This window comes from Thamnophis sirtalis, unplaced genomic scaffold (assembly GCF_051295495.1).
Source record: "Thamnophis sirtalis isolate CommonGarterSnake01/CBP01778 unplaced genomic scaffold, rThaSir2_p1.2 scaffold_3, whole genome shotgun sequence".
NCBI classification, from domain to species: domain Eukaryota; kingdom Metazoa; phylum Chordata; class Lepidosauria; order Squamata; family Natricidae; genus Thamnophis; species Thamnophis sirtalis.
Genome location: NW_028261383.1, coordinates 21,937,245 through 22,005,511, shown reverse-complemented (window position 1 = coordinate 22,005,511; position 68,267 = coordinate 21,937,245). Strand labels below are relative to the sequence as shown.

At 44.7% G+C, this 68,267-nt stretch overlaps 4 protein-coding genes across 4 annotated transcripts; all 4 read left to right on the top strand.

Annotated features, from left to right (window-relative positions):
* The first annotated feature begins 16,063 nt into the window (after window positions 1-16,063).
* Window positions 16,064-20,326, top strand: LOC148047530 (uncharacterized). The gene is given in 2 exon segments (XM_087708368.1): window positions 16,064-19,797; window positions 19,955-20,326. Coding segments are annotated over 2 exon segments (3,174 nt in total). The 5' UTR covers window positions 16,064-16,727; the 3' UTR covers window positions 20,059-20,326.
* Window positions 20,327-31,058: 10,732 nt separating this feature from the next.
* Window positions 31,059-40,469, top strand: LOC148047529 (uncharacterized). The gene is made up of 3 exons (XM_087708364.1): window positions 31,059-31,134; window positions 33,679-33,891; window positions 34,680-40,469. Exon 3 carries the CDS (start codon window positions 35,370-35,372, stop codon window positions 37,911-37,913), a length of 2,544 nt encoding a protein of 847 aa, XP_087564490.1. The 5' UTR covers window positions 31,059-31,134; window positions 33,679-33,891; window positions 34,680-35,369; the 3' UTR covers window positions 37,914-40,469.
* Window positions 40,470-49,255: 8,786 nt separating this feature from the next.
* Window positions 49,256-52,437, top strand: LOC148047528 (uncharacterized). Its single transcript, XM_087708365.1, has one exon. The coding sequence runs from the start codon at window positions 49,935-49,937 to the stop codon at window positions 51,972-51,974; it is 2,040 nt and encodes a 679-aa protein (XP_087564491.1). The 5' UTR covers window positions 49,256-49,934; the 3' UTR covers window positions 51,975-52,437.
* A 10,306-nt stretch (window positions 52,438-62,743) lies between these two features.
* Window positions 62,744-67,619, top strand: LOC148047527 (uncharacterized). Its single transcript, XM_087708367.1, has 2 exons — window positions 62,744-63,951; window positions 64,792-67,619. Exons 1-2 carry the CDS (start codon window positions 63,281-63,283, stop codon window positions 64,814-64,816), a joined length of 696 nt encoding a protein of 231 aa, XP_087564493.1. The 5' UTR covers window positions 62,744-63,280; the 3' UTR covers window positions 64,817-67,619.
* The last annotated feature ends 648 nt before the right edge of the window (window positions 67,620-68,267 follow it).

The following is a 68,267-nucleotide window of genomic DNA, read 5'->3' as shown; positions in this document are numbered from 1 at the left end:
CCCCCACTTTAAGGGAGCGCCAAAGTGCAGCGAAGGCTCCAGCGGAGTAGCTGTCTGCTCACTTAAGGAGGATCCTAGCAGGACGCAAAAGAACGTGGCTTCTCTCCTGCATTAAGGCCCAGCCTTGCCGTGTCCCCCAGCTCCTCAGCCAAGCGTGAAATAATGTACGGGGCCGTTTCGCTCGTGCACTAAGGCTCCAGCGACCCTCCTCCTCCTCCTCTCGTGGGGGGGGGGGAATAACAGGGCAAGGCGATGGCGGGAGCCTTAGTGCAGGAGAGAAGCCGCGTCCTTTTTTCGTCCTGTTAAGACCCTCCTTAGGCGAGCTTTTGCTGTTTAAGACCCTCCTTAAGCGAGCCTTTGCTGTCCTTTGGCGCATGCTTGAGGGGCGTCTCCCCGCACGCACGCACCGTCCCGGCCAGAAAAAGCAGCTAGATGGGGAGGGTTTGTCTACCTACTTTGTGCGATGTGTGTGTGTGTTGGGGGGGCATAGATTGTTCGGAGCTGAGAGAGAAGCAGCTGCGGCAGCGGGAAAACGAGGCTCCTTTGCCAGCCTTCCAGCTGAGAAAACAGAAATATTCGCCCGTTCTGTGCGGGGGGGGGGGAGGCAAATCCACCCCGTGACTGTTTCAGAAGAGGAAGTTCCTCTGGGCTTCTCGCCTGCTCCCATCCTTTCTAGCCATGCAGTTCTCGATGGTTTTATCTCCTTTAAACTCAGTCACAGAGGCCGCAATTGTACTGTTGGCTCTTCAGTCACAGATGCTGCCATCTCCTGATAGGAGGCCGAAAAACAGGGTTGAGTCTTGCGGTGTGGTGGTAACGAAGGGGCTTTGGGCAATTCCTATTATGGCTTAATGGCTTGTTTGGATCTGAATGAGGAGGGCTAATCCCATCACCCTGGAGCTGAAGATGGTTTGTGTTGCAGATGAGATGTCTTTTGTCTTTCTGGGGCTATTAAGAAAGGTGGGGGCTGTTTCTCCTTTTCTCATCCAGGGAGGTATAATATTCTGCCTTTTTAATATTTCCTTGAAAATCAAGGGGAAGGCATAAGGTACAGTGTTTCCTTCCTGTTTGGCAGCAACATATTTACCTGTTTGGTGCTAAGGGAAGTTTCAATCAGCTGTTACTTATTTTCATCTCTGTACCTGTTGGCACCTCTATTTGGTTGCTAATTGACACTGAACTGAAGCTCCCTACTGTTTGGAGTCTCACAAAGACAAGTCTTGGGAGAAGCACACAGTCCTCAGGATTTCTGTTGACACCTTGGTGGTAAAATTTTGGAAGTCTACTCCTGCAAAAGTTGGGTTTGGAAAAGCATCTTTGGGACAGCAGCTTGAGTGCTAGAATATCCAGTTTGTTCAAACTTGACTTAGATGAAGAGATTGGAAGAGAACTCATCAAATTTGCAGGTGACATCCAGTTGTGGGGAACAGCACTTTGAATCCTGCATCCAGTTTTGGTCACCAGAATACAAAAGTGTTTAGGCTGCAGAAAGAGTGCAGAGAAGAACAAAGTCATGTAGGGGACTGGAGGGTAAAACATACGATGAACAGTTGTAGGAATTGGGTAACAGAGAGAAGGAGCGGAGTGATGTGATAGCAGTTTTTCAGTACTTATTATATTTCTCTTGACTCAGGTACAAATACAGGTTGCTAGGAGTCTGAACATGACTGATAGCACATAATCAGTGAGAGGATCTGGCCAATGCCATAGTTAGATAGGACAAGCCTGTTTTTCAGCCTCCTGTCAGGAGATGGCAGCATCTGTGACTGAAGAGCCAACAGTAAAATTGCGGCCCTTCCAGTTGACCTTAAAGGAGTTAAAACCATCAAGTACTGAATTGCTAGAAAGGATCTGGGGAAAGGAGCACAGAGGAACTTCTTCTGAAACACTCATGGAAGACGAGAGGGGAGAGTGACACGCAGAGAGACTCTGGTGCCTCTTCCAAGGATCAAAGCAGCAATCTTTTAAACCAACCTCCTCTTTCCTTAGCGTTTTGGAATAATTTATATGTAATCCTTGGTTTCATCCCTTGTAATATAAACTCAGAGATCTCCATCTGCAATTGTTTAAATGGAGTATCACTTACAAGTATTTGTAAAGTCTAAAACAGAAAATGTATTTTTGGTAATTAGGGTGCTGGAGGTTAAAACGTACAAAGAATGGTTATAGGAATTGGGCATGTCTAGTCTAGTGAGAAGGACTAGGGGAGACATGACAACAGTGTTCCAATATTTAAGGGGCTCCTATGAAGACAAAGACGTCCATTTATTTTCCAAAGTACCAAAAGAAGCGATGGATGGAAACTAACCAAAGAGAGATGCAACCTATAACTAAAAAGAAAATTCCAAGTAGAATGGTGGTCTTATTTACAGATACAACCAAGGTTTGCACAGGATAGGAAGAAGAAAGGTATTACCAAAGATTACACAATATTAGATAAACCTTTGATGCAGACAGAAAACAGGTTGATCAAAGTGTTATATAGATTTTTTTGGAACATAAGCTAGAGGAGGAACATGTCAAAGAAACTATGGTCGCCTGGGTGAAAAAATTTGATTACAATGGGGAATCGGTTAAGTGGGAAAAACTTTGGATACGTAATCGGAAACTAACATTGGCTACGTCGTATAAAGAAAATTTTTATAAGATGTTCTACAGATGGCATCTCCCCCCAACACGGCTCTCCAAAACGTTTAAAAACTGGCCCCAAATTGTTGGAAGTGTAAAAAAACACAGGCAGTTTTTATCATACGTTGTGGACATGCAAGTCCTAATGAGGAGGACTAGCGGAGATATGACAACAATGTTCCAATATTTGAGGGGCTCCTATGAAGACAAAGACGACTATTTATTTTCCAAAGTACCAAAAGGATGGAAACTAACCAATGAGAGATGCAACCTGTAACTAAAAAGAAAATTCCAAGTAGAATGGTGGTCTTATTTACAGATACAACCAAGGTTTGCACAGGATAGAAAAAAGGAAGGTATTACCAAAGATTACACAATATTAGATAAACCTTTGATACAGACAGAAAAGAGATCGATCAAAGTGTTACATAGATTTTCGTTGGAACATAAGCTAGAGGAGGAACATGTCACCTGGGTGAAAAAATTTGGTTATTTTTTTTTAATTAAATAAGATTTTATTGGTAAAACGAAAATACAAAATCCATAACTTGTAAAAAACAATACAACTACATTTCGAGATATTCCCATACTATCAAATCATATAAACATCAAAGGTTAGGTATCTTATTCCTTCCCTCCCTCTTCTCTTCCCTCATTTCTTCTTTTCCATACCCTTTTCTTCCCTCCCCCCTTACTTCCTTCTCCCCTGCCTTCCCTCCTTTCTTTTCTCCTTTTCTCCTTTCCTTCCCACTCCTTTCCCTCCCTCGATCCCCCCTCCTTCTCACATACCTTCCCTCCTTCCCTTCCTCTTTCCCTCCTCCTTTCTTTTCTCTTAATCTCCCTCCTTTCCTCCCTCCTTCCTTCCTTTCAACTCTCCTCTCTTTCTTTCCCTCCCTCTTTCCCTCTTTACTACCCTCTCCTCTTCCCTCCCTCCTTCCTCCCCCAGTTTCTTCTCTTTCTTCTCTCCTTCTTTCTTCCCACCTTCTTTCCCTTCTCTTCTTTCTCTTCCTCCTCTTTATCCTTCCCCCCTTCTTCTGCCTTTCCTGTTCCTCTCCTTTCTCCTCTCCATCCTGACTTCCCTACTGTCCTCCTTCCCTCCCCTCTAACCTTTGTTACATTTACATATTTTCCTCTGCTGAGGACAACCTGGTTCTCTTTTCCTTTCCTTGCTTAAAGAGGCAAGGATTAGTTTCAGTTTCAGTTTCAGTTTCAGTTTGATTTTATTTGTAGGCCGCCCTTTTCCCTGAGGGGACTCAGGGCGGCTCACAGAAACCAGGGAGAGGGGAATACAATACAATACAATACTAAGACAACAACACATAATAAGATAATACGCAACATGCATACAACATTCGGGCGGGGTAATGGTCCTTATCCCCAGGCCTGACGGGCGAGCCAGTTCTTCAAGGCTGTGCGGAAGGCCTGGACGGTGGTGAGGGTACGGATCTCTACGGGGAGCTCGTTCCAAAGGGTCGGGGCCACTACTGAGAAGGCCCTCCTCCTTGTGGTTGCCAGCCGGCATTGGCTGGCCGATGGAATGCGGAGGAGGCCTAACCTATGAGATCTTATAGGCCGTAGGGAGGTAATTGGCAGAAGGCGGTCTCTCAAGTATCCAGATCCACTGCCATGTAGGGCTTTATGGGTGGTCAATAGCACCTTGAAGCGCATCCGGAGATCGACAGGTAGCCAGCGCAGCTCGCGGAGGATAGGTGTAATGCGGGTGAATCGGGGTGCACCCGCGATCACTCGCGCGGCCGCGTTCTGTACTAGCTGAAGTCGCCGGATGCTCCTCAAGGGCAGCCCCATGTAGAGCACATTGCAGTATTCCAGCCTAGAGATCACGAGGGCCCGAGTGACTGTTGTGAGAGCTTCCCGGTTCAGGTAGGGTCGCAACTGGCGCACCAGGCGTACCTGGGCGAATGCCCCCCTGGTCACAGCCGCTATATGATGGTCGAATGACAGCTGTGGATCCAGGAGGACTCCCAAGTTGCGAACCCTCTCTGAGGGGTGTAAAATTTGACCCCCCAGCCTGAGTGTTGGATTAATAGCCGAATTTTTGGGAGGAAAACACAACAGCCACTCGGTCTTTTCTGGGTTGAGCACAAGCTTGTTAATCCTCATCCAGTCCATGACGGCTTCAAGTCCCCGGTCCATTACGTCAACCGCTTCATTGATTTGGCACGGGGCGGACAGATACAATTGAGTATCGTCCGCATATTGATGGTATCTAATCCCGTGCCTACGGATGATCTCTCCCAGCGGTTTCATGTAAATGTTAAATAGTAGGGGGGATAAGACCGAACCCTGCGGCACCCCATATTTTAGGGGCCTTGGGGACGATCTCTGCCCTCCCACTAACACCGACTGCGACCTGTCCGAGAGGTAGGAGGAGAACCACCGTAACACGGTGCCTCCCACTCCCACCTCCCGCAGTCTTCGCAGAAGGATACCATGGTCGATGGTATCGAAAGCCGCTGAGAGGTCAAGGAGGACCAGGATGGAGGGATGTCCTTCATCTCTGGCTCTCCAGAGATCATCCATCAATGCGACCAAGGCGGTTTCAGTGCTGTAACCGGGTCTGAAGCCTGACTGGAAGGGGTCTAGATAGTCTGCTTCCTCCAAGGACCGTTGGAGCTGGAAGGCCACCACCTTCTCAACAACCTTCCCCAGAAAGGGGAGGTTGGAGACCGGGCGGTAGTTATTAAGGACAGCTGGATCTAGGGATGACTTCTTCAGGAGGGGTCTCACCACCGCCGCCTTCAGTGCGGCGGGGAAGTTCCCCTCCCGAAGGGAGGCGGTTACAACCGCCTGGATCCAGCCTCGTGTCACCTCACTGCAGTTAGAAACCAGCCATGAGGGACACGGATCCAAAGCACAGGTGGAGGAACTCACAGCTCTCATGGCCTTGTCCACATCCCCGGGGGTAACCTCCTGAAACTCAACCCAGAGCTGTTGAACTTGGTCCCCCTGAGTCTCGGCTGGAACTGCAGATGTGGAGTCCAAGTCCGTCCGAAACCGAGCAATTTTGTCCGCTAAGAATTGGGCATATTCTTCAGCTCTGCCCTGCAAGGGTTCCCCCGCCTCCCTTTTATTCAACAGGGAGCGGGTTATCCTAAACAGGGCGGCTGGACGGGACTCAGCGGACGCAACCAGGGAGGCTATATGTGATCTTTTAGCTGCCCTAAGTGCCCTAGTATATTCCCTGGTGCAGGTGGTTACCATTGCTCGGTTCGATGCGGACTTATCGGACCTCCAACGGTGCTCTAGGCATCTCCTCCGGCGCTTCATCTCCCGGAGCTCCTCGGTGAACCAAGGTGGTCTCCGGGATCCGCTGCCACGGAGGGGCCGCAGTGGCGCAATCCGGTCGAGGGCCTCTGACGCTGCCGAGTGCCACGCAGCAGCCAGAGTCTCTACCGGACTGTGGGTGAAAGTATCAGGAATAACCCCAAGCTCTGTCTGGAACCTTACTGGCTCCATAAGACGCCTGGGGCGGAACCACCTGGTCGGTTCCTCCTCCCTACAGTGGGGGTTTGGCCTCCGGAAGTCGAGCCTCAGTAGGCAATGGTCTGACCACGACAGGGGTACGATGACACTCCCCCTCAGACCAAGATCACACATCCACTGCTCCGAGAGAAATACAAGGTCAAGCATGTGTCCCGCCGAATGGGTTGGGCCTCGGATTACTTGAGTCAAGCCCATGGCTGTCATGGAAGCCATGAACTCCTGCGCCCCATCAGAGTTTTCACCGAGCGTCGGCAGATTAAAGTCCCCCAGGACCATCAGCCTAGGGAACTCAACTGCCAGCTCGGCTACTGACTCGAGGAGCGAGGGGAGGGCTGCTGCAACGCTGTTGGGAGGCAGGTACGTTAGCAGCAAACCCACTTGACCCTTGAGGTCCAACTTTAACAGCAAAGACTCACACCCGACAATCTCCGGAGCAGGGACCCTACGAGGAACTAACGACTCCCGGATAACAGCGGCCACACCCCCACCCCTTCCCTGGGCTCTCGGCTGATGCAGCACCTGAAATCCTTCTGGGCACAGTTCTACAAGGGGGCCTCCTCCCTCTGGGCCCAGCCAGGTTTCAGTAATACATGCCAGGTCTGCCCTCTCGTCTAAAATTAAGTCCCGGACGAGAGGAGCTTTATGTACCACAGACCTGGCATTTAGCGACAGCAGCCTGAGTCCAGGGTCCTGATTACTTACGCCATCTGGTCTCGGAGTGGGACTCACAGGGCCGGAAGGAGGGATCTCTGTAATGTAGCGAACCCTCCTTCCCCGGTAATGGCCTGCCCTGAAGTCCCCGCCATATCTGCCCCTCCCTGTTACGACCGTAATACCCCGACCCTCTCCCGTGTCTCTAGCTCCCCCAGATTATAAGTCCTCTTATCTGCCCCTCCCTGTTACGACCGTAATACCCCGACCCTCTCCCGTGTCTCTAGCTCCCCCAGATTATAAGTCCTCATATCTGCCCCTCCCTGTTACGACCGTAATACCCCGACCCTCTCCCGTGTCTCTAGCTCCCCCAGATTATAAGTCCTCTTGCCTCATCTAAAATGAAGTTTAATCGCTAATTCCATGCAGGTAGTTATAGCGGATTTCCTATCAGCTTTTTAAAGTTTTCCCAACATTGTAGTCTTAACAAAATTGCTCGACGGTGGGTTCTCACCCCTAATACATTTCTCCTTTCGCTTATCTCTCAGTTGTTGTATATTGTTCATTTGAGTTATTGGTTTAATCATATTAGGCTAGTCAGCTATCTCTTTTTATGTCTAAGTCTTCACTGACTCATCCAGCCATTTGTACAGCTTCTCCCAGACTGTATAAAAGTCTGTATCTTCTTTGTCGTTAATTCGCATCGTCAATCTGTTCATTTCTGCCAGTTCTAAAATTTTATTCATCACCATAGTGTTGGTGGGGGCATTTTCACTCTTCCAGCACTGTGCGTAAACAATCCTTGACGCTGTCAGAATATGGACTAGGAGGTATTGGTTAGATTTGCATATTTTTTGATCTATTATCCCTAATAAGAAAGTTTCCAGCTTAAGACATAGTTTAATTGACAAGATTCCATTCAGCCATCCTAGTATTTGCTTCCAATATGCTTTGGCATCCGGACACGTCCACCACATATGGTAGTACGTGCCCAGCACTGTTTTACATTTCCAGCATATGGCCGAAACTTTTGAAGAAATTTTCGCCAGTCTTGTCGGTGGAAGATGCCAGCGGTAGAACATTTTATATATATTTTCTTTATAGGCCGTCGATTTTGTCAATTTTAGGTTCCATTCCCAGACTCTTTCCCAGTCGTCTAGGTCTATTGTGTGGCCGATGTTTTGGGCCCAGGTTACCATGACTTCTTTTACTCTTTCTGCTTCCGTTTTTCGAATCAGTAAGCAGTTGTATATTTTTGAAATTAGTTTCTCATCTGGTCCAATTAAAATTTTATCTAATTCCTGGTTCTTGTTCTGGAAGCCGGGTTGTGCTAGATCGAATTTGTGTTTGTTTTGAATTTGAAGATATGGCCACCAATCGATGTTTATTCCCTTATCAGCCAAATTTTCCCTGGGGTTTAGTTTGTTTTGGTCGTCTAGCAACTGTTGGTAGGTAACAATTTTATCCAGATTTATCAAATTTGGGTATATCAGGGCTTCCGTCGGAGATATCCATTTAGGTAGTTGCATGTAGTATTTCCTTCTAATTTCCAGCCAGTCCTTAATTAATACCCCCCCCTTAAATGGTGTCTACTAAAATAATTGTGGATTTTATTTCCCTCGCACCATAAGTAGTTGTGCCACCCGTATTGCAGGTCGTGGCCCTCTATTGTTAAGATTCTTTTATTAGCTAACATTACCCATTCTTTTATCCACATAGTTGTTGCTGCTTGATGATATGTTTTCCATTCCGGTAAGCCCATTCCCCCTTGAGTTCTTTTATCCTGCAGATGCATATATTTTATTCTGGGCTTTTTACCATTCCATATAAAGTTTTGAATCATTTTGTCCAAATCATTATAAAAATTTTCCCCTAACTTGACCGGTGCCGTTTGAAATAGGTAGAGGATTTTTGGCAAAACATTCATTTTAATTACTGCGACTCTTCCCATCAGTGATAGTTGTAGTTTTGACCAGGTTTTTAAGTCCTTTTGAGTATTCTGTAACAACTTATCATAGTTGTCTTCTTTTATGGAAGAGCATTTCGCAGACAGCCAGATCCCTAAATACTTAATTTTCTTAGTTACCTTTAATTCCATTGTTTTCTCTAGTTCTCCAATCTGGTTTTTGGGAAAAAAATTTATAATCATTTTTGTTTTTTCCTTGTTTATTTTTAAACCGGCCACACACCCAAAGTTCTCAATGTCCTTCATCAAATTCGGTCCTGAAAGTAAGGGGTCTTCCACTATAAAGACCATGTCATCCGCGAAGGCCTGTACTTTATATTGTTCTTTTTTTATGGTCAAGCCCCTAATTTCCTGATTTGATCTTATCCGATTTAAAAGAACCTCTAGTGACATAATAAATAGTAGTGGGGAGAGCGGACACCCTTGTCTAACACCCTTTCCAATTTGTATCCTCTCCGTTAGTTCCCCGTTGACTATGATATTTGCAGATTGCCGTGAATATATAGATTCTATAATCTTAATGAATTTGTCGCCAAATTTCATCATTTTTAGTTGAGTGATTAGAAAGTTCCAATCAAGGTTATCAAAGGCTTTCTGGGCGTTGACAAAAATTAATGCGAGTTGTTTCTCGGATCTTGTTTGATAGAATTCCAGGGTATCAATTATTATTCTTGTATTGTTTCTAATATGTCTTTTTGGGAGAAAGCCGTTTTGATCCGAATGGATACTTTGATTTAATATTATTTTTAGTCTTTCCGCCAATATTGATACAAAAATTTTGTAATCTGCATTTAACAGGGATATGGGTCTATAATTTTGGACCTTGCTACTGTCCGCCTCTTCCTTTGGTATTAGGGTGATGTAAGCTTCCCCCCATGATTTTGGGACCCTACCATTTTGTAGTGCCTCATTACATAGTTCTAATAATTTGTCTTCCATGGTATTTTGAAGTTTTTTATATATTTCCGACGGAAGCCCATCCGGCCCAGGTGTTTTATTGTTTTTTTGTTTTTGAATGTTTTTGTTTTTTCAGTTCTTCTTGTGTAATTTCTTTATCGAGCATCTCTCTCATCTCCTCCGACAAGACTGGAAGCTTCTGCTTTATAAGGTATTTTCTAATGTCTTGTTCATTAATTTCGTCTTGTTTATATAGTTTCCTATAATAGTTCTGTACTATCTTTTTCTTTTCTCCTATTTCTTGTTTCAAATTCCCCTCCTCGTCATACAGTTGTTTAATAATTCTTTTGACCTTCTCCTTTCTTATTTTGTGGGCCAACCATCTCCCAGTTTTATTTGCATGTTCAAAATAATTCTGCTTCATTCTCTTAATGTTTTGTGCTATTTCCTCTTGAGAGATCAAATTTATTTGGTGTTTAATTAACTCTCCTTTTTCCCTGTGTCTACTGTTTTCTGGCTCTTTCTGGGTCAGCAGTTCCGTCTCTCTTAATTCTTTGTTCAGTGTATTAAGTTTTCCTCTGTATACTTTGTTTCTTCTTATTATATAGGCTATTGATGTTCCCCTCACAACTGCCTTCATCGTGTCCCAAACATTTTGTATTGAGGTCTGCTCTTTACCGTTTTCTTTAAAGAAGTAGCCCAATTCCTTTTCTATTTGTTGTACAAATTGTTTCTCTTGTAGTATGTTCTGGTTTAATGTCCACCTAGCTTTTATCCTTGCCTTCCCTTTCCATTGCCATAAGACTGGGTGATGGTCAGCCCACTTGTTCGTTGTTATTTCAATATTTACAGTATCCATGAGTAGTTCCGGGTTTGACCAAACCATGTAGATACGGGACCATGAATTATGTGGATGGGAGTAAAACGTGTACTGTTGCATCTTGTCATTCATTGTTCGCCAGACATCATAAGGATCTAATTCCTTCACCATATTTACATAGGCAGACGGTAGTTTCCTTCTTGTACTTTTCTTGTGTGTACCCTTATAGTCCATCTTACCGTCTGCTATAGCGTTGAAATCCCCTAGAATACATATATTTTGCCACTCTATTTCATTTATCCTCTTATATAGATTAACATAAAATCTCTCTTGTTTTTGGTTTGGGGCATAGATTCCAACTAGTAAAAATTTTTTCCCACCATTCATTATCTCCACCATTAATATTCTACCGTCTTTGTCTGCGTGTATTAATTTGGGGTTCAACCATTCTTTTATATACATCACAATTCCTCTTTTTCTGGTTTGTGCTGACGAGCAGAATGTTTTACCTAGTTTTGGACAGACCAACAGGTTATTGTACTTTTCTTTAATGTGGGTTTCCTGAAGACAGATTACATCTAACTTTTGTTTCACTAGATCCAACAGTACACGTTTTTTTTTGGAAGTTATGTTAAGACCATTTACATTTGCTGATAGTACATTCGTTTCCCATTCTTCAATTCCATTACACGTTATTCGCTTTGAGGGCGCCTTTAGATCTTGTCTCGATGGGTGACCTTGCTTTCGAATCTTCTCTGCCATATCTCTCTCGCTCTCTGGCCTCTCCCACCCCCCCCGCCCCTCTGGTTGAGTTTCAATTATAGTGTCCTCCTGTCTTAAAAGTCCTTCTTTATTAAACCTCTCATCGTCTGCTAGTAAAAGTTCCTGGAATTCTTGAGCTTTCGCCAGGGTATCTATCCGGTATTTCTTTTCCCTCCATGTTATTAACATTCCTTCTGGAAGGAGCCATCTGAACTGGATTCTGTCTCTGTTTAAACGTGTGGAGAGGAAGTTGTATTTCCTTCTCTTCTCTCTGACTCTCCGTGGAGTCTGTTTTAAGATGAGAATTTCTTTACCCTTGTATGTTAGAGAGTCCCCTCTTATTGTACTTAGAATGTCCTCTCTCAGCTGCCTTCTCAACACCCTCACATGGATCTCCCTCGGAAGCCGGTGGCGTCTCGCGAAGCCTGTATTGACTCTATAGGCTTCGTCCAGTTCGTTAATAACCTCTTTTTTCGGCCTGCCGAGGACTAATCCCAGGATTTCTCCAATCAGCTCCCGGAGGTTTTCATCTTTTGCTTCCTCCACGTTTTGTAGTCTTAAATAATATGCTGATCGCTCTAATTCTAGCTGGAGGATGGCCTCCTCCAGGCTTGAGTTTATAGATTCCAGATTGTCCTCTACTTTGTCTATCCTTTTTTCCGCTATTTCCGTTCTCCCCTTAACATTTTGAATTTCCTGCTCATTTTTCAGCAGCGCTGTTTGTATTACTCCTATACGTTCCGCAATCTTTCCCATATTGTTTCTTACTTCATGCATTTCATTTTTTACTCCCTCCAGGCCTTTGGCGACACTTTCACCCATCTTCAATATTGCCTCTTGTAGGGAGTCCATTGTTACCACCTGGTCTTGTAGGGTTGGGGCTGCCTTATCTCCCGTTTGCCTGCCCTCAGGGGACTTTTCCCTCACCGGGGTAGATAGGGGAGTTTGCTTTTTACTCCCTTTAATTAAAGTTACTGTTTTTGTTGCCATTTGCTTTGATTCAGCTCTTCCCCTATAAGCTGTAAGTCTAGTACCCTCTGAATGCTGTTTGAGTAATTATACAGAGCCCGGGGTACATACAAGGTAATTAAACTGGGGCAGGGCTGTGTAATATAGGCTCAGTTAATTCTATAGTATCTGGGAGATGTCTACTAGTCAGGAAGAGAGACGTTTCAGCGTGATACAACAGGGTGCAGGAGAGGCCAGGAAGTTTTTAGAACTCACCCATCAATCTCTTCCTGTTGTCAGTATAATGTTATCCTTCTGCTGTCTCTGGCTGTAATATGACACCGCGTACTTAGTGATTTAAAGTTGGTTCAAACCCTTGTGATTAAGCTTTTTCCCTTTTTCCCTGGAAGGCAAATCCAGTTGACTGTCTTTCTCTCCTCCGTCTCGTCCTCCGTTAATCCTCAAATTTAAATAGTCCAAAGTCTCGGTCTTCCTCTATCCACTCCGTCAATGAACTCTCTCAAAATTTTCCTGTTTGTGTTTACTAGCCGCTTCAGATAAATGCGCCCACACACGTATCTGTACTTGTTGCAGTTAAGTTGTTTATCTTTTAGATTTAGGCTTTTAAATCAGATCTTGTGATTACCGTCATTCGATCCGCTACGTTCCCTGCTGCTGTCTCTCCCTTCCTAATTAGTGGCTGGCAGTCACGTCTTCTGGTCGGCCATTAATCAGCCGACCTCTTTTGCACGAACTCTGAGGGAGCCTCTCGCTTGATGGGGGGAGATCGCCCTTCACCCTCCACTGCACAGATGCTTCCCCTCTCCACAGGTCCTCGCACCTCGAAGGGACCTTGCCTATTACGGCCACGCTCGTGCAAAAACCGCCAAAAAAAAAAAATTGGTTATTATGTGGAATTGGCTAAGTGGGAAAAACTTTGGATACTTAATCGGAAACTAACATTGGCTACAGCGTATAAAGAAAAATTTTATAAGATGTTCTACAGGTGGCATCTCCCCCCAACATGGCTCTCCAAAATGTTTAAAAATCTGGCCCCAAATTGTCAGAAGGCACTTTTTATCGTATGTGGTGGACATGCAATGAGGCCAAAAATATATAGGAAAATGATTCAATTGTGGTTAGAACAAATGGTGGGAGACAAAATTCTGTTTAAACCAGAAATTTTTCTCCTAGGTATAATACCGGAAGGGTTTAAGAAAGATACACTTTATCTAATTATATCAGTGACATGCAGTCAGGGGGAGGCAGAGCGTCACCACTGTCATCATGAAAAAAAAGGAAAAAGGCTCAGGTAGTTGCTTCCAGAGTCACAGTGGATGACTCTGCTTAGTGTTTAACTGTTTAAAAAAGCCTCTAAAAAAGTGCCCACTACAGGAGGAGGCGGGAGAACCACGTGCCTCATTTAGTCTGACTTTCTGTTCACTCGAGCAGAGTTAAGCAAGGGTTGAAAGCCGAAAAATTCCTTATGTAGATGAGGTACGTGGTTCTCTTGCCTCCTCCTGTAGAGGGAGTTTTTTTAAGAGGCTTTTTTAAACACTTAAGCAGAGTCATCCATTGGGGACTCTGGCAGCCAGTAACCCAGCCTGACCTCAGCAGCTCTTGCCTTTTTCCTTTTATATTTTTACATTTTCATGATGGCAGGCAAGAGCAGAGTTGAAATCCTCTGTGATTGTGAAACAGCTGGAAAAGGTATGTGGGTCGGAGGGAGGGGGAGGAATTCAAAATTAATGTAATTTTTAAAGTAATATATGTGTTTGTGTGTGTGTGTGTGTGTGCGTGTGTTTGTTTCTTCACTCAAACAAACTCTCAATTTGAGAGAGAGTTTGTTTGAGAAGAGAGGGAGGGTGGTAGAAGAGGCAGCGAGGGCAGCTGGCCAGCTTTCTTTTACCCGTCTCTGCTGCCGGGCTGGCACTTTCTTTCTTTTGCCCAGAAGCGGGCAAAACAAATTAATCCCAAATGAAGATGAAATAATACGAAAGATTATGGATTGTGGCGAAATGGATAAACTAACTAAAAGAAATCCAGGGAAAGGAAGAATCAGAATTCTACCAGATATGGGATAAATGATATAGGTGGATGGAGGAAAGAAACAAAAATCAGTGGAAGAATATAACAAAACTCAAAAACAATAGTTCTGAGTAAAATAAGAGGGTTAAGCATGATGAAATCTAAATGAAATACAATACAAGGGGAAATAATATAAGGTGAGCGGTATCGATTGATGATTGCTATTATAAAAAACAGGAAGTTCCCGTTCGTACTGTATTGTATAAATGTGGTGTACGTCTAATTTTTGTGTTTGTGTATTTTACATGTTTGTTAATAAAAACCTTTTTTTTAAAAAGCGGCTTTTGCCCGACCCGCCGCTATGTCCGACATAGAGTCAGGACACTTCTATGTCGGACGTAGAAAGAAAGCGGCTTTTTCCCACCCCACCTCTATATCAGACATAGTGGTGGGGCGGGCAAAAGCCGCTTTTTTCTTTTGCCGCACTGGAAGCTTTCAAAAAGAGATTTGATGGCCACCTCTGAAATGGTAGAGCAGAGGGATGGACTAGAAGACCTTTAAGGTCCCTTCCCACTCTATTATTCTGTTATATATTGTATTCATCTTAATTACAGTGATTCTAGCCAATAATTGCTATACTAAGAATTTGTATTGACCCAAGTCATGGTTGAATGCAAATGTGAACTTGGATCTCCATAATCTTCAATATGTCAAATAAATCATAATTAATCGAAGGTTATTTTAGCATTGTGGAATATTTCCTTTTTACCTTTAATGTATACAGTGTTTTTTTTTACATATAGGAATTGGGCATGTCTAGTCTAATGAGAAGGACTAGCGGAGACATAACAACAGTGTTCCAATATTTGAGGGGCTCCTATGAAGACAAAGACGTCCATTTATTTTCCAAAGTACCAAAAGAAACGATGGATGGAAACTAACCAAAGAGAGATGCAACCTATAACTAAAAAGAAAATTCCAAGTAGAATGGTGGTCTTATTTACAGATACAACCAAGGTTTGCACAGGATAGGAAGAAGAAAGGTATTACCAAAGATTACACAATTTTAGATAAACCTTTGATGCAGACAGACAACAGGTTGATCAAAGTGTTATATAGATTTTTCTTGGAACATAAGCTAGAGGAGGAACATGTCAAAGAAATTATGGTCTCCTGGGTGAAAAAATTTGATTATAATGGGGAATTGGCTAAGTGGTAAAAACTTTGGATACTTAATCGGAAACTAACATTGGCTACGTCGTATAAAGAAAAATTTTATAAGATGTTCTACAGATGGCATCTCCCCCCCAACACGGCTATATAATGTGAATGTATGTTCACTTTGACTTTGCGGTACTGCATTGTTTTAAATGTAAAAATAATAAAAATATACTCAAAAAAAAAATCCTACCAATTACAGCAATCAACCAATGGAATAGCTTGCCTTCAGAAGTTTTGGGTCCTCCATCACTGGAAACTTTCAAAAAGAGATTTGACGGCCACTTCTGAGGGGTGGACTAGAAGACCGTTAAGGTCCCTTCCCACTCTATTATTCTGTTATATACTGTAGTCATCTTAATTACAGCGATTCTAGCCAATAATTGCTATTCTAAGAATTTGTATTGACCCAAGTCAACCAGAGAATTCCATGGTTGCATACCAATGTGAACTTGTGTCTCTGTAATCTTCAATGTGTCAAATAAATCATAATTAATCTAAGGTTATTTTAGCATTTTGGGATATTTCCTTTTTACCTTTAATGTATATGGTATTATTTTTTAATATGTATGTCTTCTGCAACCATTTTATAAGCAATTTCTTTGAATCTTACAGGCAAAGAGGATGCCAATAAGAGAACTCCGGATACCTGAGAATAACAAGCAACGTTAAAAAGGAAAGTTAATCAAGCCAGAAATCAAAACATTTCCATCTCCTACAGAAACCCACAAAATTCTTCTTCTTCCCCAGCAGGTAATCAAGAAGAGATTTCGAACTGGAAAACGTAGAATATGCAGAACACAAGGATACATTACACGTAGTTCTCGACTTATAACAGTTCATTTAGTAACTATTCAAAGTGACAGGGCCACTGAAAAACCTGACTGATGACCATTTTTCACACTTATGACTATTGCAGAAGCCCCATGGTAACGTGATCTATATTTGAATCCTTGGCAGCTAACTCACATTTATGACGGTTGCCATGTTTTACGGTGACATGATCCCCTTTTGCGGCTCCACAGATGTGGCTATCATGGGCAAAGTGCGTATTTCAAATCACAACTAAGTGTGCATGAAATGATCCACATTGGAGAAAAGCAATACTAATGTGGCCAAAGCTTTAGTCAGAACTGCTCCTTGTGGTTGGTTCATGGAAGGACCCACATAGGGGAGGAGCCCTACATGTGCTCCCAAGGAACTGAGCTTGGCAACTTGGTGATACATTAGAGAACTCCCACCAGGGAGAATCCTGACTGTGAGAAAAGTTTCACTCTGAACTCCAGCCTGGTAATATATTAGAGGATGCACACAAAAAAGAAATCATATGAATGTTCTGATTGCGGGGAATGTTTCAGCAAGAATTCCAACCTGTTGAGGCACCAGAGGACTCACACAGGAGAGAAACCCTTTGAATGTCCTGACTGTGGGAAAGGTTTCAGTTACAAGTCCATCCTGTTGACACACCAGAGGACTCACACAGGGGAGAAACCCTTTAAATGTCCTGACTGTGGGAAAGATTTCAGTGACAGGTCCAACCTGGTGATGCACCAGAGGACTCACACAGGGGAGAAACCTTTCGAATGTCCTGATTGTGGGAAAAGTTTCAGTTACAAGTCCATCCTGTTGACACACCAGAGGACTCACACAGGGGAGAAACCCTTTAAATGTCCTGACTGTGGGAAAGGTTTCAGTCAGAATTCCAGCCTAGTAATACACCAGAGGACTCATACAGGAGAGAAACCCTTTAAATGTCCTATTTGTGGGAAAGGTTTTAGTGATAATTCCAGCCTGGTGACACACCAGAGGACTCACACAGGAGAGAAACCTTTCGAATGTCCTGATTGTGGGAAAAGTTTCAGTAACAGGTCCGTCCTGTTGATACACCAGAGGACTCACACAGGAGAGAAACCGTACGAGTGTCCTGACTGTGGGAAAGGTTTCAGTCAGAATTCCATCCTGATGAGACACCAGAGGACTCACACAGGAGATAAACCCTTTGAATGTCCTGACTGTGGGAAAGCTTTCAGTCAGAATTCCTACCTAGTGATACACCAGAGGACTCACACAGGAGAGAAACCCTTTGAATGTCCTGATTGTGGGAAAGGTTTCAGTCAGAATTCCAGCCTAGTGCAACACCAGAGGACTCACACAGGAGAGAAACCCTTTGAATGTCCTGAATGTGAGAAAAGTTTCAGTAACAGGTCCGTCCTGTTGATACACCAGAGGACTCACACAGGAGAGAAACCCTTTAAATGTCCTGACTGTGGGAAAGATTTCAGTGACAGGTCCAACCTGGTGATGCACCAGAGGACTCACACAGGGGAGAAACCTTTCGAATGTCCTGATTGTGGGAAAAGTTTCAGTTACAAGTCCATCCTGTTGACACACCAGAGGACTCACACAGGGGAGAAACCCTTTAAATGTCCTGACTGTGGGAAAGGTTTCAGTCAGAATTCCCACCTGGTGATGCACCAGAGGACTCACACAGGGGAGAAACCTTTCGAATGTCCTGATTGTGGGAAAAGTTTCAGTTACAAGTCCATCCTGTTGACACACCAGAGGACTCACACAGGGGAGAAACCCTTTGAATGTCCTGATTGTGGGAAAGGTTTCAATCGGAATTCCCACCTAGTGACACACCAGAGGACTCACACAGGGGAGAAACCCTTTAAATGTCCTGACTGTGGGAAAGGTTTCAGTCAGAATTCCCACCTGGTGATGCACCAGAGGACTCACACAGGGGAGAAACCTTTCGAATGTCCTGATTGTGGGAAAAGTTTCAGTAAGAGGTCCGTCCTGTTGATACACCAGAGGACTCACACAGGAGAGAAACCCTTTAAATGTCCTGTTTGTGGGAAAGGTTTTAGTGCTAATTCCAGCCTGGTGACACACCAGAGGACTCACACAGGAGAGAAACCTTTCGAATGTCCTGATTGTGGGAAAGGTTTCAGTAACAGGTCCGTCCTGTTGATACACCAGAGGACTCACACAGGAGAGAAACCGTACGAGTGTCCTGACTGTGGGAAAGGTTTCAGTCAGAATTCCCTCCTGATGAGACACCAGAGGACTCACACAGGAGAGAAACCCTTTGAATGTCCTGACTGTGGGAAAAGTTTCAGTCAGAATTCCCACCTGGTGATGCACCAGAGGACTCACACAGGGGAGAAACCTTTTGAATGTCCTGACTGTGGGAAAGGTTTCAGTCACAATTACTACCTAGTTATACACCAGAGTACTCACACAGGAGAGAAACCCTTTGAATGTCCTGACTGTAGGAAATGTTTCAGTCACAAGTCCATCCTGTTGAGACACCAGAGGACTCACACAGGAGAGAAACCCTTTGAATGTCCTGACTGTGGGAAAGCTTTCAGTCAGAATTCCAGCCTAGTAATACACCAGAGGACTCATACAGGAGAGAAACCCTTTAAATGTCCTATTTGTGGGAAAGGTTTTAGTGATAATTCCAGCCTGGTGACACACCAGAGGACTCACACAGGAGAGAAACCTTTCGAATGTCCTGATTGTGGGAAAAGTTTCAGTAACAGGTCCGTCCTGTTGATACACCAGAGGACTCACACAGGAGAGAAACCGTACGAGTGTCCTGACTGTGGGAAAGGTTTCAGTCAGAATTCCATCCTGATGAGACACCAGAGGACTCACACAGGAGATAAACCCTTTGAATGTCCTGACTGTGGGAAAGCTTTCAGTCAGAATTCCTACCTAGTGATACACCAGAGGACTCACACAGGAGAGAAACCCTTTGAATGTCCTGATTGTGGGAAAGGTTTCAGTCAGAATTCCAGCCTAGTGCAACACCAGAGGACTCACACAGGAGAGAAACCCTTTGAATGTCCTGAATGTGAGAAAAGTTTCAGTAACAGGTCCGTCCTGTTGATACACCAGAGGACTCACACAGGAGAGAAACCGTACGAGTATCCTGACTGTGGGAAAGGTTTCAGTCAGAATTCCATCCTGATGAGACACCAGAGGACTCACACAGGAGATAAACCCTTTGAATGTCCTGACTGTGGGAAAGCTTTCAGCACAAATTCCCACTTAGTGATACACCAGAGGACTCACACAGGAGAGAAACCCTTTGAATGTCCTGACTGTGGGAAAGGTTTCAGTCAGAATTCCAGCCTAGTGCAACACCAGAGGACTCACACAGGAGAGAAACCCTTTGAATGTCCTGACTGTGGGAAAGGTTTCAGTCAGGGTTCCAACCTAGTGATACACCAGAGGACTCACACAGGAGAGAAACCCTTTGAATGTCCTGATTGTGGGAAAGGTTTCAATCGGAATTCCCACCTAGTGACACACCAGAGGACTCACACAGGAGAGAAACCGTAGGAGTGTCCGGTTTGTGGGACAAGTTTCAGTTCCAATTTCCGCCTGGTGCAACACCAGAGGATAGAAATCATGTCAGTGTCCATATTGTGGGGAATGTTTCATTAGAAAATTCTACCTCATGAGTCACCAGAGAACTCATATAGGAGCAAAACCGAATGAGTGTCCCGTTTGTGGCAAAGGTTTCACTCAGAATTCTAACTTGATGAAACATCAGAGGTCTCACACGGGAGAGAAACCCTTTGAATGTCTTGACTGTGGAAAAGGTTTCACTACAAAATTATAGCTCACAAATCACCAGATGATACACACAGGAGAGAATGCTTTTGAATGTGCTGACTGTGGGAAAAGTTTCACCAAGAATTCCAGTTTGGTTAAACACCAGAGGACACACAAAGGAGAAACCGTATCAGTGTTCTCTTTGTGGCAAAAGTTTCAGTCAGAATTCCAACATGGTGATACATCAGAGGTCACATGAAAAACACGGAATGCCCTATTTAGGAAAAAGTTTTCAATGCAATTCCAACCTAGTGAAACACGAGAGGACTCACATGGGAGCGCCTTTCAAATGGCCAGTGTGGATAGTACTTTTGGCCAAAATGTCTCCTTATCGCAGGGTTGTCAAACTAGATTTCATTGAGGGCTGCATCATGGTTCTGTTTGACCTGGGTGGAGGGCTGTGGTGGAAGTGGACAGGGGGGCATAGCTATCTTGACGTCACTTGTGTTGGGGGCGCCTGTGGAAGCCCGAGTGCTTTACCAACAAAAATGGGATTTCGAGCTCCATTTTCGGCTGCAGTGGTCTCCTGCAACCCTCTATCAATAAAAACGGAGCTCAGGAGGGTCTCCTGCGTCCCCCGCAACCTCCATTTTTAGTTGCAATGGCCTCCTGCAATCCTCTGCCAGTGCAAATGCTGACAGAGGCACCATGGGCCAGTCCGATGTTTTCACGACAGCCCTGCGGCACGGATTTAACCCCCCTGCGGCCCGCATCTGACCCTGGGCCTTGGGTTTGACACCCCTTCCTTATTGCATACAACTAAACATATAAGAGGCAAAAGTTGATGAGTTTGGAGAAGGTTTGAATTTCATTTTGAACTGCCGTTGAGAGTGTAGGTGAGAACACTGAATATTGGCCTCATCTGAATACTGGCTGATCATTTTGCTTCTCTTCCTGATGAAGCCGTCAAATGAATGGGCAAATTGTTAAGCTCAACAGTGGCTACTTCAGAGTTTGGAGAATCCCACCCTTGGGTCCTCCTAGCCCTTTCCCTTCCTCACAGGTCCCAATAGGTCAGTCGTCCCCCATAGGCTCCCCACATGGTTCCTTAGTCCTCCCACCCCCCCACAAACACAAACAGGATCTCCACTTCTACTGGATCCCTGCAGTCCTTAGGCCTGACTCCCACCCTACCAGGCATCACAGCCTCCTCCATACCTTTTGAAGATCTCTGAATCTCATGTGGGGAAAGGGGACAGGGCATGTATCTCTGGGCTGTGTGACTGCCTAATAGAAGGAGCCATTCCTTTGACTGTGCCCGGGATTCATCCGTAGGCCATGCAGTGAACTTGTGGAAGCAGCTGTCATTTTGCCATGGCTGCCTGTGTCAATAAGGCGGCTGCTTCTTGGTCACTGGGAGTGGGACAAATTGTTCTGTTTTGCTACCTTAACACTTTGTAGACTGTGTTAAGGAATTGTGAGTGCAATGAAAATGGTGTCTGCCTCTGGGAGATCTCCAAAAGGGCAGGCCATGTATCCCTGGGGTTCATGATGAGTGGACAAGTTCCTCTTGGCCAGCATTGTGCTGCAGTTGCCAATAACAGCCAATGTAGTCCTAGGTTGCATCAAGAGAGGAATAATGTGAAGACAACAAGAAAATATAGAATTGCTTTACACAATACAACACTTAGAATACATAGTTGAGTGCTGGTCACCATGATATAAAAACGTTGAGACACTGGAAAATGTGCACAGAAGAGCAACCAAGGGGGACAAGATAGCTGTTTTCAAGTACTTATGCATCTGACACAAAGAAGAGCAGATTGACTTACTCTCTAGGGCACCAGATGGCAGGATAAGAAGTAATGGGCAGAAGCTAGTTAAAATGAGGCCCAGCCTAGAAGATATACATATACATGTATATGTATATGTGTATATGGTATATATTTAAAGTCACAACGCCTGGTATGCCCCAATTATGGGAGGAAGCTAACTGCTTCCATTCTCAGTCCATCGGCTCGTCACAAGAGACCATCCAGACAGAAAGCCCAATATTTTAAGATTGCCTTTGTTACATTTATACATACATACATACATACATACATGTATGCATGCATGCATATATTTTGTCAGAGCAATTAATCAGTGGAATAGTTTGCCTCCTGGTTTTGTGGGTCACTGGAGGTTTTCAAGAGTAGACTGGACAACCATTTGAGAGGGATGGTTTAAGTGTCCTGCCTTGAAGAGCAGGTTGGACCAGAAGACCTCTGAGGTCCCTTCCAAGCCTATAATGCAACGTTTCCATGAATTTGGAGGCAGTTTAGAAGATAGGTAAAGAGCAACCACATGAACTTGCTTCTTGTGTCATTTTTTTGGGGGGGGGGGGGGGGAAATTATTCAGAAAATTAATATCAATAAAACTCCAAAAAACCCCACAAAGCTTTAAAAGCAAAGCAAAAATAGAAACAAGGTTTAAAAAGAATGCAAAAAAATGTGCAAAAACAGATTTACATACACTATCCCCTCCCCTTGAGTATTCATACGTATGTCGGAGCAATATGAGTTACCTCCCCTTGTGAAGCAGGCCCAAAATTTATAAAGTTCTACATCTATTTACAAACAATTAGATTTTCATCAATCTACTACACAGAGAGGCAAAGTGGTTAACAGGTGAATAAACAGCAAAATTAAAATCGCATTAACAATTTAGTTTTGCATTTAATTTGTATAAAGTCCAGAATGGCTTTTTATTTACCATAATCATTGTCTATGATCTATCCGGGATGAAATATCTTTGTTTGATTCTTACAAATAAAACTTTTTCTTAATATTTTGGTGGACTACAATAAAACAAGTATTGTGTTTTATTCCTCAAAATCATAAATCTTTGTTGTCGATACATTTTCACCACAGTCCAGTCCAAATAGTTTTCCAGTTGGATATGGCAAGTCCATTTCCCAGCGACAACCAACTTCAATTCAAAGTCCGTTCATCACACATCGAATCTGTTCACTCCAAATCTGTAGAATCCACATCTCCTTCAGCCTTCTCCAAACAGTTTCCAAACCATGGCGAGGAATCTCTTAAGATGTGGCTGTGCTCCCTATGGAAGCTTCTTGGGAAGAGCTCAGGCTCACCAAGGGATTCATTTCTGTGCGCTCATAATCCCAAACGCTTCCATCAGTTTTTCAGGCCATTTCCAGGCTCTTTTTGGAGCCATTTTTGTGCTGTTTTTGTTTATTTTGGGGTTGTTTTTAAGGAGTTCCTGGGGGGGAGGAGCCGCCGCCGTCGGGAGCTCAACAAAGCTCCTGCCAGGACTCTGGTTCGTATATCTTATAAGATCTATAGATATCTCCCCTTTCTGGCAGAAAGGGGCAGGGAGAAGGTCAGTCATTAGGATCTCTTTGTAATTCATAGCTTTTCTTTTTGCTGTGAATGGAGAAGAGGTTCAACATTAGCTGAGCCTTTACTCCGGCCAGTTTTCCGCGCTGCCTTTTTTGCAGCCTAGGCAGACTGCCTCCCCCCCCCAGGACAAAGCCAAGCTATTTAAAAGTCAATCCGGGCGGGGACCATTCCCGAGGAATTTCTTCCATTACTATTTAAAATACCAGCTTCAATTTCGCAAAAGGCTCCCTTTCTTTTTTAGCTGCGTCACAAGATGGTGATCTCGTAGCTTTTGTGTTTGATGTGACGTACTTAGTTAGCCCTACCCTCCTGAAGGCTTCTCCGTACTAATTGCTAAAAGATTAACTGAGGGGAGCAGAGACTTTGATTTTTGGCTCGCTTGATTGCTTGTCTTTTATTTTTATTCTGGAATGGCTCCCAAATCTAAACAGAAGCGCTTCCTTAATAACATATCTCCAAAAACTGCTATGAAGTCGCTACCCTTGTCTCCTACACCCTCCACGGGAGAATTGCTAACACAAGAATTTCTTCTCAAAACGCTTAATGATTTCAGACAGGAGATTAATCAACTGATATCGGATTTATGTGATCAATTTGATGCTAAAATTGCTCAGGCAAAGCAGGATATGATCGGAGTAATGACAGTCATGACAGATTATATTGCTGAAACGGAGGACAAATTGGAACTTTTGGAAGAAACTAACCTTAATCTGATATCAAAAATTCAAACGTTGCAACAGGAAATTGAAACTGCTCAAAAAGAACTTGTTATGATAAATTATGATAAGACTGCTTTTGCTATAAGAGTTAGAGGACTGCGTGAAAACCAACAGGAGAATTTGAAAAAGACTTTCTTTGAGGCTTTCAGCCGCTTGGTGGGAAGTCCGGGACTTAACTTTGATTGGCAGATTCAAAGAATTTACCGCCAGAATTCCTGGGTAGCAAAACAGCGACAGCTTCCGAGGGACATAATAATATACTTTAATACAAGGGAATCTAGAAATGAGATAATACAGAGGCTTTACGGAAAGAGGTTGAGAATTGATGGGGAGGACTTGATTGTTTTTAAAGAGATACCATTTCAAATATTAAGAACAAGGAGACAGTATGCTTTCTTAACCGAAGAACTCAGAAACTCTCAGATTCCATACAAATGGGAAGTCCCAGCTGGTATTACAGTTACATTTGGCAACCAAAAACACCGCATTAATTCTGTCTGTGAAGCCCAAAAATTTTACTACGAGACCTTGAAGGCGGGACTTCCTGATTCATCCAGACCTGGAGAGAGACAAGGAGAAGGAGAAGACAAACAGCGAGACACGTGGCTACAAGGCGGAGGGTGTTGCTTTTCTCTTCCGGAAGGGCAGAAGACTAAAGAATAAAGACTAAGCGATGTTTTTAAAGCTTTATGATTTCCGTCTGGGATAAAATGGAAAAGTGGCATATCGATGATGAGACATGGAGACTGAAAGAAGCGTTGCTGATTGTGGACATATATTGTACATAAGTTTTGTCTGAACTCTAACTCAAATTGCGCATGAACCATTTTCTAAGGCGAGGAGAGCGGAAATTGTGATTTTTCTGAGTTGTGGTTTGGGACGAACGGAGTTGGGAGGTGTGTGGGAGAGGGAGGGGTAGCGAAAGCTTAACTAGATTACCTGGGGCTAGAACGCAAGCTGATGTTTGTTTGAGTTGCTATCTCAATATAAGGTTAAGAAAGATTGGTCGGAGAATCTTCAGGAAAGTGGAGTAAACATGGGAGGAGCAATGAATGTGGATAAAATATATATGTGGATATGGATAAAGGCAGGGTGGAAGGTAAAAAATTTATATGTGGAGGTGGGTAAGGATAGAAAGGGAGGTGTTGGAAATGAAAAATGAAAGAAGTATTTGAGCTTAATGGTGTTATAGAAAGGTTTGGATATTTGGATAAAAAAAGAGATAAATTAAAGGTCTGAATAGATAGACAAAGCAACGAGACTTTTAGTTGGGGAATCCTAATTGATCAACTTACCTGGCTCTAATACAGTTTGAAACCCTGCAAGTAGCAAAATAACCGAAATTTGGAATGAACTACATTGTTTAAGGTTTATAGATAATGGGAAGCTGTGTTAACGTAGTGGGTTTATTGACCCTTTTTGCTTCTTTCTTCTTTTTGTGTGTGAGTGTGTGTTTTTTTTTTAATTTCTTATTTTCTAATATTTTTCCTTTTTCTTTTTGGCTTTACTTTTATTTTATTTTTTTAATTTTAAAGTTAGCTGGCCTTATTATACTCAAATGCTTGTTAAAGAATTATGCCGGGTATGGGACCTGCGAAGCCGTAAGGGGGTTAGGGAGGGGGGATTATAGGGGGGAGGGGGGAGGGTGGAATTACAGTTTCAATCTTTAGAACAATAAGAATTCACTTGTATACTGCGGCTCGTTTTTCTTTTTTTTCTTTTTTTCTTTTTCTACTTTTATTTTAAAAACAAACTGAATTGTATAGATACACCAAAGTGAGGAGAAGAGGGAAAGAGAAGGGAGAAGTAAAGAGGGAGTGAGAGGGAATGTAAGGAGGGTGAGATGGAGGGAGGGGGAGATGTCTGAGGGGGTAGGGAAGTAGAAGAGGGGAATGCTGGAGGGGTGAAAGGAAAGTTGGAGGGGGAGAAGAGAGGGTGTATGGGGGAATGAAGTGTTATGTTGGGTTTTCTTTTTCCTTTTTTTTTTTTTATGCACAGTATATAAGTGATTGTATAAAATGAAAATGAAAAATGAAATAAAAATTTAAGTTGGGATCAAGGAGTTCCTGGGGTATATTTTGGACCATTTTTCAGGCTATTTACGGGCTGTTTCGGGGGCTTTCTTTTGGCTGTTTTTGGCCATTTTTTCAGGCCTTTTGGGGCATTTTCTGGGCTTTTGTCAGGCAGTAATTTGGGCTGTATTTTGGGATGTTTTGGGCCATTTTTGGCCTGTTATGGATTGCTTTTGGCCCAGTTTTGGGGTTGTTCTTAGGCAGTTTCTAGAGTGTTTTGGGGCCATTTTCAGGCCATTTACTGGCTGGTTTTGGGCCATTTTGGGGGCTGCTTTTTGGGCAACATTTGGACAATTTGTGGGCCATTTACCAGCATGTTTTTGGGCCATTTTCAGACTGTTGTCAGATTGTATTCTGGGCGATATTTGGGGCTGTTTTTCAGGGTGTTTCCAGGGTGGTTTTTGGCCCATTTTTGGGCTATTCATAGCCATTTTGTGTGCTGTATTTTGGGATGTTTAGCCGTTTTCTGGGGTGGGTTTTGATTCTTTTTCAGCCTGTTTCTGGGATGTTTTTGGGGCCGTTTTTTGGCCATTTTTCGACATTTTCAGGGCTGTTTTTTGGACTATTTGTTTTGCCATTTCCAGGCCATTTTCAAGGTGTTTCTGGGTGGGTTTTGGGGGGCATTTTTAGCTGTTTTTCAGGCCCCAAAAATGTGTGGTGGTGGGACCAGCCAATGGTGGGATTAGCCGGTTCACTGAACCGAGCCGAATTTTAACAACTGGCTTGCCGAAACCGATCCGAACTGGCTGAATCCCACCTCTGCCCAGAGGCCACCTTGGACTCAATGGGATCTGATGAGCTCACCTAGTCACTGGTCACTGCCGTGCCAGAGGTGGGCTGCCCTGCCGAGGGGGCATCCATTGTTTTGTACTATTAAAAAGTCTTGTTGCCTCACCTTGGCTTTGGCCAGAGCTTCTGCCAAACTCTGTCAAGGAGGGGCCTGGTCCCAGGTCCCCTCACCACTTGGGTCTCCTGAGATCTGCCATGACCATCATCTAGCCGGAGTTTCAGGCTGGCCAGGCAGAACTGGGTGGGTGGACCCGCTGGCTTGACTGAACTGCAACAGGGCCCTCAGTGTGGCTGTTGCCTCCGCTCCTTCAACTCCCCAAGCTGCCAGGACCAAAGTCTCAAACATGGCCTCACCAAACCGCTCCCAAAGCAGTACCATTGTTTGACTGCCAGGCTCGGTGGAAAAACTCCATCCCCCATCATCATGACCTTCAGACAGGCACCTCTTCCGCCACCGTGTCAAATAGCTGCCAGACAGAATCGATGTCAGTAGCAGGGTCCCAAACCACCAGCTGCCAATGAACTCCACCACTATTCTCCGGTGGGTCCCATCTCTTGTCCTGCATCCTGGACTGATGTAACGTGGGCCAGCTGTACATGTCCAAGGGCCTCAGACTCCTTGGGGCATATATCTAACTGGGAAGCCCCATCGTCCTGCCTGGAAGGACTGCCACTAGGGACAGGTCCACCCCCACTCCGTCAGTGGTCTCCATCACTGTTCCCTCAGCATTTCCCATGATACTCCCCTCCCTTCTTATACCCTGCAGGGAACAGGTAGGCAACCAGCTGGAGACAAGGAGGGGAGGAGGAGGGAACACTGACTTAGTCATGTTCCAAGCCTCCCGCACCAGAAAACAGCAAGTGACATAGTTCTTGGCATGAGATGTGTTTTAATGCAGGCTTGAAAACTCAGCACAAAGTATCTGCAAAGTTATCGCTAGCTGCTGCTGCTGCTTCACATCTGGTTTTAAGAGCCCTGTATGCCCCTCTCCTACCCAGCAGCTTCTGGATGCTAAGAATGGCGGAGAAGCTTTGGACCAGGGGTGGGTTCCGGCAGTTACAGCTCCTCTGTGCTCTCTTCTTTTTGGAAATTGATTGGCAGCCGTGGTGGAGGCTTCCTTTCGGTCGGCCCTCCTCCTCCTCTCGCAAGGGGGTGGCTGGCTGTGGGAAAGCCGGGAGGGTGCACGCAGGAGCAGGGAGATGACCCCCCCTTAAGCCAGTGCCAAAGGGCAGCAAAGGTGCCAGCGGGGCCACTGGCTGCTTGCTTAAGGAGGATCCTAGCAGGACGCAAAAGAACGTGGCTTCTCTCCTGCATTAAGGCCCCAGGCTTGCCGTGTCCCCCAGCTGCTAAGCCGAGCGCGGAGGGCGCAAGCGGGCGGCTAACGCTGCGTTACACGCAAATGTGGCGTGACATGATGTACGGGGCCGTTTCTCTCGTGCGCTAAGGCTAAAGAGACCCTCCTCCTCCTTTCGTGGGGGGGGGGGAGGAATAACAGGGCAAGGCGATGGCTGGAGCCTTAGTGCAGGAGAGAAGCCGCGTCCTTTTTTCATCCTGTTAAGATCCTCCTTAAGCGATCCTTTGCTGTGCTTTGGTGCATGCTTGAGGGGCGTCCCGGCTACAGAAAGCAGCTAGATGGGGAGGGGGTGTCTACCTGCTTTGTGCGATCTGTGTTTGTTGGGGGAGGGGCATGGATTGTTCGGCACTGAGAGAGAAGCAGCTGCGGCAGCGGGAAAACGAGGCTCCTTTGCCAGCCTTCCAGCTGAGAAAACAGAAATATTCGCCCGTTCTGTGGGCGTGGCTAGGTGGGGGGCATATAACTGTGTGCTTGAGTGCCCCCAACTAGCCACGCCCACAGAGCCTTTAGCTTTAAAAAAATTGAAATCCACCCCGTGACTGTTTCAGAAGAGGAAGTTCCTCTGGGCTTCTCGCCTGCTCCCATCCTTTCTAGCAAAGGAGTTCTCGATGGTTTTAAAACCTTTAAACTCAGCCTCAGAGGCCGCAATTGTACTGTTGGCTTTCCAGTTACAAATGCTGCCATCTCCTGATAGGAGGCCGAAAAACAGGGTTGAGTCTTGCTGTGTGGTGGTAACGAAGGGGCTTTGGGCAATTCGTATTATGGCTTAAAGACTTTGTCCTTGTTTGGATCTGAATGAGGAGGGCTAATCCCATCACCCTGGAGCTGAAGATCGTTTGTGTTGCAGATGAGATGTCTTTTGTCTTTCTGGGGCTATTAACAAAGGTGGGGGCTGCTTTCCAATAGAATGTGTCTCCTTTTCTCATCCAGGGAGGTATAATATTCTGCCTTTTTAATATTTCCTGCATTTCATTTTTCTAGGAGAGGGTGGGGGCTGTCTTTCTACCCCCCTTTCGCATCAACTGAGTTACATGTCCCCCAAGTTTAAAATGGAATTAGGCACAGGAGACATGGGACACCACAACAAAGCTCTACATCACAATGCCAACCTAACTGAGGGCAGTTCATGCAAGCTTCTTTCCTAACTGCTATCAGCATTTGCAATATTTTTTTCAAAAACAGATTCAGGAGGGATCTTGAAAATCAAGGGGAAGGCATAAGGTACAGTGTTTCCTTCCTGTTTGATTGGCAGCAACATATTTACCTGTTTGGTGCTTAGGGAAGTTTCAATCAGCTGTTACTTATTTTCATCTCTGTACCTGTTGGCACCTCTATTTGGTTGCTAATTGACACTGCACTGAAGCTCCCTACTGTTTGGAGTCTCAGGAAGACAAGTCTTGGGAGAAGCACACAGTCCTCAGGATTTCTGTTGATACCTTGGTGGTAAAAGTTTGGAACTCTACTCCTGCAAAATGTGGGTTTTGAAAAGCATCTTTGGGACAGCAGCTTGAGTGCTAGAATATCCAGTTTGTTCAAACATGACTTAGATGAAGAGATTGGAAGAGAACTCATCAAATTTGCAGGTGACATTCAGTTGCAGGGAACAGCCAATGCTTTAAACCAGTGATGGCGAACCTATAGCACATGTGCAAATGCAAAACCATGTTGGCTGGCACATGCAGCATCGCCCATTCCTCTTCTGGATTTCTGGCACACGTGCACTTGTGACAATCAGCTTTTCTTAACGTGTGTGGCAGTTCCGGAAACTGGAAGTGCTGGTCTTCTGGTTTCTATTGTGGCATGTGCAAAGGCCAGATGATTGTTGTGCATGAATGCACGCCAGTAACCGGAAGAAAAGCTTGCTGGTGCACATGCGTGTGTCAGAAACAGGAAGTTCATTTCCCAGTGCTTGTATGCCCACTTGGCACCTTCTGTTCCGGGTCACGTCCCTGAAAAGGTCTGCCCTCACTGCTTTAGAGGATAAGCCCAAGATACAGAAGGATCTTGACACATGTGAGCACTGGTCCCTTTCCAGTAAAATGCAATTCAGTGGTGAGAAACTAACACTTAGGCAAGAAAATCTAAATGCACATCTATGGAAGAGGTTGTACTTGGCTCAAGAGCAGAAATTGTGTCTGGGACCTAGAAACAATCACAGTGCGCTGTAATTGCCGAAAAAATCAATTCAGTCGTCCTCTGCAACATCACAGGGATAGTATCAAGATCATATAAAGTGTTAGTACTGTGTTATACTGTAGTAAGGCTACACTTTCAATCCTGCATCCAGTTTTGGTCACCAGAATACAAAAGTCTTGAGGCTGCAGAAAGAGTGCAGAGAAGAAGAACATAGTCATGTAGGGGACTGGAGGGTAAAACATACGATGAACAGTTGTAGGATTTGGGTAACAGAGAGAAGGAGCGGAGTGATATGATAGCAGTTTTTCAGTACTTATTATATTTCTCTTGACTCAGGTACAAATACAGGTTGCTAGGAGTCTGAACATGACTGATAGCACATAATCAGTGACAGGATCTGGCCAATGCCATAGTTAGATAGGACAAGCCTGTTTTTCAGCCTCCTGTCAGGAGATGGCAGCATCTGTGACTGAAGAGCCAACAATAAAATTGCGGCCCCTCCAGTTGACCTTAAAGGAGTTAAAACCATCGAGTACTGAATTGCTAGAAAGAATGGGGAAAAAGAAGCACAGAGGAACTTCTCCCGAAACACTCACGGAAGACGAGAGGGGAGAGTGACGCGCAGAGAGACTCTGGCGCCTCTTCCAAGGATCGAAGCAGCAATCTGGTAAACCAACCTCCTCGTTCCTTAGCGTCTTGGAATAATTTATATGTAACCCTTTGTTTCATCCCTTGTAATATAAACTCAGATATCTCCATCTGCAATTGTTTAAATGGAGTATCACTTACAAGTATTTGTAAAGACTAAAACAGAAAATGTATTTTTGGTAATTTGGGTGCTGGAGGTTAAAACGTACAAAGAATGGTTATAGGAATTGGGCATTTCTAGTCTAATGAGAAGGACTAAGGGAGACATGACAACAATGTTCCAATATTTGAGGGGCTCCTATGAAGACAAAGGCGACTATTTATTTTCCAAAGTACCAAAAGGATGTAAACTAACCAAAGAGAGATACAACCTATAACTAAATAGAAAATTCCAAGTAGAATGGTGGTCTTATTTACAGATACAACCAAGGTTTGCACAGGATAGAAAAAAGGAAGATATTACCAAAGATTACACAATGTTAGATAAACCTTTGATACAGACAGAAAAGAGATCGATCAAAGTGTTACATAGATTTTGGTTGGAATATAAGCTAGAGGAGGAACATGTCCCCTGGGTGAAAAAAATTGGTTATTATGTGGAATTGGCTAAGTGGGAAAAACTTTGGATACTTAATCGGAAACTAACATTGGCTACGGCGTATAAAGAAAAATTTTATAAGATGTTCTACAGATGGCATCTCCCCCCAACATGGCTCTCCAAAATGTTTAAAAATCTGGCCCCAAATTGTCGGAAGACACTTTTTATCGTATGTGGTGGATAGGCAATGAGGCCAAAAATACATAGGAAAATGATTCAATCATGGTTAGAACAAATGGTGGGAGACAAAATTCTGTTTAAACCAGAAATTTTTCTCCTAGGTATAATACCGGAAGGGTTTAAGAAAGATACACTTTATCTAATTATATCAGTGACATGCAGTCAGGGGGAGGCAGAGCCTCACCACTGTCATCATGAAAAGAAAGGAAAAAGGCTGAGGTAGTTGCTTCCAGAGTCACAGTGGATGACTCTGCTTAGTGCTTAACTGTTTAAAAAAGCCTCTAAAAAAGTGCCCACTACAGGAGGAGGCGGGAGAACCACGTGCCTCATTTAGTCTGACTTTATGTTCACTCGAGCAGAGTTAAGCAAGGGTTGAAAGCCGAAAAATTCCTTATGTAGATGAGGTACGTGGTTCTCTTGCCTCCTCCTGTAGAGGGAGTTTTTTTTAGAGGCTTTTTTAAACACTTAAGCAGAGTCATCCATTGGGGACTCTGGCGGCCACTAACCCAGCCTGACCTCAGCAGCTCTTGCCTTTTTCCTTTTATATTTTTACATTTTCATGATGGCAGGCAAGAGCAGAGTTGAAATCCTCTGTGATTGTGAAATAGCTGGAAAAGGTATGTGGGTCGGAGGGAGGGGGAGGAATTCAAAATTAATGTAATTTTTTAAGTCATATGTCTGTTTGTGTGTGTGTGTGTGTGTGTGTGTGTGCGTGTGTTTGTTTCTTCACTCAAACAAACTCTCAATTTGAGAGAGAGTTTGTTTGAGAAGAGAGGGAAGGTGGTAGAAGAGGCAGGGAGAGCAGCTGGCCAGCTTTCTTTCTCTGTGTCGGGGCAGCCCGCCAGCAGAGGTGGGTCTTTTACCCACCTCTGCTGCCGGGCTGGCACTTTCTTTCTTTTGCCCAGAGGCGGGCAAAACAAATTAATCCCAAATGAAGATGAAATAATAAGAAAGATTATGGACTGTGGCGAAATGGACAAACTAACTAAAGAAATCCAGGGAAAGGAAGAATCAAGAATTCTACCAGATATGGGATAAATGGCATAGGTGGATGGAGGAAAGAAACAAAAATCAGTGGAAGAATATAACAAAACTCAAAAATAATAGTTCTGAGTAAAATAAGAGGGTTAAGAATGATGAAATCTAAATGAAATACAATACAAGGGGAAATAATATAAGGTGAGCGGTATCGATTGATGATTGCTATTATAAAAAACAGGAAGTTCCCGTTCATACTGTATTGTATAAATGTGGTGTACGTCTAATTTTTGTGTTTGTGTATTTTACATGTTTGTTAATAAAAACATTTTTTTTTAAAAGCGGTTTTTGCCCGACCCGCCGCTATGTCCGACATAGAGTTGGGACACTTCTATGTCAGACGTAGAAAGAAAACGGCTTTTTCCCACCCCGCCTCTATATCAGACATAGTGGTGGGGCGGGCAAAAGCCGCTTTTTTCTTTTGCCGCACTGGCAGCTTTCAAAAAGAGATTTGACGGCCACTTCTGAAATGGTAGAGCAGAGGGATGGACTAGAAGACCTTTAAGGTCCCTTCCCGCTCTATTATTCTGTTATATATTGTATTCATCTTAATTACAGTGATTCTAGCCAATAATTGCTATACTAAGAATTTGTATTGACCCAAGTCATGGTTGAATGCAAATGTGAACCTGGATCTCCGTAATCTTCAATATGTCAAATAAATCATAATTAATCGAAGGTTATTTTAGCATTGTGGAATATTTCCTTTTTACCTTTAATGTATATAGTGTTTTTTTTTACATATAGGAATTGGGCATGTCTAGTCTAATGAGAAGGACTAGCGGAGACATAACAACAGTGTTCCAATATTTGAGGGGCTCCTATGAAGACAAAGACGTCCATTTATTTTCCAAAGTACCAAAAGAAACGATGGATGGAAACTAACCAAAGAGAGATGCAACCTATAACTAAAAAGAAAATTCCAAGTAGAATGGTGCTCTTATTTACAGAAGAAGAAAGGTATTACCAAAGATTACACAATATTAGATAAAGCTTTGATACAGACAGAAAACAGGTTGATCAAAGTGTTATATAGATTTTTCTTGGAACATAAGCTAGAGGAGGAACATGTCAAAGAAATTATGGTCTCCTGGGTGAAAAAATTTGATTATAATGGGGAATTGGCTAAGTGGTAAAAACTTTGGATACTTAATCGGAAACTAACATTGGCTACGTCGTATAAAGAAAAATTTTATAAGATGTTCTACAGATGGCATCTCCCCCCAACACGGCTATATAATGTGAATGTATGTTCACTTTGACTTTGCGGTACTGCATTGTTTTAAATGTAAAAATAATAAAAATATACTCAAAAAAAAATCCTACCAATTACAGCAATCAACCAATGGAATAGCTTGCCTTCAGAAGTTTTGGGTGCTCCATCACTGGAAACTTTCAAAAAGAGATTTGACGGCCACTTCTGAGGGGTGGACTAGAAGACCGTTAAGGTGCCTTCCCACTCTATTATTCTGTCATATACTGTAGTCATCTTAATTACAGCGATTCTAGCCAATAATTGCTATTCTAAGAATTTGTATTGACCCAAGTCAACCAGAGAATTCCATGGTTGCATACCAATGTGAACTTGTGTCTCTGTAATCTTCAATGTGTCAAATAAATCATAATTAATCTAAGGTTATTTTAGCATTGTGGGATATTTCCTTTTTACCTTTAATGTATATGGTATTATTTTTTAATATGTATGTCTTCTGCAACCATTTTATAAGCAATTTCTTTGAATCTTACAGGCAAAGAGGATGCCAATAAGAGAACTCCGGACACCTGAGAATAACAAGCAACGTTAAAAAGGAAAGTTAATCAAGCCAGAAATCAAAACATTTCCATCTCCTACAGAAATCCACAAAATTCTCCTTCTTCCCCAGCAGGTAATCAAGAAGAGATTTCGAACTGGAAAACATAGAGTATGCAGAACACAAGGATACATTACACGTAGTTCTCGACTTATAACAGTTCATTTAGTAACTATTCAAAGTGACAGGGCCACTGAAAAACCTGACTGATGACCATTTTTCACACTTATGACTATTGCAGAAGCCTCATGGTAACGTGATCTATATTTGAATCCTTGGCAGCTAACTCACATTTATGACAGTTGCCATGATTTACGGTCACATGATCCCCTTTTGCAGCTCCACAGATGTGGCTATTGTGGGCAAAGTTCGTATTTCAAATCACAACTGAGTGTGCATGAAATGATCCACATTGGAGAAAAGCAATATTAATGTGGCCAAAGCTTTAGTCAGAACTGCTCCTTGTGGTTGGTTCATGGAAGGGCCCACATAGGGGAGGAGCCCTACATGTGCTCCCAAGGAAGTGGGCTTGGCAACTTGGTGATACATTAGAGAACTCCCACCAGGGAGAATCCTGACTATGAGAAAAGTTTCAGTCTGAACTCCAGCCTGGTAATATATTAAAGGATGGATACAAAAAAGAAATCATATGAATGTTCTGATTGCGGGGAATGTTTCAGCAAGAATTCCAACCTGTTGAGACACCAGAGGACTCACAAAGGAGAAAAACCCTTTGAATGTCCTGAGTGTGGGAAAGGTTTCAGGTACAAGTCCATCCTGTTGAGGCACCAGAGGACTCACACAGGAGAGAAACCCTTTGAATGTCCTGTCTGTGGGAAAGGTTTCAGTTACAAGTCCATCCTGTTGGCACACCAGAGGACTCACACAGGGGAGAAACCCTTTAAATGTCCTGACTGTGGGAAAGGTTTCAGTCAGAATTCCCACCTGGTGATGCACCAGAGGACTCACACAGGGGAGAAACCTTTCGAATGTCCTGATTGTGGGAAAAGTTTCAGTAACAGGTCCGTCCTGTTGATACACCAGAGGACTCACACAGGAGAGAAACCCTTTAAATGTCCTGTTTGTGGGAAAGGTTTTAGTGCTAATTCCAGCGTGGTGACACACCAGAGGACTCACACAGGAGAGAAACCTTTCGAATGTCCTGATTGTGGGAAAAGTTTCAGTAAAAGGTCCGTCCTGTTGATACACCAGAGGACTCACACAGGAGAGAAACCCTTTGAATGTTCTGACTGTGGGAAAGGTTTCAGTCAGAATTCCCACCTGGTGATGCACCAGAGGACTCACACAGGGGAGAAACCTTTTGAATGTCCTGACTGTGGGAAAGGTTTCAATCACAATTACCAACTGGTGGTACACCAGAGTACTCACACGGGAGAGAAACCCTTTAAATGTCCTGTTTGTGGGAAAGGTTTTAGTGCTAATTCCAGCGTGGTGACACACCAGAGGACTCACACAGGAGAGAAACCTTTCGAATGTCCTGATTGTGGGAAAAGTTTCAGTAAAAGGTCCGTCCTGTTGATACACCAGAGGACTCACACAGGAGAGAAACCCTTTGAATGTTCTGACTGTGGGAAAGGTTTCAGTCAGAATTCCCACCTGGTGATGCACCAGAGGACTCACACAGGGGAGAAACCTTTTGAATGTCCTGACTGTGGGAAAGGTTTCAATCACAATTACCAACTGGTGGTACACCAGAGTACTCACACGGGAGAGAAACCCTTTGAATGTCCTGACTGTAGGAAATGTTTCAGTCACAAGTCCATCCTGTTGAGACACCAGAGGACTCACACAGGAGAGAAACCCTTTGAATGTCCTGACTGTGGGAAAGCTTTCAGTCAGAATTCCAGCCTAGTAATACACCAGAGGACTCATACAGGAGAGAAACCCTTTAAATGTCCTATTTGTGGGAAAGGTTTCAGTCAGAATTCCGACCTAGTGTCACACCAGAGGACTCACACAGGAGAGAAACCTTTCGAATGTCCTGATTGTGGGAAAAGTTTCAGTAACAGGTCCGTCCTGTTGATACACCAGAGGACTCACACAGGAGAGAAACCGTACGAGTGTCCTGACTGTGGGAAAGGTTTCAGTCAGAATTCCATCCTGATGAGACACCAGAGGACTCACACAGGAGATAAACCCTTTGAATGTCCTGACTGTGGGAAAGCTTTCAGTCAGAATTCCTTCCTAGTGATACACCAGAGGACTCACACAGGAGAGAAACCCTTTGAATGTCCTGACTGTGGGAAAGGTTTCAGTCAGAATTCCCACCTAGTGCAACACCAGAGGACTCACACAGGAGAGAAACCCTTTGAATGTCCTGTTTGTGGGAAATGTTTCAATCAGAGTTCCAGCCTAGTGCAACACCAGAGGACTCATGCAGAAGAGAAACCCTTTGAATGTCCTGTTTGTGGGAAATGTTTCAATCAGAGTTCCAACCTAGTGCACCACCAGAGCACTCACGCAGAAGAGAAACCCTTTGAATGTTCTGACTGTGGGAAAAGTTTCAGTCGGAATTCCTACCTAGTGACACACCAGAGGATTCACACAGCAGAGAAACCCTTTGAATGTCCTGATTGTGGGAAAGGTTTCAGTTGGAATTCCCAATTAGTGAGACACCAGAGGACTCACGCAGAAGAGAAACCCTTTGAATGTCCTGACTGTGGGAAAAGTTTCAGTCAGAATTCCTACCTAGTGACACACCAGAGGATTCACAAAGGAGAGAAACCCTTTGAATGTCCTGATTGTGGGAGAGGTTTCCGTTGGAATTACCAATTAGTGACACATCAGAGGACTCACACAGGAGAGAAACCCTTTGAATGTCCTGACTGTGGGAAAGATTTCAGTGACAAGTATACCCTGTTGAGTCACCAGAGGACTCACACAGGAGAGAAACCCTTTGAATGTCCTCTTTGTGGGAAAAGTTTCATTCGGAATTCCGACCTAGTGACACACCAGAGGACTCACACAGGAGAGAAACCCTTTAAATGTCCTGTTTGTGGGAAAAGTTTCAGTCGCAATTCCCAGCTGGTGGTACACCAGAGGACTCACACAGGAGAGAAACCCTTTGAATGTCCTGACTGTGGGAAAAGTTTCAGTCGGAATTCCCACCTAGTGACACACCAGTGGACTCACACAGGAGAGAAACTGTAGGAGTGTCCGATTTGTGGAACAAGTTTCAGTTCCAATTTCCACCTGGTGCAACACCAGAGGACTCGCACAGGAGAGAAATCATATCCTTGTCCATATTGTGGGGAATGTTTCATTACAAAATTGTACCTCATGAGTCACGAGAAAACCCATATAGGAGCGAAACCGTATGAGTGTACTGTTTGTGGCAAAGAATTCAGAACTCAGAATTTAGCTTAATGAAACATCAGAGGTCTCACACGGGAGAGAACCCCTTTGAATGTCTTGACTGTGGAAAAGGTTTCATTACAAAATTACAGCTCACAAATCACCAGATGATACACACAGGAGAAAATGCTTTTGAATGTGCTGACTGTGGGAAACGTTTCACCAAGAATTCCAGTCTGGTTAAACACCAGAGGACACACAGAGGAGAAACCGTATCATTGTCCTCTTTGTGGCAAAAGTTTCAGTTAGAATTCTAACATGGTGATACACTGGAGGTCACATGAAAAACATGGAATGCCCTATTTAGGAAAAAGTTTTCATTTCAATTCGAACCTAGTGAAACACCAGAGGTCTCATATGGGAGCGCCTTTCAAATGGCCAGTCTGTGGATAGTACTTTTGGCCGAAATGACTCCTTATCACAGGGTTGTCAAACTAGATTTCATTGAGGGCTGCATCATGGTTCTGTTTGACCTGGGTGGAGGGCTCTGGTGGAAGTGGACAGGGGGGCATAGCTATCTTGACATCACTTCTGTTGGGGGTGCCTGTGGAAGCCCAAGTGCTTTGCCAACAAAAATGGGATTTCGAGCTCCATTTTCAGGTACAGTGGCCTCTTGCAATCCTCTGCCCTTGCAAATGCTGGCAGAGGCACCATGGACCAGTCCGCTGTTTTCACGACAGCCCTGCTGGCTGGATTTAACCACCCTGCGGCCCGCATCTGACCCTGGGCCTTGACTTTGAAACCCCTTCCTCAATGCATACAACTCAATATATATGAGGCAAAAGTTGATGAGTTTGGAGAAGGTTTGAATTTCAGTTCTGAACTCCCGCTGAGAGTGTAGGTGAGAACACTGAATATTGGCCTCATCTGAATACTGGCTTTTCATTTTGCTGAATTACCCTCACCGCTTGCTCTTCCTTATGAAGCCGTTACATGAATGTGCAAATTGTTAAGCTCAACAGTGGCTACTTCAGACTTTGGAGAATCCCACCCTTGGGTCCTCCTAGGCCACTCCCTTCCTCACAGGTCCCAATAGGTCCGTCGTCCCCCTTAGGCTCCCCACATGGTTACATAGCCCCACCACCACCCTCACAAACACAAACAGGATCTCCACTTCTACTGGATCCCTGCAGTCATTAGGCCTGACTCCCACCCTACCAGGCATTACAGCTACCTTAACACTTTGTAGACTGTCTTAAGGAATTGCGGGTGCAATGAAAATGGTGTCTGCCTCTGGGAGATCTCCAAAAGGGCAGGCCATGTATCCCTGGGGTGCCTGATGAGTGGACAAGTACCTCTTGGCCACCATTGTGCTGTAGTTGCCAATAACAGCCAATGTAGTCCTAGGTTGCATCAAGAGAGGAATAATGCAAGACAACAAGAAAATATAGAAATGCTTTACGCAATATCGTACTTAGAATACATAGTTGAGTGCTGGTCACCATGATATAAAAACGTTGAGACACTGGAAAATGTGCACAGAAGAGCAACCAAGGGGGACAAGATAGCTGTTTTCAAGTACTTATGCATCTGACACAAAGAAGAGCAGATTGACTTATCCTCTAGGGCACCAGATGGCAGGATAAGAAGCAATGGGCGGAAGCTAGTTAAAATGAGGCCCAAACTAGAAGATATTTTTTTTTGTCAAAGCAATTAATCAGTGGAATAGTTTGCCTCCCGGTTTTGTGGGTCACTGCAGGTTTTCAAGAGTACACTGGACGACCATTTGAGAGGGATGGTTAAGTGTCCTGTCTTGAAGAGCAGGTTGGACCAGAAGACCTCCGAGGTCTCTTCCAAGCCTATAATTCAATGTTTCCATGAATTTGGAGGCAGTTTAGAAGATAGGTAAAGAGCAGCCACATGAACTTCCTTGTGGATTTTTTTGGGGAAAAAATTATTCAGAAAATTAATATAAATAAAACTCCCAAAAACCCCACAAAGCTTTAAAAGCAAAGCAAAAATAGACACAAGGTTTAAAAAGAATGCAAAAAAATGTGCAAAAACAGATTTACATATACTATCCCCTCCCCTTGAGTATTCATACGTATGTCGGAGCAATATTACTTACCTCCCCTTGTGAAGCAGGCCCAGAATTTATAAAGTTCTACTTCTATTTACAAACAATTTGACTTTCATCAATCTACTACACAGAGAGGCAAAGTGGTTAATAGGTGAATAAACAGCAAAATTAAAATAGCATTAACAATTTAGTTTTGCATTTAATTTGTATAAAGTCCAGAATGGCTTTTTATTTACCATAATCATTGTCTGTTATCTGTCCGGGATGAAATATCTTTGTTTGATTCTTATGAATAAAACTTTTTCTTAATATTTTGGTTGAGAACAATAAAACCAGTATTGTGTTTTATTCCTCAAAATCATAAATCTATGTTGTCGATCCATTTTCACCACAGTCCAGTCCAAATAGTTTTCCAGTTGGATATGGCAACTTCCCTTCAAAGTCCGGTTCATCACACATCGAATCTGTTCACTTCAAATCTGTAGAATCCACATCTCCTTCAGCCTTCTCCAGCCAACCAGCAGTTTCCAAACCATGGCGAGGAATCTTTTAAGAAGAGGCTGTGCTCCCTATGGAAGCTTCTTGGGAAGAGCTCAGGCTCACTAAGGGATTCATTTCTGTGCGCTCATAATCCCAAACGCTTCCATCAGTTTTTCAGGCCATTTCCAGGCTCTTTTTGGAGCCATTTTTGTGCTGTTTTTGTTTATTTTGGGGTTGTTTTTAGGCAGTTCCTGGGGTGTATTTTGGCCCATTTTTCAGGCCATTTACTGGCTGGTTTGGGGCCATTTTGGGGGCTGCTTTTGGGGGAATATTTGGACAATTTCTGGGCCATTTACCAGCCCATTTTGGGCCATTTTCAGACTGTTGTCAGATTGTATTTTGGGCGATATTTGGGGCTGTTTTTCAGGGTATGTCCAGGGTGGTTTTTGGCCCATTTTTGGGCTGTTCACAGCCATTTTGTGTGCTGTATTTTGGGATGTTTGGCCATTTTCTGGGCCATTTCCAGGTTGTTTTCTAGGGTGGGTTTTGGCTCTTTTTCGGCCTGTTTCTGGGATGGTTTTGGGGCTGTTTTTGGCCATTTTTAGACATTTTCAGGGCTGTTTTTTGGACCATTTTTTTGCCATTTCCAGGCCATTTCCAAGCTGTTTCTGAGTGGGTTTTGGGGGGCATTTTTAACTGTTTTTCAGGCCCCAAAAATGTGGGGGGGGGACCAGCCAATGGTGGGATTAGCCGGTTCACTGAACCGGGCAGAATTTTAACAACTGGCTTGCCCCAACTGATCCGAACTGGCTGAATCCCACCTCTGCCCATAGGCCACCCTGGACTCAATGGGATCTGATGATCTCACCTAGGCACTGGTCACTGCCGTGCCAGAAGTGGGCTGCCCTGCTGAGGGGGCATCCATTGGTGTCTACTATTAAAAAGTCTTGTTGCCTCACCATGGTTTTGGCCAGTGCTTCTGCCAAACTCTGTCAAGGAGGGGCCTGGTCCCAGGTCCCCTCACCACTTGGGTCTCCTGAGATCTGCCATGACCATCATCTAGCCGGAGTTTCAGGCGGGCCAAGCAGAATTGGGTGGGTGGACCCACTGGCTTGACTGAACTTCAACAGGGGCCTCGGTGTGGCTGCTGCCTCCCACCCTTCAATTCCCCATGCTGCCAGGACCAACGTTGCAAAAATAGCCTCACCAAATCACTCCAAAAGCAGTATCATTGTTTGACTGCCAGTCTCGGTGGAAAAACTCCCCCCCTCCCCCCCATCATCATCACCTTCAGACAGGCTCCTCTCCCGCCACTGCGTTAAATAGCTGCCAGACAGATTTGATGTCAGTAGCAGGGTCCCAAACCACCAGCTGCCAATGAACTCCACCACCATTCTCCGGTGGGTCCCATCTCTTGTCCTGCATCCTGGACTGATGCCATGTGGGCCAGCTATACATGCCTGAGGGCTTCACACTCCTTGGGGCATATATCTATCTGGGAAGCCCCATCGTCCTGCGCTGGATGGACTGCCAGTAGGAACAGGTCCACTGCCACTCCGGCAATGGCCTCTATCACTGTTCCCTCAGCATTTCCCATGATACTCCCCTGCCTTTTTATACCATGCAGGGAACAGGTAGGCAAACAGCTTGAGAAAAGGGGGGGGAGGAGGGAACACTGACTTACAGTCACGTTCCAAGCCTCCCGCACCAGAAAACAGCAAGTGACACAGTTCTTGGCATGAGATGTGTTTTAATGCTGGCTTGTAAACTCAACACAAAGTAACTGCAAAGTTATCGGTAGTTGCTGCTGCTTCACATCTGGTTTTAACAGCCCTGTATGCCTAAGTTGACCAGATTTTCAGATTGGTAAAGAGGGACACCATTGACCGGGGGGGGGGGGGGGGCCTTGATTAAAAATTTTATATTTTGTCAAACATGACCCCATCAAAATTTTGATCACGTGACCATGAGGATGCTGCAACGGTAGCTAAATGTGAAAATGGTCGCTAAGTGTGAAAATGGTCATCGGACACTTTTTTCAATGCCATTGTAACTTTGGTCACTAAATGAACTGTTTGAAAGTTAAGGCTAGCTTGCATTATAATGCCTTATTCTAGCTTACATTTTCAAGAGAGAGAAGCTAAACTCCTTGTTAGATTTGAAATAGAAATGAGTAGAGTAGAGTAAAATAGAATAGAATAGTTTATTAACCAAGTGTGATTGAACACACAAGGAATTTGTCTTTGGTGAATATGCTCTCAGTGTACATAAAGAAAAATAAAATAGTAAGATAGTGGGATCCTTGCTGCACCAAGCCTTCACTAATCCTCTCACTTTCATCAAAAACAGTAAAAATCAGTCATGCTTTTTTATTTCTATTTATTATTTTGCTATGGCCACATATGAATATATATATGCACATTCCAAACAGATTTTCTTACTAAACAGCCACCATTCTCATCCACTAAATGCCTCACCAACCTTTTCTGTATTCTTTCGTTTCCATCCATCCATTTTATTTATTTAACACAGAGTAGATTAGGCTGTCAGCCTTAGTCATTCTTCTAACATGACAACAATTCTTACCAACAAGGACGGTATTGGCACATTTTAGCTAATGCAACCTAAACATAACCAAAGCCTATTTCACTTTAAGTATGCTAACTTTATTCTATAGAAGCTGCAATCTCTAATCTAAAGACCACTTTTCATGCCAAAATGCTGTTAACTACAATTTACTAACTGAACTGCTGATAATATTTATTCCCTTTTGAAAAGGGATCCAAATGGTTACCTCTGATCTTCTACTCCCCTCCCTAATAGAGGTCCAGTTCACCTTTTTAAAATCTTCACATAAGGAGCCTTTCTAAAATTTTGCAAGTAAATTTTGCAAGAATCTTGCCAGGGAAATATGGTCCTGTTTTCTTTTTATGTTAGCTCTTGAGCCTCACACTTTCTTCACCAGCCCAACCACACATCTTGGAAATAACCTACTCCCAAATCTCATTCAATTATACCATTAAGATGAAGAACAAAATGGTTTAGTTTTTTAAGGCTCAAATGCAGGCAGTAGTTGTGGCTGGGTGGGCTTTTGCACCGCTTCATGTTTACACCGGTTGCGCCTGTATTGGACCTGTGAGACCCTCCTGCGCATAGTCACTCCTGCCTTGATAGCCTCTCAGTTAGATTGCTGCAATGTGCTCTGCATGAGGCTATGCTTGAAGATTATTCAGAAGCTACAGCCAGTGCAGAATGCAGCGGCGCAGAGTTCTGGGGGCGCCCTAGGGTGGCACATTTAAGATTGCTGTTACATTAGTGCATGTGTGCCAGTTTGCTTCTGGGTCCAATTCAAGGTATTACAATTAAGACCCTATAATGGCATACATCCAAGGTGTCTGTGGAATTATAAGAGCCAAGGTGGCGCAGTGGTTAAATGCAGCACTGCAGGCTACTGCTAGATCAGCAGTTCAGCGGTTCAAATCTCACCGGCTCAGGGTTGACTCAGCCTTCCATCCTTCCGAGGTGGGTAAAATGAGGACCCAGATTGTTGGGGGCAATATGCTGACTCTCTGTAAACCGCTTAGAGAGGCCTGAAAGCCCTATGAAGCGGTATATAAGTCTACTGCTATTGCTATTGCTATTGCTATTGCTATTGCTAATGGACCTAGCTTGCCCCACTAGTTCCAGTGGAAGGGGCCATTGGCAGATGCCATCTGCTAAGGAATTCTGATGGGTGGAATCAAGAAGAGCCTTTTCCACTGTGATCCAGAGGTGCAACTACTCCCACCCTTCTGGCTCCCTGCTGGAGGATGGGGTTAGAAGATCTTCGCGCCCTGCGGAGTTTATCGCACACAGGACGGGCGGGGCGCGACTTGGGAGACACAGGGAAAGGCGCCCGCTCGCTAGCCAGCCCACCCTTGGGCTCCGGGGGCAGCACCTTCCCAGCGCCGCCGCTGCCGCGCTCGTTCCTTCGCGCCCTGCGGAGTTTCCCTGTGTCTCCCAGGTCGCGCCTGTCCTGTGTGCGAGAAACTCCGAAGGGCGCGAAGGAACTCTCCTCCCCAGCAGCTTCTGGGTGCTGAGAATGGCGGAGAAGCTTTGGACCAGGGGTGGGTTCCGGCAGTCACAGCTCCTCTGTGCTCTCTTCTTTTTGGAAATTGATTGGCAGCCGTGGCTACAGAAAGCAGCTAGATGGGGAGGGGGTGTCTACCTGCTTTGTGCGATGTGTGTGTTGGGGGGGGGCATGGATCGTTCGGCGCTGAGAGAGAAGCAGCTGCGGCAGCGGGAAAGCGAGGCTCCTTTGCCAGCCTTCCAGCTGAGAAAACAGAAATATTCGCCGGTTCTGTGGGCGTGGCTAGGAGGGGGGGAATACGACTGAGTGCGCGTGAGTGCCCCCATCTAGCCACGCCCACAGACCCTTTAGATTTAAAAAAATTGAAATCCACCCTGGGACTGTTTCAGAAGAGGAAGTTCCTCTGGGCTTCTCGCCTGCTCCCATCCTTTCTAGCCATGCAGTTCTCGATGGTTTTATAGCAATATAGCAATAGCAGTAGACTTATATACCGCTTCATAGGGCTTTCAGGCCTCTCTAAGCGGTTTACAGAGAGTCAGCATATTTCCCCCAACAATCTGGGTCCTCATTTTACCCACCTCGGAAGGATGGAAGGCTGAGTCAACCCTGAGCCGGTGAGATTTGAACCGCTGACCTGCTGATCTAGCAGTAGCCTGCAGTGCTGCATTTAACCACTGCGCCACCTTGGCTCTTATCTCCTTTAAACTCAGCCTCAGACGACGCAATTGTACTGTTGGCTTTCCAGTTACAAATGCTGCCATCTCTTGATAGGAGGCCGAAAAACAGGGTTGAGTCTTGCTGTGTGGGGCTTTGGGCAATTCCTATTATGGCTTAAAGACTTTGTCCTTGTTTGGATCTGAATGAGGAGGGCTAATCCCATCACCCTGGAGCTGAAGGTCGTTTGTGTTGCAGATGAGATGTCTTTTGTCTTTCTGGGGCTATTAACAAAGGTGGGGGCTGCTTTCCAAGAGCATGTTTCTCCTTTTCTCATCCAGGGAGGTATAATATTCTGTCTTTTTAATATTTCCTACATTTCATTTTTCTAGGAGAGGGTGGGTGATATCTTTCTACACCCCCTTTGCATCAACAGAATTACATGTTCCCCAAGTTTAAAATGGAATTAGGCACAGGAGACATGGGACACCACAACAAAGCTCTACATCACAATGCCAACCTAACTGAGGGCATTTCATGTAAGCTTCTTTCCTAACTGCTACCAGCATTTGCAATAATTTTTTCAAAAACAGATTCAAAAGGGAACTTGAAAATCAAGGGGAAGGCATAAGGTACAGTGTTTTCTTCGTGCTTGATTGGCAGCAACATATTTACCTGTTTGGTGCTTAGGGAAGTTTCAATCAGCTGTTACTTATTTTCATCTCTGTACCTGTTGGCACCTCTATTTGGTTGCTAATTGACACTGCACTGAAGCTCCCTACTGTTTGGAATCTCACAAAGACAAGCCTTGGGAGAAGCACACAGTCCTCAGGATTTCTGTTTATACCTTGGTGGTAAAAGTTTGGAACTCTACTCCTGCAAAACGTGGGTTTTGAAAAGCATCTTTGGGACAGCAGCTTGAGTGCTAGAATATCCAGTTTGTTCAAACATGACTTAGATGAAGAGATTGGAAGAGAACTCATCATCAAATTTGCAGGTGACATTCAGTTGCAGGGAACAGCCAATGCTTCAAACCAGTGATGGCGAACCTATAGCACATGTGCAAATGCGGAACCATGTCGGCTGGCACATGCAGCATCGCCCATTCCTCTTCTGGATTTCTGGCACACGTGCACTTGTGACAATCAGCTTTTCTTAACGTGTGTGGCAGTTCCGGAAACTGGAAGTGCTGGTCTTCTGGTTTCTATTGTGGCATGTGAAATGGTCAGCTGATTGTTGTGCACGCATGCACGCCAGTAACCGGAAGAAAAGCTGGCTGGTGCACATGGGTGTGTCAGAAACGGGATGTTCATTTCCCAGTGCTTGTATGCCCACTTGGCACCTTCTGTTCCGGGTCACGTCTCTGAAAAGGTCTGCCCTCACTGCTTTAGAGGATAAGCCCAAGATACAGAAGGATCTTGACACATGTGAGCCCTGGGCCCTTTCCAGTAAAATGCAATTCAGTGGTGAGAAACTTACACTTAGGCAAGAAAATCTAAATGCACATCTATAGAAGAGGTTGTACTTGGCTCAAGAGCAGAAATTGTGTCAGGGACCTAGAAACAATCGCAGTGCGCTGTAATTGCCGAAAAAGTCAATTCAGTCCTGCTCTGCAGCATCACAGGGATGGTATCAAGATCATATAAAGTGTTAGTATTGTGTTATACTGTAGTAAGGCTACACTTTGAATCCTGCATCCAGTTTTGGTCACCAGAATACAAAAGTGTTTAGGCTGCAAAAAGAGTGCAGAGAAGAAGAACAAAGTCATGTAGGGAACAGGAGGGTAAAACATACGATGAACAGTTGTAGGAATTGGGTAACAGAGAGAAGGACCTGAGTGATAGCAGTTTTTCAGTACATATTTCTCGTCACTCAGCTGCAAATATAGGTTGCTAGGAGTCTGAACATGACTGATAGCACATAATCAGTGAGAGGATCTGGCCAATGGCATTGTTAGATAGGACAAGCCTGTTTTTCAGCCTCCTGTCAGGAGATGGCAGCATCTGTGACTGAAGAGCCAACAGTGAAATTGCGGCCTCTCCAGTTGACCTTAAAGGAGTTAAAACCATCGAGTACTGAATTGCTAGAAAGGATGGGGAAAAAGGAGCACCGAGGAACTTCTTCCGAAACACGGAAGACGAGAGGGGAGAGTGACATGCAGAGAGGCTCTGGCGCCTCTTCCAAGGATCGAAGCAGCAATCTGGTAAACCAACCTCCTCTTTCCTTAACGTCTTGGAATAATTTATACGTAATTCTTGGTTTCATCCCTTGTAATATAAACTCAGATATCTCCATCTGCAATTGTTTAAATGGAGTATCACTTACAAGTATTTGTAAAGTCTAAAACAGAAAATGTATTTTGGGTAATTAGGGTGCTGGAGGTTAAAACCTACATTGGGCATTTCTAGTCTAATGAGAAGGACTAGCGGAGACATAACAACAGTGTTCCAATATTTAAGGGGCTCCTATGAAGACAAAGACGTCCATTTATTTTCCAAAGTACCAAAAGAATCGATGGATGGAAACTAACCAAAGAAAGAAGCAACCTATAACTAAAAAGAAAAGGCTTTTTTAAACACTTAAGCAGAGTCATCCATTGGGGACTCTGGCAGCAGCTAACCCAGCCTGAGCTCAGCAGCACTTGCCTTTTTCCTTTTGTATTTTTACATTTTCATGATGGCAGGCAAGAGCAGAGTTGAAATCCTTGGTGATTGTGAAATAGTTGGAAAAGGTATGTGGGTCGGAGGGAGGGGGAGGAATTCAAAATTAATGTAATTTTTAAAGTAATATGTGTGTTTTTGTGTGTGTTTGTGTGTGTGTTTGTGTGTGTGTGTGTGTGCGTGTGTTTGTTTCTTCACTCAAACAAACTCTCAATTTGAGAGAGAGTTTGTTTGAGAAGAGAGAGAAGGGGGTAGGAGAGGCAGGGAGGGCAGCTGGCCAGCTTTCTTTCTCTGTGTCGGGGCAGCCCGCCAGCAGAAGCGGGTCTTTTACCCGTCTCTGCTGCCGGGCTGGCACTTTCTTTTGCTCAGAGGCTGGGCAAAACAAATTAATCCCAAATGAAGATGAAATAATACGAAAGATTATGGACTGTGGCGAAATGGATAAACTAACTAAAGAAATCCAGGGAAGGGAAGAATCAGAATTCTACCAGATATGGGATAAATGATATAGGTGGATGGAGGAAAGAAACAAAAATCAATGGAAGAATATAACAAAACTCAAAAATAATAGTTATGAGTAAAATAAGAGGTTTAAGAATGGTGAAATCTAAATGAAATACAATAGAAGGGGAAATAATATAAGGTGAGCGGTATCGATTGATGATTGCTATTATAAAAAACAGGAAGTTCCTGTTCGTGCTGTATTGTATAAATGTGGTGTACGTCTAATTTTTGTGTTTGTGTATTTTACATGTTTGTTAATAAAAACATTTTTTTTAAAAAGCAGCTTTGCCCGCTTCGCCCCTACGTCCGACATAGAGTTGGGACGCCTCTATGTCAGATATAGCGGCGGGGCGGGCAAAAGCCTCTTTCTTTTGCCACACTGGAAGCTTTCAAAAAGAGATTTGACAGCCACTTCTGAAATGGTAGAGCAGAGGGATGGACTAGAAGACCTTTAAGGTCCCGTCCCACTCTATTATTCTGTTATATATTGTATTCATCTTAATTACAGTGATTCTAGACAATAATTGCTGTTCTAAGAATTTGTATTGACCCAAGTCAACCAGAGAATTTCATGGTTGCATACAAATGTGAACTTGGATCTCCGTAATCTTCAATATGTCAAATAAATAATAATTAATCTAAGATTATTTTAGCATTGTGGAATAGTTCCTTTTTACTTTTAATGTATATAGTTTTCTTTTTTACATCTTCTGCAACCATTTTATAAACAATTTCTTTGAATTTACAGGCAAAGAGGATGCCAATAAGAGAACTCCGGACAACTGAGAATAACAAGTAACGTTAAAAAGGAAAGTCAATCAAGCCAGAAATCAAAACATTTCCATCTCCTACAGAAACCCACAAAATTCTCCTTCTTCCCCAGCAGGTAATCGGGAAGAGATTTCGAACTGGAAAAAGTAGAGTATGCAGAACACAAGGATACATTACAGGTAGTCCTCGACTTATAACAGTTCATTTAGTAACTATTCAAAGTGACAGGGCCACTGAAAAACCTGACTGATGACCATTTTTCACACTTATGACTATTGCAGAAGCCTCATGGTAACGTGATCTATATTTGAATCCTTGGCAGCTAACTCACATTTATGACGGTTCTAGGGTCATGTGATCCCCTTTTCCAGGTCCACATATGTGACTATTGTGGGCAAAGTGCGTATTTCAAATCACAACTGAGTGTGCACGAAATTATCCACATTGGAGAAAACCAATATTAATCTGGCCAAAGCTTTAGTCAAAACTGCTCCTTGTGGTTGGTTCATGGAAGGACCCACATAGGGGAGGAGCCCTACATGTGCTCCCAAGGAAGTAGGCTTTGCCACTTGCTGATACATTAGAGAACTCAAACCAGAGTGAATCCTGATTGTAAGAAAAGTTTCAGTCTGAACTCCAGCCTGGTAATATATTTGACGATGCACACAAAAAAGGAATCATATGAATGTTCTGACTGTGGGAAATGTTTCAGTAACAGATCCAAACTGGTGATACACCAGAGGACTCATACAGGAGAGAAACCGTACGAGTGTCCGGTTTGTGGGAAAGGTTTCAGTAATTATTCCAGCCTGTTGAGACACCAGAGGACACACACAGGAGAGAAACCCTTTGAATGTCCTGACTGTGGGAAAGGTTTCAGTCGTTATTCCAGCCTAGTGATACACCAGAGGACTCACACAGGAGAGAAACCCTTTGAATGTCCTGACTGTGGGAAAGGTTTCAGTCGTTATTCCAGCCTAGTGATACACCAGAGGACTCACACAGGAGAGAAACCTTTCGAATGTCCTGACTGTGGGAAAAGTTTCAATCAGAATTCCGACGTAGTGCAACACCAGAGGACTCACACAGGAGAGAAACCCTTTGAATGTCCTGACTGTGGGAAAGGTTTCAGTCAGAATTCCCACCTAGAGGTACACCAGAGGACACACACAGGAGAGAAACCCTTTGAATGTCCTGACTGTGGGAAAGGTTTCAGTCAGAATTCCAGCCTAGTGATACACCAGAGGACTCACACAGGAGAGAAACCCTTTGAATGTCCTGACTGTGGGAAATGTTTCAGGCAGAATTCCAGCCTAGTGAAACACCAGAGGACTCACACAGGAGAGAAACCCTATGAATGTCCTGTCTGTGGGAAAGGTTTCAGTCAGAATGCCAACCTAGTGATACACCAGAGGGCTCACACAGGAGAGAAACCCTTTGAATGTCCTGACTGTGGGAAAAGTTTTAGTCAGAATTCCAACCTAGTGATACACCAGAGGACTCACACAGGAGAGAAACCCTTTGAATGCCCTGACTGTGGGACAGGTTTCAATCAGAATTCCCACCTAGTGAAACACCAGAGGACTCACACAGGAGAGAAACCCTTTGAATGTCCTGTTTGTGGGAAAAGTTTCAGTTGCAATTCCCAGCTGGTGGTACACCAGAGGACTCACACAGGAGAGAAACCCTTTGAATGTCCTGACTGTGGGAAAAGTTTCAGTCGCAATTCCCAGCTGGTGGTACACCAGAGGACTCACACAGGAGAGAAACCCTTTGAATGTCCTGACTGTGGGAAAAGTTTCAGTCGCAATTCCCAGCTGGTGGTACACCAGAGGACTCACACAGGAGAGAAACCCTTTTTATGTCCTGTTTGTGGGAAAAGTTTCAGTTGCAATTCCCAGCTGGTGGTACACCAGAGGTCTCACACAGGAGAGAAACCCTTTGAATGTCCTGTTTGTGGGAAAAGTTTCAGTTGCAATTCCCAGCTGGTGGTACACCAGAGGACTCACACAGGAGAGAAACCCTTTGAATGTCCTGACTGTGGGAAAAGTTTCAGTCGCAATTCCCAGCTGGTGGTACACCAGAGGTCTCACACAGGAGAGAAACCCTTTGAATGTCCTGTTTGTGGGAAAAGTTTCAGTTGCAATTCCCAGCTGGTGGTACACCAGAGGTCTCACACAGGAGAGAAACCCTTTGAATGTCCTGTTTGTGGGAAAAGTTTCAGTTGCAATTCCCAGCTGGTGGTACACCAGAGGACTCACACAGGAGAGAAACCCTTTGAATGTCCTGACTGTGGGAAAAGTTTCAGTTGCAATTCCCAGCTGGTGGTACACCAGAGGTCTCACACAGGAGAGAAACCCTTTGAATGTCCTGTTTGTGGGAAAAGTTTCAGTTGCAATTCCCAGCTGGTGGTACACCAGAGGACTCACACAGGAGAGAAACCCTTTGAATGTCCTGTTTGTGGGAAAAGTTTCAGTTGCAATTCCCAGCTGGTGGTACACCAGAGGTCTCACACAGGAGAGAAACCCTTTGAATGTCCTGTTTGTGGGAAAAGTTTCAGTTGCAATTCCCAGCTGGTGGTACACCAGAGGACTCACACAGGAGAGAAACCCTTTGAATGTCCTGACTGTGGGAAAAGTTTCAGTCGCAATTCCCAGCTGGTGGTACACCAGAGGACTCACACAGGAGAGAAACCGTAGGAGTGTCCGATTTGTGGGACAAGTTTCAGTTCCAATTTCCACCTGGTGCGACACCAGAGGACTCACACAGGAGAGAAATCATATCCTTGTCCATATTGTGGGGAATATTTCATTACAAAATTGTACCTCATGAGTCACGAGAGAACCCTTATAGGAGCGAAACCGAATGAGTGTACTTTTTGTGGCAAAAGTTTCACTCAGAATTTAGCTTAATGAAACATCAGAGGTCTCACACGGGAGAGAACCCCTTTGAATGTCTTGACTGTGGAAAAGGTTTCATTACAAAATTACAGCTCACAAATCACCAGATGATACACACAGAAGAGAATGCTTTTGAATGTGCTGACTGTGAGAAACGTTTCACCAAGAATTCCAGTTTGGTTAAACACCAGAGGACACGTAGGAGAAACCGTATCAGTGTCCTCTTTGTGGCAAAAGTTTCAGTCAGAATTCCAACATGGTGATACACCGGAGGTCACATGAAAAACACGGAAAAAGTTTTCATTTCAATTCGAACCTAGTGAAACACCAGAGGACTCACATGGGAGGGGCTTTCAAATGGCCAGTCTGTGGATAATACTTTTGGCCAAAATGACTCCTTATCGCAGGGTTGTCAAACTAGATTTCATTGAGGGCTGCATCATGGTTCTGTTTGACCTGGGTGGAGGGCTGTGGTGGAAGTGGACAGGAGGGCATAGCTATCTTGACGTCACTTGTGTTGGCCCCTGTGGAAGCCCGAGTGGAACTACTGGAAGCTTCTTGGGAGGAGCTCAAGCTCACAAAGGGATTCATTTCTGTGTGCTCATAATCCCAAACGCTTCCATTAGTTTTTCACACATTTTTGTGCTGTTTTTGTTTGTTTTGTGGTTGTTTTTAGGCAGTTCCTGGGGTATATTTTACAGGCCATTTATGGGCTGTTTTGGGGCCTTTCTTTTGGCTGTTTTTGGCCATTTTTCAGGCCCTTTTGGGGCATTTTCTGGCCTGTTATGGATTGTTTTTGGCCCAGTTTTGGGGTTGTTCTTAGGCAGTTTCTAGAGTGTTTTGGGGCCATTTTCAGGCCATTTACTGGCTGGTTTGGGGCCATTTGGGGGGCTGCTTTGGGGAAAATATTTGGACAATTTCTGGGCCATTTACCAGCCCATTTTTGGGCCATTTTCAGACTGTTGTCAGATTGTATTTTGGGCAATATTTGGGGCTGTTTTTCAGGGTGTTTCCAGGGTGGTTTTTGGCCAATTTTGGGGCTGTTCATAGCCATTTTGTGTGCTGTATTTTGGGATGTTTGGCTGTTTTCTGGCCATTTCCAGGCTGTTTTCTGGGGTGGGTTTTGGCTCTTTTTCGGCCTGTTTCTGGGACGTTTTGGGGGCCGTTTTGGGCCATTTTTAGACATTTTCAGGGCTGGTTTTTGGACCATTTTTTTGCCACTTCCAGGCCATTTTCAAGCTGTTTCTGAAAGGGTTTTGTGGGGCATTTTTAGCTGTTTTTCAGGCCCCAAAAATGTGTGGTGGTGGGACCAGCCAATTGTGGGATTAGCCGGTTCACTGAACCGCGGAGAATTTTAACAACTGGCTTGCCGAAACTGATCCGAACTGGCTGAATCCCACCTTTGCCCAGAGGCCACCCTGGAATCAATGGGATCTGATGAGCTCCCCTAGGCACTGGTCACTGCCGTGCCAGAGGTGGGCTGCCCTGCCGAGGGGGCATCCATTGTTTTCTACTATTAAAAAGTCTTGTTGCCTCACCTTGGTTTTGGCCAGAGCTTCTGCCAAACTCTGTCAAGGAGGGGCCTGGTCCCAGGTCCCCTCACCACTTGGGTCTCCTGAGATCTGCCATGACTGTCATCTAGCCGGAGTTTCAGGCTGGCCAGGCAGAACTGGGTGGGTGGACCCGCTGGCTTGACTGAACTGCAACAGGGCCCTCAGTGTGGCTGTTGCCTCCGCCCTTCAACTCCCCACGCTGCCAGGACCAACGTCTCAAACATGGCCTCACCAAACCGCTCCCAAAGCAGCACCATTGTTTGACTGCCAGGCTCGGTGGAAAAACTCCATCCCCCATCATCATAACCTTCAGACAGGCAACTCTCCCGCCACCACGTCAAATAGCTGCCAGACAGAATCGATGTCACTAGCAGGGTCCCAAACCACCAGCTGCCAATGAACTCCACCACTATTCTCCGGTGGGTCCCATGTCTTGTCCTGCATCCTGGACTGATGTAATGTGGGCCAGCTGTACATGTCCAAGGGCCTCAGACTCCTTGGGGCATATATCTAACTGGAAAGCCCCATCGTCCTGCGCTGGAAAGACTGCCACTAGGGACAGGTCCCCCCCCCACTTGGATCCAGTCTCCAACCTCCCCTTTGTGGGGAAGGTTGTTGAGAAGGTGGTGGCCTTCCAGCTTCAGCGTACCTTGGAGGAAGCTAACTATCTTGACCCCTTCCAGTCCGGCTTCAGGCCTGGTTACAGCACAGAAACCGCTTTGGTCGCATTGACCGATGATCTCTGGAGAGCCAGAGATGGAGGCCACGCGTCCATCCTGGTTCTCCTTGACCTCTCAGCGGCTTTCGATACCATCGACCATGGTATCCTTCTGCGACAACTGCGGGAGGTGGGGGTGGGCGGCACTGTTTTGCAGTGGTTCTCCTCCTACCTCTCGGACAGGTCGCAGTCGGTGTTGGTGGGGGGGCAGAGATCGTCCCCGAGGCCCCTAACTTATGGGGTGCCGCAGGGTTCGGTCTTATCCCCCCTGCTATGTAACATATACATGAAACCACTGGGCGAGATCATTCGGAGGCACGGGATAAAATACCATCAATACGCGGACGATACACAGTTGTATCTGTCCGCCCCGTGCCAACTCAATGAAGCGGTGGACGTGATGAACCGTGGTCTTGAGGCTGTTAAAGACTGGATGAGAGCTAGCAAACTGGTACTCAACCCGGACAAGACCGAGTGGCTGTTGTGTTTTCCTCCCAATAATTTGGCCGATGTTCCATCACTCAGGCTGGGGGGTCAAAATTTATACCCCTCAGACAGGGTCCGCAACTTGGGAGTCCTCCTGGACCCACAGCTGAGTTTCGACCATCACTTGTCAGCTGTGACCAGGGGGGCATTTGCCCAGGTTCGCCTGGTGCGCCATTTGCGGCCCTACCTGAACCGGGAGGCCCTCACAACAGTCACTCGAGCCCTTGTGATCTCTAGGCTGGAATACTGCAATGTGCTCTACATGGGGCTGCCCTTGAAGAGAATCCGGCGACTTCAGCTGGTCCAGAATGCAGCCGCGCGAGTGATTGTGGGCGCACCACGGTTCGCCCACATAACAACTATCCTCCGTGAGCTGCGCTGGCTACCTGTTGATCTCCGGGTGCACTTCAAGGTCCTACTTACCATTCATAAAGCGCTCCATGGTAGTGGATCTGGCTATTTGAGAGACCGCCTTCTGCCGATTACCTCCCTCCGTCCCATCAGATCGCATAGAGTAGGTCTCCTCCGAATTCCATCCGCCAGTCAGTGCCGACTGGCGACTACGCGGAGGAGAGCCTTCTCAGTTGCAGCCCCAACGCTATGGAACAATCTCCCCGTGGAGATCTGCACCCTCACCACCATCCAGGCCTTCCGCACAGCCCTCAAGATCTGGCTATCCCGTCAGGCCTGGGGATAAGATTTTACTCTCGCCCCTCCCGAATGTTGAATGAATGTTGTGTTTTTACTGCCAATTATTTTTACTCACATTTTCTTTTTGTGTTCTGTCCTGCACTCCCCTCCCCTATTATTGTAAGCCGCCCTGAGTCCCCTCAGGGAAAAGGGCAGCCTATAAATGTTTAATAAAACTAAAACTAAAAACTCTGGCAGTGGCCTACATCACTGTTCCCTCAGTATTTCCCATGATACTCCACTGAGGTAGAGAGGGCTGGAGAGAGGATGGCAGGGAAGGTGAGAAGGAAGGGATGGAGTGGACTGGGAGAGAGGAGTGGTAGAGTGGGAGGGGATGTAGGGTAGAGGGGAAAGATGGAGGGAAGATAGTAAGTTGGAGGGGGGCGGAAGAAAGAGGTGTAGCAGTTAGACTTATATACCGCTTCATAGGGCTTTCAGCCCTCTCTAAGCGGTTTACAGAGTCAGCATATCGCCCCCACAGTCTGGGTCCTCATTTCACCCACCCTGGAAGGATGGAAGGCTGAGTCAATCTTGAGCTGGTGAGATTAGAACCCCTGAACTGCAGATAACAGTCAGCTGAAGTGGCCTGCAGTACTGCACCCTAACCACTGCACCACCTCGGCTCGTGTATGGAGAGTGGAAGAGGTATATTGGGTTTCTATTTGAGTTTGAGTTTCATTTTATTTATATTTCTGGGGGTATTGTTGACAAGAGGAATTGCTGTGATTATTGTTTAATGTTGTATGGCCCCGGTTATGCACAGTATATATGTGACTGTATGAAAATGAAAAATAAAAACATTTTAACAGTCGATACTCCCCTCCCTTCTTATACCCTGCAGGGAACAGGTAGGCAACCAACTGGAGACAAGGAGGGGGAGGAGGATGGAACACTGACTTACAGTCATGTTCCAAGCCTCCCACACCAGAAAACAGCAAGTGACATAGTTCTTGGCATGAGATGTGTTTTAATGCAGGCTTGAAAACTCAGCACAAAGTATCTGAAAAGTTATCGCTAACTGCTGCTGCTTCACATCTGGTTTTAAGAGCCCTGTATGCCCCTCTCCTCCCCAGCAGCTTCTGGATGCTAAGAATGGCGGAGAAGCTTTGGACCAGGGGTGGGTTCCGGCAGTTACAGCTCCTCTGTGCTCTCTTCTTTTTGGAAATTGATTGGCAGCTGTGGCGGAGGCTTCCTTTCGGTTGGCCCTCCTCCCCCTCCTCCTCTCGCAAGGGGGTGGCTGGCTGTGGGAAAGCCGGGAGGGTGCACGCAGGAGCAGGGAGATGACCCCCCCCTTAAGCCAGTGCCAAAGGGCAGCAAAGATGCCAGCGGAGCCACTGGCTGCTTGCTTAAGGAGGATCCTAGCAGGACGCAAAAGAACGTGGCTTCTCTCCTGCATCAAGGCCCCAGCCTTGCCGTGTCCCGCAGCTCCTAAGCCGAGCGCGGAGGGCGCAAGCGGGCAGCTAACGCTGCCTTACACGCAAATGTGGTGTGAAATGATGTACGGGGCCGTTTCTCTCGTGCGCTGAGGCTCCAGAGACCCTCCTCCTCCTCCTCTCGTGGGGGCGGGGGAGGAATAACAGGGCAACGGGATAGCTGGAGCCTTAGTGCAGGATAGAAGCTGCGTCCTTTTGCGAGTCTTTGCTGTGCTTTGACGCATGCTTGAGAGGCGTCCCGGCCACTGTTATCTCTAAGGTGCGCGGCTGCGTGGCCGCGCACCTTGCAAGAAAACCCCGCGCAGCAGTTTCTATCTGCCACGCAGAGATTTATGTAAAGGAAACGTGTGGAAGTCCTTTGCAGGCGGCTACAACTGGATCCGGCAATGCTGTTGCCTGTTGGAGGAGGAGAAGGCGAACCAGCCTGCCACCGCCAGCCCCACCGCTCTTCCCGCCCCCTTCCCAGCCCCACAGTCCAGCAGTCGCAGCAGAAACAGCCCTGGGTCTCTGCTGCCGCTCCCCGCATTTTCTGGACGGGGATCCCTTGGAGAGGGGATTCCTTCCTGCGAGACCCCGTCCAGAAAATGCGGGGAGCGGCAGCGGAGACCCGGGGCTGTTTCTTCTGCGACCACTGGACTGCGGGGCTGGGAAGAGGGCGGGAAGAGCGGCGGGGCTGGCGGTGGCAGGCTGGTTCGCCTCCTCCTCCTCCAACAGCATTGCCGGATTTCTGCCCAACGCTGCGGGGGCGCCAGCGGGAGCTTTAGCGGCTTCATCTCAGCCGCAGCACTGGGCAGCAAATGTGTTGGTGCTGTTGGAGGAGGAGGAGGAGGAGGAGGAGGAGGTGGTGGCAGCAATAGCACCTAAGGACAGGACAAGAAGCAATGGAAACTTGTCAGAAGGAGACTCAAGCTGGAAATAAGGAGAAATCTGACAGTAAGAACAATTAAAATCAATGGAATCTTAATTCATTTGCTACAGGTTTTCAAAAGACTGGACGGCCATTTGTCTCAGATGATATAAAGACTCCTGCCTTGGACAAGGGGCTGGACTAGAAGACCTCCAGTATCCCTTCTGATTCTATGATTTTAAAAACCACAAGCTTTATACAGCTCGCTTGCAACTTTACCAAATTTAATTCAGCCATTTCCTTTTGTTATTAAATGGGTATTGCTAGTTCAATGCACATGCACTCCACTTTTAAGATGCTGAAAAAATCCCCATGACCTGCAACAAAATTCATTCTTCCACTCTTATCTTGCCCTAACTTCTGATAGGTTCCTGAAATATAGATCTATAAAATTTAGTGAAAATATTTCTATCTATTTTAATACAGATTGTAAAACAGATTGGGGAAAATGACATTAGTGCTCTGGGATAATAGCAGGTTTATTTGGATTTTCAGATAAAAGGTATCTTTTGTGCTAAGTTCTAACAATGTAGTTCTCTAATGTAACTATGAAACAGTCCAAATATATAATTCCCCTCAGGGAGGAATTCTGGGAGTTGAAGTCCACAAGTCTTAAAGGTGTCACGTTTGAAGACCCCTGAGTTTTTTCCCCCCTAAAGGGTTAGGGGTGCAAGGTTCTTGTAACAACAGCTTTAAGACTTGCGTGCCTCAAATGCCAGACTTTCTGAGCCAACATTTTGGTTGCTAAGCAGGAGCGTTGTTAAGTGATACTGATATTATATAACACTTTTAATTAAGCGGGTACCTTGAATAAACATAACTTTGAGTTTCAAATAGTACTGATTTTGTTGTTGCCTTAGGTGACATCTGAAAAAAATTCAGGTGCTCAGGCATGAAAATATGCCGCTCAAACACTATACTTTTCTGCTCACACTGAAAAAAAATTAGAGGGAACATTGGTACCGGCTACAGAAAGCAGCTAGATGGGGAGGGTGTGTCTACCTGCTTTGTGCGATGTGTGTGTTAGGGGGGGCATGGATTTTTTGGTGCTGAGAGAGAAGCAGCTGCGGCAGCGGGAAAACGAGGCTTCTTTGCCAGCCTTCCAGCTGAGAAAACAGAAATATTCGCCGGTTCTGTGGGTGTGGCTAGGTGGGGGGGGGCCATACGACTGAGTGCGCGTGAGTGACCCATCTAGCCACGCCCACAGAGCCTTTAGCTTTACAAAAATTGAAATCCACCCCGTGACTGTTTCAGAAGAGGAAGTTCCTCTGGGCTTCTCGCCTGCTCCCATCCTTTCTAGCCATGCAGTACTCGATGGTTTTATCTCCTTTAAATTCAGCCTCAGACGCCGCAATTGTACTGTTGGCTTTCCTGTTACAAATGCTGCCATCTCTTGATAGGAAGCCGAAAAACAGGGTTGAGTCTTGCTGTGTGGTGGTAACGAAGGGGCTTTGGGCAATTCCATCACCCTGGAGCTGAAGATGGTTTGTGTTGCAGATGAGATGTCTTTTGTCTTTCTGGGGCTATTAACAAAGGTGGGGGCTGTTTCTCCTTTTCTTATCCAGGGAGGTATAATATTCTGCCTTTTTAATATTTCCTAGATTTCATTTTTCTAGGAGAGGGTGGGGGCTATCTTTCTACACCCCCTTTGCATCAACAGAGTTACATGTCCCTCAAGTTTAAAATGGAATTAGGCACAGGAGACATAGGACACCACAACAAAGCTCTACATCACAATGCCAACCTAACTGAGGGCATTTCATGTAAGCTTCTTTCCTAACTGCTATCAGCATTTGCAATAATTTTTTCAAAAACAGATTCAAGAGGGATCTTGAAAATCAAGGGAAAGGCATAAGGTACAGTGTTTCCTTCCTGTTTGATTGGCAGCAACATATTTATCTGTTTGGTGCTTAGGGAAGTTTCAATCAGGTGTTACTTATTTTCATCTCTGTACCTGTTGGCACCTCTATTTGGTTGCTAATTGACACTGCACTGAAGATCCTACTGTTTGGAGTCTCAGAAAGACAAGGCTTGGGAGAAGTACGCAGTTCTCAGGATTTCTGTTGACACATTGGTGGTAAAAGTTTGAAACTCTACTCCTGCAAAACGTGGGTTTGGAAAAGCATCTTTGGGACAGCAGCTTGAGTGCTAGAATATCCAGTTTGTTCAAACATGACTTAGATGAAGAGATTGGAAGAGAACTCATCAAATTTGCAGGTGACATCCAGTTGCAGGGAACAGCCAATGCTTTAAACCAGTGATAGCGAACCTATAGCACACGTGCGCGAATGCAGAACCATGTCGGCTGGCACATGCAGCATCGCTCATTCTTCTTCTGGATTTCAGCTTTTCTTAACGTGTGTGGCAGTCCCGGAAACTGGAAAAGCTGGTCTTCTGGTTTCCGTTGTCCGCATGTGCAATGGGCAGCTGATTGTTGTGCACAAATGCACGCCAGTAACTGGAAGACAAGCTGGCTGGTGAACATACGTGTGTCAAAAACAGGAAGTTCATTTCCCGGCGCTTGCATGCACACTTGGCAGCTTCTGCTCCGGGTCATGTCCCTGAAAAGGTCTGCCCTCACTGCTTTAGAGGATAAGCCCAAGATACAGAAGGATCTTGACAGATGTGAGCACTGGGCCCTTTCCAGTAAAATGCAATTCAGTGGTGAGGAACTTATACTTAGGCAAGAAAATCTAAATGCACATCTATAGAAGAGGTTGCACTTGGCTCAAGAGCAGAAATTGTGTCAGGGACCTAGAAACAATCACAGTGCGCTGTAATTGCCGAAAAAGTCAATTCAGTCCTCCTCTGCAGCATCACAGGGATAGTATCAAGATCATATTAAGTGTTAGTATTGTGTTTTACTGAAGTAAGGCTACACTTTGAATCCTGCATCCAGTTTTGGTCACCAGAATACAAAAGTGTTTAGGCTGCAGAAAGAGTGCAGAGAAGAAGAACAAAGTCATGTAGGGAACAGGACGATGAACAGTTGTAGGAATTGGGTAACAGAGAGAAGGACCAGAGTGATGGCAGTTTTTCAGTACTTATTATATTTTACTTGGCTGAGCTGCAAATATAGGTTGCTAGGAGTCTGAACATGACTGATAGCACATAATCAGTGAGAGGATCTGACCAATGCCATTGTTAGATAGGACAAGCCTGTTTTTCAGCCTCTTGTCAGGAGATGGCAGCATCTGTGACTCAAGAGCCAACAGTGAAATTGCGGCCTCTCCAGTTGACCTTAAAGTTAAACCATCGTTAAAACCATCGAGTACTGAATTGCTAGAAAGGATGGGGGAAAAGGAGCACAGAGGAACTTCTTCCGAAACACTCACGGAAGACGAGAGGGGAGAGTGACGCGCAGAGAGACTCTGGCGCCTCTTCCAAGGATCGAAGCAGCAATCTGGTAAACCCACCTCCTCTTTCCTTAGTGTGTTGGAATAATTTATATGTAATTCTTGGTTTCATCCCTTGTAGTATAAACTCAGAGATCTCCATCTGCAATTGTTTCAATGGAGTATCACTTACAAGTATTTGTAAAGTCTAAAACAGAAAATGTATTTTTGCTAATTAGGGTGCTGGAGGTTAAAACGTACAAAGAATGGTTATAGGAATTGGGCATGTCTAGTCTAGTGAGAAGGACTAGGGGAGATATGACAACAGTGTTCCAATATTTGAGGGGCTCCTATGAAGACAAAGACGTCCATTTATTTTCCAAAGTACCAAAAGAAAAGATGGATGGAAACTAACCAAAGAGAGATGCAACCTATAACTAAAAAGAAAATTCCAAGTAGAATGGTGGTCTTATTTACAGATACAACCAAGTTTGCACAGGATAGGAAGAAGGAAGGTATTACCAAAGATTACACAATATTAGATAAACCTTTGATGCAGACAGAAAACAGGTTGATCAAAGTGTTATATAGATTTTTCTTGGAACATAAGCTAGAGGAGGAACATGTCAAAGAAATTATGGTGTCCTGGGTGAAAAAATTTGATTATAATGGGGAATTGGCTAAGTGGTAAAAACTTTGGATACTTAATCGGAAACTAACATTGGCTACGTCGTATAAAGAAAAATTTTATATGTTCTACAGATGGCATCTCCCCCCAACACGGCTATATAATGTGAATGTATGTTCACTTTGACTTTGCGGTACTGCATTGTTTTAAATTTAAAAATAATAAAAATATACTAAAAAAAAATCCTACCGATTGCAGCAATCAACCAATGGAATAGCTTGCCTTCAGAGGTTTTGGGTGTTGTAACTTTCAAAAAGAGATTTGACGGCCACTTCTGAAATGGTAGAGCAGAGGGGTGGACTAGAAGACCTTTAAGGTCCCTTCCCACTCTATTATTCTGTCATATACTGTAGTCATCTTAATTACAGCGATTCTATTCAATAATTGCTATTCTAGGAATTTGTATTGACCCAAGTCAACCAGAGAATTTCATGGTTGCATACAAATGTGAACTTGGGTCTCTGTAATCTTCAATGTGTCAAATAAATCATAATTAAGGTTATTTTAGTGGGCTATTTCCTTTTTACCTTTAATGTATATGGTATTTTTTTAAAATATGTATATCTTCTGCAACCATTTTATAAGCAATTACTTTGAATCTTACAGGCAAAGAGGATGCCAATAAGAGAACTCCGGACAACTGAGAATAACAAGCAACGTTAAAAAGGAAAATCAATGAAGCCAGAAATCAAAACATTTCCGTTTCCTTCAGAAACCCACAAAATTCTCCTTCTTCCCCAGCAGGTAATCAAGAAGAGATTTCGAACTGGAAAATGTAGGATATGCAGAACACAAGGATACATTACAGGTAGTCCTCGACTTATAACAGTTCATTTAGTAACTATTCAAAGTGACAGTGCCACTGAAAAACCTGACTGATGAACATTTTTCACACTTATGACTATTGCAGAAGCCCATGGTCACATGATCTGTCTTTGAATCCTTGGCAGCTAACTCACATTTATGACAGTTGCCCTGTTTTACAGTCACATGATCCCCTTTTGCAGGTCCACAGATGTGGCTATTGTGGGCAAAATTCGTATTTCAAATCACAACTGAGTGTGCACGAAATGATCCACATTGGAGAACAGCAATATTAATGTGGCCAAAGCTTTAGTCAGAACTGCTCCTTGTGGTTGGTTCATGGAAGGAGCCACATAGGGGAGGAGCCCTACATGTGCTCCCAAGGAAGTGAGCTTGGCAACTTGGTGATACATTAGAGAAATCCTACCAGGGAGAATCCTTACTGTGAGAAAAGTTTCAGTCTGATCTCCAGCCTGGTAATATATTAGAGGATGCACACAAAAAAGAAATCATATGAATGTTCTGATCGTGGGAAATGTTTCAGCAAGAATTCCAACCTGGTGATGCACCAGAGGACTCACACAGGAGAGAAACCTTTTGAATGTCCTGACTGTGGGAAAGGTTTCAGTCACAATTCCCACCTAGTTATACACCAAAGGATTCACACAGGAGAGAAACCTTTCGAATGTCCTGATTGTGGGAAAAGTTTCAGTAAGAGGTCCAACCTGGTGATGCACCAGAGGACTCACACAGGAGAGAAACCATTTGAATGTCCTTTTTGTGGGAAAAGTTTCAGCAGGAACTCCCCTCTGGTGGTACACCAGAGGATTCACATGGGAGAGAAACCCTTTGAATGTCCTATCTGTGGGAAAAGTTTTAGTTATAATTCCAGCCTGGTGAAACACCAGAGGACTCACACAGGAGAGAAACCTTTCGAATGTCCTGACTGTGGGAAAGCTTTCAGTCAGAATTGCAGCCTAGTGATTCACCAGAGGACTCACACAGGAGAGAAACCCTTTGAATGTCCTGACTGTGGGAAAGGTTTCAGTAACAGGTCCAACCTGGTGACACACCAGAGGACTCACACAGGAGAGAATCCCTTTGAATGTCCTGTTTGTGGGAAAAGTTTCAGTCGCAATTCCCAGCTGGTGGTACACCAGAGGTCTCACACGGGAGAGAAACCCTTTGAATGTCCTGACTGTGGGAAAAGTTTCAATCAGAATTCCGACCTAGTGCAACACCAGAGGACTCACACAGGAGAGAAACCTTTCGAATGTCCTGATTGTGGGAAAAGTTTCAGTAACAGTTCCAGCCTAGTGCAACACCAGAGGACTCACACAGGAGAGAAACCCTTTGAATGTCCTGACTGTGGGAAAGGTTTCAGTCAGAATTTCCGCCTAGTGATGCACCAGACGACTCACACAGGAGAGAAACCCTTTGAATGTCCTGACTGTGGGAAAGGTTTCAGTAACAGGTCCAAACTAGTGATACACCATAGGACACACACAGGAGAGAAACCCTTTGAATGTCCTGACTGTGGGAAAGGTTTTAGTGACAAGTACACGATGTTGAGACACCAGAGGACTCACACAGGAGAGAAACCCTTTGAATGTCCTCTTTGTGGGAAAGGTTTCAGTCAGAATTCCGACCTAGTGTCACACCAGAGGACTCACACAGGAGAGAAACCCTTTGAATGTCCTGACTGTGGGAAAGGTTTCAGTAACAGGTCCAACCTGGTGACACACCAGAGGACTCACACAGGAGAGAAACCCTTTGAATGTCCTGTTTGTGGGAAAAGTTTCAGTCGCAATTCCCATCTGGTGGTACACCAGAGGTCTCACACGGGAGAGAAACCTTTTGAATGTCCTCTTTGTGGGAAAAGTTTCCGTTGGAATTCCGACCTAGTGACACACCAGAGGACTCACACTGGAGAGAAACCCTTTGAATGTCCTGTTTGTGGGAAAAGTTTTAGTTATAATTCCAGCCTGGTGGTACACCAGAGGACTCACACAGGAGAGAAACCGTAGGAGTGTCCGATTTGTGGGACAAGTTTCAGTTCTAATTTCCACCTGGTGCAACACCAGAGGACTCACACAGGATAGAAATCATATCTTTGTCCATATTGTGGGGAATGTTTCATTAAAAAATTCTACCTCATGAGTCACCAGAGAACTCATATAGGAGCGAAACCGTATGAGTGTCCCGCTTGTGGCAAAAGTTTCACTCAGAATTCTAACTTGATGAAACATCAGAGGTCTCAAATGGGAGAGAAACCCTTTGAATATCTTGACTGTGGAAGAGGTTTCATTACAAAATTACAGCTCACAAATCACCAGATGATACACACAGGAGAGAATGCTTTTGAATGTGCTGACTGTGGGAAACGTTTCACCAAGAATTCCAGTCTGGTTAAACACCAGAGGACACACAGAGGAGAAACCGTATCATTGTCCTCTTTGTGGCAAAAGTTTCAGTTAGAATTCTAACATGGTGATACACTGGAGGTCACATGAAAAACATGGAATGCCCTATTTAGGAAAAAGTTTTCATTTTAATTCGAACCTAGTGAAACACCAGAGGACTCACATGGGAGTGCCTTTCAAATGGCCAGTCTGTGGATAGTACTTTTGGCCAAAATGACTCCTTATCGCAGGCTTGTCAAACTAGATTTCATTGAGGACTGCATCATGGTTCTGTTTGACCTGGGTGGAGGGCTGTGGTGGAAGTGGATAGGGGGGCATAGCTATCTTGACGTCACTTCTGTTGGGGGCACCTGTGGTAGCCCGAGTGCTTTGCCAACAAAAATGGGATTTCGAGCGCCATTTTCAGGTGCTGTGGCCTCCTGCAACCCTCTATCAATGAAAACGGAGCTCGGGAGGTTCTCCTGCGTCCCCCGCAACCTCCATTTTTAGTTGCAATGGCCTCCTGCAATCCTCTGCCAGTGCAAATGCTGGCAGAGGCACCACGTACCAGTCCGTGGTTTCACGACAGCCCTGCTGGCCGGATTTAACCACCCTGCGACCCGCATCTGATCCTGGGCCTTGACTTTGACACCCCTTCCTTATTGCATACAACTAAATATATATGAGGCAAAAGTTGATGAGTTTGGAGAAGGTTTGAATTTCATTTCTGAACTCCCGCTGAGGGTGTAGGTGAGAACACTGAATATTGGCCTCATCTGAATACTGGCTGATCATTTTGCTGAATTAACTTCACCGCTTGCTCTTCCTGATGAAGCCGTCACATGAATGTGCAAATTGTTAAGCTCAACAGTGGCTACTTCAGAGTTTGGAGAATCCCACCCTTGGGTCCTCCTAGCCCTTTCCCTTCCTCACAGGTCCTAATAGGTCAGTTGTCCCCCATAGGCTCCCCACATGGTTCCATAGACCTCCCCCCCCCAAACACAAACAGGATCTCCACTTCTACTGGATCCCTGCAGTCCTTAGGCCTGACTCCCACCCTACCAGGCATCACAGCCTCCTGCATACCTTTTGAAGATCTCTGAATCTCATGTGGGGAAAGAGGCCAGGGCATGTATCTCTGGGCTGTGTGACTGCTTTATGGAAACAACCATTATTTTGACCGGGATTCATCCGTAGGCCATGCAGTGAACTTGTGGAAGAAGCTGTCGTTTTGCCATGGCTGCCTGTGTCAATATGGTGCCTGCTTCTTGGTCACTGGGAGTGGGACGAATTGTTCTGTTTTGCTACCTTAACACTTTGTAGACTGTGTTAAGGAATTGCAGGTGCAATGAAAATGGTGTCTGCCTCTGGGAGATCTCCAAAAGGGCAGGCCATGTATCCCTGGGGTGCCTGATAAGTGGACAAGTACCTCTTGGCCAGCCTTGTGCTGCAGTTGCCTATAACAGCCAATTTAGTCCTAGGTTGCATCAAGAGAGGAATAATGTCAAGACAACAAGAAAATATAGAATTGCTTTATACAATACAACACTTAGAATACATAGTTGAGTGCTGGTCACCATGATATAAAAATGTTGAGACACTGGAAAATGTGCACAGAAGAGCAACCAAGGGGGACAAGATAGCTGTTTTCAAGTACTTATGCATCTGACACAAAGAAGAGCAGATTGACTTACTCTCTAGGGCACCAGATGGCAGGATAAGAAGTAATAGGTGGAAGCTAGTTAAAATAAGGCCCAAACTAGAAGATATATTTTTTTTGTCAGAGCAATTAATCAGTGGAATAGAGTGGGCTGGACGACCATTTGAGAGGGATGGTTTAAGTGTCCTGCCTTGAAGAGCAGGTTGGACCAGAAGACCTCTGAGGTCCATTCCAAGCCTATAATGCAACGTTTCCATGAATTTAGTGGCTGTTTAGAAGATAGGTAAAGAGCAGCCACATGAACTTCCTTGTGGATTTTTCGGGGGGAAAATTATTCAGAAAATTAATGTAAATAAAACTCCCAAAACCCCCACAAAGCTTTTAAAGCAAAGCAAAAATAGACACAAGGTTTAAAAAGAAAGCAAAAAAATGTGCAAAAACAGATTTACATATACTATCCCCTCCCCTTGAGTATTCATACATATGTCGGACCAATATTAGTTACCTCCCCTTGTGAAGCAGGCCCAAAATTTATAAAGTTCTGCCTCTATTTACAAACAATTTGACTTTCATCAATCTACTACACAGAGAGGCAAAGTGGTTAACAGGTGAATAAACAGCAAAATTAAAATCGCATTAACAATTTAGTTTTGCATTTAATTTGTATAAAGTCCAGAATGGCTTTTTATTTACCATAATCATTGTCTATGATCTATCCGGGATGAAATATCTTTGTTTGATTCTTACGAATAAAACTTTTTCTTAATATTTTGGCTGAGAACAATAAAACAACTATTGTGTCTTATTCCTCAAAATCATAAACCTCTGTTGTCTCTCCATTTTCACCACAGTCCAGTCCAAATAGTTTTCCAGTTGGATATGGCAAGTCCATTTCCCAGCGACAACCAACTTCCCTTCAAAGTCCGGTTCATCACACATCGAATCTGTTCACTCCAAATCTGTAGAATCCGCAATTCCTTCAGCCTTCTCCAACCAACCAGCAGTTTCAAACCATGGCGAGGAATCTCTTAAGAAGTGGCTGTGCTCCCTATGGAAGCTTCTTGGGAAGAGCTCGGGCTCACAAAGGGATTCATTTCTGTGCGCTCATAATCCCAAACGCTTCCATCAGTTTTTCAGGCCATTTCCAGGCTGTTTTTGGAGACATTTTTGTGCTGTTTTTGTTTGTTTTGGGGTTGTGTTTAGGTGGAATGTGAAATGATTTGCAGGCAGTATTGGACTTGGCTGGGGAGAGGATTGATAAATCTTTGAATATCCTCCCCAGTGCCACTGGCAAACTCTGTACTGCAGTGTACCAAAATCGATTGGCTCTTGATTACCTCCACGCAAGGGAAGGAGGGTCTGTGGGAAGTTCAACTTGTTTAATTGCTGCCTTCACATTGATGAGACTGAACGTGT

Excerpts from the sequence above, each read along its gene's own strand:
- LOC148047529 (XM_087708364.1), top strand. The coding sequence starts at position 35,370 with ATGGATACAAAAAAGAAATCATATGAATGTTCTGATTGCGGGGAATGT.
- LOC148047528 (XM_087708365.1), top strand. The coding sequence starts at position 49,935 with ATGCACACAAAAAAGGAATCATATGAATGTTCTGACTGTGGGAAATGT.
- LOC148047527 (XM_087708367.1), top strand. The coding sequence starts at position 63,281 with ATGCACACAAAAAAGAAATCATATGAATGTTCTGATCGTGGGAAATGT. Across the intron at positions 63,952-64,791 it reads CAGCTGGTGGTACACCAGAG|GACTCACACAGGAGAGAAAC; the intron begins GTCTCACACGGG and ends GGTACACCAGAG.